General features: G+C 38.9%; 2 protein-coding genes across 2 annotated transcripts; one reads left to right on the top strand and one right to left on the bottom strand.

Moving 5' to 3' along the window:
• The first annotated feature begins 53,500 nt into the window (after positions 1-53,500).
• On the top strand, positions 53,501-58,924 carry LOC133795379 (caffeoylshikimate esterase-like). The gene is made up of 8 exons (XM_062232831.1): positions 53,501-54,085; positions 54,231-54,321; positions 54,408-54,440; positions 56,888-57,034; positions 57,542-57,672; positions 57,858-57,995; positions 58,091-58,189; positions 58,301-58,924. Exons 1-8 carry the CDS (start codon positions 54,059-54,061, stop codon positions 58,691-58,693), a joined length of 1,059 nt encoding a protein of 352 aa, XP_062088815.1. The 5' UTR covers positions 53,501-54,058; the 3' UTR covers positions 58,694-58,924.
• A 202-nt stretch (positions 58,925-59,126) lies between these two features.
• Positions 59,127-63,317, bottom strand: LOC133795375 (UDP-glucuronic acid decarboxylase 2-like). Its single transcript, XM_062232827.1, has 7 exons — positions 62,551-63,317; positions 62,273-62,415; positions 61,740-61,819; positions 61,342-61,425; positions 61,157-61,231; positions 60,288-60,380; positions 59,127-59,815 (listed from the first exon to the last, which is right to left on the bottom strand). The coding sequence occupies exons 1-7, from the start codon at positions 63,165-63,167 to the stop codon at positions 59,597-59,599; spliced, it is 1,311 nt and encodes a 436-aa protein (XP_062088811.1). The 5' UTR covers positions 63,168-63,317; the 3' UTR covers positions 59,127-59,596.
• Positions 63,318-72,089: the final 8,772 nt, after the last annotated feature.

Raw genomic sequence — 72,089 nt, 5'->3', positions numbered from 1 at the left:
GAATGGATATCAGGCTTTTGAGAAGCTTTCTTTCGCCTCACCATGGGGAAGAAGAAAGCAAGTCGCACGCCTCTTTTTCTTTTATATTTTATGGTTTTTTAACATTGATGTTTCATTGTTTCTACTTTTTTTTTTTGAAGAAATTTTTCGCATTCAATTTGTTATTTTTTTTAGGATGTTATTGATGGGGAGAGTAATGGTGAAAAATATTTTTTGGTTGAATAAGAGGATAATTTTTTTGTTTAGCTTTTGAGTCATTGCTCTTCAATTTCTTTTTCTTTATTTTGTTTAATGTTGCAGTAGGGTTGCGATGATATTGATGTTTTTGTGTTAGATGTTGTCCAATCAGTACCCAAGATTGAAGTTACTTTGAATATTGAAAAGAGTAGTGTCAAGCTTGGAGAAGCTTTGAAGTCTCCTTTTAGAAATGTCTGTAAATCTTCAAGTCGTGGAGTTGTTTTTATAGTATAGTTGCTATTATGATATTTATTGAGTTTTGTTTTGTTTAGTTTTTTTTTTTAATTTTGCTTACCTCTAAACTTATATGTTGGATTGGTTGTTAATGAAAAAATTATTGCGAAAGATGGTCAAATGCCAACTTGTCTCAGATAGTTTTTGTTGTTGTTATGTTATTTTTAGTATTTGTTTTGTTGCTTTTAAATTTATGCCTAGTTGTTATATATATATTTACATATAAATGTATACTAGCTTTGAGAAGATGGTTATGATGATGGGTTACATTTAGAGTAAAGTGAGACATGGTGGTTCAAATATAACTAGTTTCAATCCTTTGGGAAGGGTTGTTGCTTAATTTTATTTATTACTTGATTTTGCATATCCCAACTGATTGAGAGAATATCTCATTGATAGAGATTTTGATGGAAAGTCTCACTCTATAAATATAGAGTACCGGTCCCCAAGCTGGCTGCTCATTCTGACTTTCAGTATCTCCATCTAAAGAGTTAGTGAGAGCTTGGAAGCCCGTATACTCGTTCTAATTTCTATTCCTTTTCTTTTGTAGATTTAAAGCTAGATCGAAATTATCAATAGCAAAGACTGGAGGTATATATATTAGATCATCTAAATTATATGTAACAATCTGCTTATTCCGCATTTTGATTGTTACACATCTAGATTAATTTTTAATCTAACATTTGGTATCAAGAGCCTTATTTTACCTTTGCCTTGATATATATTTTGCCATGAATTTTATACACATGTATTATTCATGTATGCTTATACATATATATATATATTATATTCAATTCATTAAAACCGAATATATGAAGTTTTGCTTTTACTTCAAAAATTAATTTTTTTTTTTATCTTAATAACATTAGGACATCTCAAGTCCATATTTTCTAAATGATTAAGTTGGTGATAATCGAGTTTTTTTAAAACACATAAAAACAAAATAATGAAAATATGCACACGTTCATGGAATATGTTGAAAATTTCTTTTTTTATTTAAATATGTTTTTTGATTCGTTTGAGTACTAGGAATACTTTGGTTTGTATTTTCTAGTTATATTGTGCATAAAAAATGAGTTGTCACACTCATAATTGTCGCTGAAATCTTAAGAAACCGATAATGGCACAAGTTTTATTTTTAATATTTAAGCATCGATTTGAGTTGTTGTTTATGCATAATAACTACATGAATCACTTGAGAAACGATTTTATAATTGATTTGGGCTTTAAAATCTAAAATATCGATGCCAAAATGGGGTTTTCCAGACGAGTTTTGGAACTGGGTCCGAGGGATCCATATGCAGCAGAATCGGGTCATTTGACCCGGCTGAAGGTAGAAGATGGCAACGGACAAAACGACCCGTCGTTTGACGGGTCATGCGACAATATATAGGGGGAAACGACATGGTTGATTTTAAAAAAAAAATTGAAAAAAAAATTCATAAAAAATTCTGAAAATTACATTTTTAATTTATTTTTAGAATTTTATTATTTTCTTGATTTTAATGCTTATTTAGACAATAAATTTCATTTTTTAATTTTTTGCCCATTTAATTTAAACATATAATTTTGGTAATTTATATGTTATTTGGAAATTAATTAAAATATGTAAATATTTGATTTTGGTGTATTTATTGTATATATTTCCTTTATTAATGCAATATTAAATTATTGTGATATTTTAAGAATGCAATTACATTTTATTTTACAATTAAGTTTGTACAATTATTTTATTAATTCATCAAATCAATAAATAATTTTATTGTCTTATTTAGCATGGATTTTTCTTCCATTGAGTGTATATATGGAATTATTGTATTTATTTTCCTACATATAAATAATTATGCTAATTTGTATGATTATTTTGTTATTATTCATACAAAATTTATTTTTAGTATAATTATATTTAATGTTATATGATTGACTTTGTAATTTTAAATACGTTTTATATTCCATAATTGTGCTAGATATATTTAGATTATATACAAATATTAAGATAGGTTGAGTAATATTTAGCACATTTATATTCATAAAATATTTAGTGTGAATAAAATTAGTGGTTGACATAAGAACACAATAAAACTGAGACAAACGCTCAATCTAGAACGGTTTTTAATGATCTTCGGACGACCACACTAGGAGCACTACTCTCTGTGATTGCCTATTATGTTATAACGAACTTGTTCTTAGGCTTCATAGAGCCTAAAACATAATGTCCAATGAACCATATAATTTTAAATAATTAGGGAGTAGCCACAACATCTTTAATTATATATTAATTTGAAGGGATCACATAATAGACATAAATTGTGATTGATTACATAAATATAATAATTTTACCCCACAATGATTTTATTATATTTATATAATAATTAGGATAATATATTAAATTAATTTTCTTAATTTACCCACAGGAGTTATGATAATTAATTTAATAGTTTTATCATAAAGTTAATTTAGATAGAAATATCAAACCTTAATCTATCCCAAATAATTTGTTTGAATAATCTATCATAATGTACATCCAATTTTATTAAATTAAAATTTTTAGCCCACAAGCAATTTTTGTTTAATAAAATTTCATCTTTCAGCATGTTATACATTGGTAAAATATGAGTTATTAAGCATCAATCTTTAGAAATCTAAGTTTGTAATCCTATTCATGTAGCTTCTTCATCCTCCTCTAGTTTCGCTGAAATCCTTACCGAAATTCCAGGGTGATAATTTCAAAATCTAGAAGGAACGAGCTCTTCACTTAAGTTGTGCCGACATGGACTACGCAATAAGGAAGGAAGAACCTGCTGCAATCACTACAACTAGTACTACTGCTGAGATCGCACTATATGAAAAAAATGGAGCGACCCAATCGCCTCACCATCATGTTCATAATGTCCAAGATCCCTATGGGAATGCGTTTATCCGTGGAGCAACCTGGGAAAGGCAAATACTTTATAAAAATTATTGATGAGCAGTTCGACACTTCGAACAAAACACTTTACAACAACCTCATCCACCAGTTCTCATCAACAAAGCTCACTGGTTTCAAAGGAGTTAGAGAACATATCTCAAATATGAGGGACATTTATGCTCAACTGAAGAAGCTCGATGTAGTCATTCTTGAAACCTTCCTGGCTCACTACATCCTTAACAATCTTCCACCTCAATACGGGTCTTTAAAAATTTCGTACAAGACACATAAGGACAAATGGAGTATCAATGAACTAATAGCCATGTGTGCTCAAGAAGAAGCAAGGCTCCTATAGGAACAAGGTGAAAGTGCTCACATGGCCACCCAATGAAAGAAACACAAACCATCCAAAAAGGACAAGGGGAAAAATAACGTGCCTCTCCAAGGCGAAATAAAGAATGATTCCATCAAGTGTTTTTTCTGCAAAAATAAGGGACATGTGAAAAAAGAATGCGCCAAGTTTAAGAAATGGATGGAAGACAAAGGTATTCCAATTTCATTCGGAATGTTATGAATCTAATATGGCTAATGTTAATATTAACACATAGTGGATTAATTCTGGATCAACAATTCACATTTCAAATTCCTTGCAGGGTTTACAAAACCTAAGGAAGCCAGTGGGAAGTGAGCAAAACATCTTATCCGGAAACAAGATGGGCTCACATGTGGAGGCTATTGGAACGTACCATTTAGTTTTAAGTAGCGGTTTTATTTTAAAGTTAGAAAAAACTTTTTATGTACCAAGCTTGTCTAGAAACTTGATTTCAGTTTCAAGACTTGTACCTTTTGGATTTTCCCTTACATTTTCAGACAAATATTTTAATTTATATAATAAATTTGAATGTGTTGGAAATAGTATTTTGTCTGATGGTATTTACTACCTTAATTTACAAAACAATACCGCTTATAATACTATGCATGTTCACGCTGACAATAAAAGATGTGTTATGAATGAGAATTCCTCTACATTATGGCACCGGAGATCGAGTCATATCTTCATTGATAGAATTAAAAGATTAGTGAAAGATTGGGTACTAAATACCTTAGATTTTACTGATTTTGATATTTGTGTGGATTGCATTAAGGGAAAGCATACCTCCAAGTCTAAGAAAAGTGGTGTCCATAGGTGTTTCGAACTATTAGAAATCATACATACTGATATATGTAGTTCAGACATGGACTCATATGGTCACAAATACTTCATCTCTTTCATAGATGATTACTCACGCTACATGTATATCTACTTACTTCATAACAAAAGCGAAGCGTTAGATGTCTTTAAGATATTTAAAGCTGGAGTAGAGAAACAATGCAACAAGCAAATTAAGATATTGAGATCACATAGATGTGGAGAATATTGTGGTAGATACACTGAAGATGGACAAGCACATGGCCCTTTTGTAAACTTTCTTCAAGAAAATGGGATTGTTGCCCAATATACCATGCTCGGTACACCTGAGAAAAATGGTGTTGCAGAAAGGTTGGAAACTGAGTTTGGAACATGTACGTATTTGGGGATGCCCATCTGAAGTTAGGATATACAATCCACAAGAAAAGAAACTGAACCCAAGGACCATAAGTGGATACTTTATTGGATATGTTGAAAGGTCTAAATGTTACAAGTTTTATTGTCCATCTCATAGCACTAGGATTGTGGAATCAAGGAATGCAAAATTTCTTGAAAATGCCTTGATTAGTGGGGGTGATCACTCCAAGGACTTAGGTTCTGAGAAAGATCCTTCAGAACCCTCCACCTCAAGAGCAAGATTGATTGTGGTTGATAACACCCCTGAAGTCCAAATAGATCTTGAACCACCACAACCAATTGTTGAAGATCCAAAAGTCAATGATGAAGTTCAAATGGATCAAGTTGTTCAGGAGTTGCCTATAATTATTGAACAACAACCTGAACCACCCGCTCCCCAAGAACCTACTGGTGTAGCCTTAAGAAGATCCACCAAGACAATAAAATCAGCGATACCTAGTGACTACGTTGTGTATTTGCAAGAATCTGACTACAATATTGGAGCCGAAAATTATCCAAAAACATTTTCATAAGCTATGAATAGCAAAGAATTGGAACTGTGGTACAATTCCATGAATGAAGAAATGAATTTTATGAAGAGCAACGGAGTCTGGGATCTTGTTGAGTTTCCTAATGGGGCGAGGGCTATTGGGTGTAAATGGGTCTTCAAAACAAAGAAAGACTCATTAGGCAACATTGAGAAACACAAAGCGAGACTCATTGCTAAGGGATTCACTCAAAAAGAAGGAAATGACTACACAGAGACCTTTTCTCCAATATCTATGAAATATTCCCTTAGAGTTATCCTTTCATTAGTTACTCATTTCGATTTAGAGCTGCAAAAAATGTATGTGAAAACTGCTTTCCTGAATGGTGACCTAGAGGAGGAGGTATACATGAAACAACAAGAAGGATTCTCCTCTAGTGATGGTGAGCATTTGGTGTGCAAGCTTAAGAAGTCCATTTATGGTTTAAAACAAGCGTTCTGCCAATGGTATTTAAAATTCCATGATGTCATCTCTTATTTTGGATTTGAAGAGAATGTCATGGATCAATGTATATACTAGAAGGTCAGTGAGAGTAAGATTTGTTTTCTTGTTTTATATGTGGATGATATTCTTCTTGCAACCAATGATAAGGGCATGCTATATGAGGTGAAGCAATTTCTCTCAAAGAACTTTGAGATGAAGGATATGGGTGATGCGTCTTATGTTAAGATCCATCGAGATAGATTCAAAGGTATCTTAGGTCTATCTCTAGAAACCTACATTAACAAAATTTTAGAGAGATTTCAGATGAAAGATTGTTCACCAAGTGTTGCTCCTATTGTTAAAGGCGAGAAATTAAATTTGAGCCAGTGTCCAATGAATGATTTTGAAAAGGAAGAAATGAATAACATCCCATATGTTTCTGCTCTTGGAAGCTTGATTATGCTCAGGTGTGCACAAGACCCAAAATTACCTTTGTTGTCGAAATGTTAGGAAGATTTCAGAGTAACCCAGGGTTAGACCACTGGAAAGCTGCAAAGAAAGTTATGAGTTGCCTTCAGGATACTAAGGATTACAAACTCATGCTCAAACGTACTTACAACCTGGAATTAGTTGGCTACTCAGATTCAGACTTTGCTGGTTGTACTGATTCACGTAAATCAACCTCTGGTTACGTGTTTATGTTTGTCGGTGGAGCTATATCATGGAGGAGTAACAAACAAACCTTGAATGCTACTTCTACTATGGAAACCGAGGTCGTTTCATGTTTTGAGGCTACATCGCATGGTGTATGACTAAAGAGTTTCATTTTAGGCCTTAGAGTTGTAGACTCCACATCTAGGTCATTGAAAATGTTTTGTGAAAATTCAGTTGTTGTATTCATGGCTAAGAATAACAAAAGTGGTAGTCAAAGCAAGCACATCTACATAAATTACTTACCCGTGAGAGAACGTGTTAAAGAAAATAAAGTGGTCATTCAACACATTAGCACTGAATTGATGATTGCTGATCCTATGATAAAAGACTTGCCACCTCATAAATTCTAGGATCATGTAGTGAACATGGGACTTGGTTCCCTTATGTAAATTATTTGTAAAAACTGAAGTTATTATCAATGAAACTCTTATTTTGATGTTTCTTATATTTATTCTCATCTTAATTTTATTTGAGAAAATTTTATCTTCATAGGACCCGAATAAACATAGGGTTTATTCATTTAAGTACATGACCACATAAAGTATATTGTTATGTAATAAATATATTGTAATATATGGAAGATAATACTCGCCATAAAAAGAGGACATATCGCCATGATTCATGTGTTTATTATCTAACAGGAATAATCGTTGAGTTTAAGTAATACATTAAGTTAAATGCTGACCAAGTGGGAAAATATTAGAATATTTATTTATATGGTATATAAAATAAATTATGTTACAACTAATTGATTTAAATTCATTTAATATATCAAAGTCAGTATTTTATTTATTGACAAATATTATAATTAATGATCAATATTATTTGTTACTTAATTTTGTTTATTACCCGATTTTGCATATCCCAACTCATTGAGAAAATATTTCAATCTGTGGTAGAGACTCTGATGAAAGGTCTCACTCTAAATATAGAGTACCGGTCCCCAAGATGGCTGCTCATTCTGACTTTCAGTAACTCTATCTAAACAGTTAGTGAGAGCTTGAAAGTCTGAGTACTCATTCTAGTTTCTCTTCTTTTTCTTTTGTAGATTTAAAACTAGATCGAGATTATCAATAGCAATGACTAGAGGTATATATATTCGATCCTCTAAATTTTATATAACAATCTGGTTATTCCGCATTATGATTGTTATGCATCTAGATTAATTTTTAATCTAGCATCCTATAGCTAGGTTTTTCTATTTATATTAAATGTTTTGGTCAAATTAAATAAAAAGTAAAATATCTTTGAGAATGGAGCCATATAGCTAGCTTTCTTTTATCTTTATGAAATGTGCTGGTCAAATCAAGTAGAAAGTCAAATAATTTTTTCTTATGTTCACAACTATTCTCTCTCATTTTTCTTATTTAATTCTAAGTCAGATAGCTACTAAAATGTTAGTCTACAAAACATTTTTGTTGAAATGTTTGGTCGACAATTGCATCAAATTAGTAACTAGAGTCAATTACTTGTTCGTCATTAGAACAATGGTTAAGTTAATAAAGTTTAATCTATTTAGACACTTCACATTTTACATTAATATCTAACACATGTTATCAATATTAAATCGTGGGTTTTGTAGCCAACATTCACTACAACAATATAAGAGTTTTATGACTTTATTTGAGAGATTTTAAAAGTCTACAATGTCTCCCGTTCGGAGAGATATTGAGAGATATTATAAGTGGAGTCATTATAAGTGCACATCCAAAATCTCCCACTGAAAAATGTGAGAGACATCTCACGTGGACTTTCAATGTCTCCCTCTAGGAGACGTGGGATGTCTCTCACCTCTCCCGTGAGAGACATTAAAAATCCCTCAGAGACTTTTCAATGTCTCCCACTGGGAGACGTGAGACATCCCACGTCTCCCAGTGAGAAACATTGAAAAGTCTCCTATTTATTTTTAAAAATAAATAAATTAAATTCAATTATAATTAATATTAATATTAATTTAATTTGATTTAATAAATAATTAAAATGAATTTGATTTAATAATTAATTAAATTAAAATTGATATAATTAATAAATTTAAATTGATATAAATAATAAAATGAAATTGCAAATCTTCATTAATGAAAATTTAGATTGTTTTACAAGATAAGAAATATTTGTTAGACATATAAAAAATTAACAAATATTGCACTATATGTGAAGAAAGCGGTAAAATGTAAGAAAACCTAACAACAAGGCTGGTAACTTTGGATTATCAGTAACACATCTGTCGCCCATTCTTATCGCAATTCATCAATTTGTGCCTCTGTATATGACGTACTTGTCAGCTGCAAAAAATATAAAGTAAAATATATTAATCAATTATATGATTACATTTATATATATGGTTTCAAATTTGTAAATTTTAATTAATAACACCGTTCTCAAGTAATGTTCTGGACTTGCATGTTTAATAAAATCCTTCAACATCCTCATTATGTAGTATCCACATGCCACATTGTCTGGTTGGTATGGACACTAATTATTTAAAAATATGAGTAATTCATTATTAAATTGACACTCAGTAAAAAAATGCATACATATTATTTTACTTAATAATTATAAAAGTTTAAAAATTTAAGTGTTCTTTAATCTTTTTAATATTTCCACACTTAAGACATGGACAAGAAGTAAAATTTGGGTCTTTCACATTTTCTGAACAAAACCTTAAGAACAAATCGACCATGTTCCTATATTCCATAGATAACCTATTCGCTGACATCCACTTTCTATCCATATCTTCTCCTATGTCTATGAAAAAAAAAAAGAAACGACACTTAATAAGCACATAATAGAGTTGGATGTCTATATTAAGTTAATTGTTTGTAATCCTAGATAAAATAGGGCAGCATTTCCCCTATAATAGTGACATAACCATTTGCATGTGAATAACAAAACAAACAATTCAAACAACATACAATAAATTTCTTCCTTATAGCTCCACATCACACAATCGAATTTCTCAAAACCTACTTCACTAAAACACACAAAGTTCTCAACCTTCCGTTATCACTGCAACACAGAATTTTAATCTCAGAACCTAGTTCACTAAGAATGAATATTTAAGATATTCAAACTCATCTAACATTTATTTAATAATATTAAAAGTAGAAGTAAGAGAATATATATGTACCTTTTGCAATTAATAATCTAAACTAACAAAATTACTTCACTTAGTAATCCACTTTGCTATTAAATCAACAACCAACAAAATTAAATTAATAATTAATAAATAAAATATCACTAAATATCTAACAATATATAACTTATTTTTGTAAATAATATATAAAATATTACTAAATAAATATCACTAAACAATTTTCAATGAGCCACTAATTAACCTAAACAAAAAATGTGGTATACATAGGGCTTATACTTATAAACTCTAACAACTAAGTCACTAAAAACTCAATAATCAACAAAAACATATAACTTTTCATATATCTCTAATTTTTTAAATTATTTAAAAAAATTATTTTAACATAACTATATATAATTAACCTAGCCACAATGTTAATAAAAAAATTGAAATATATATAAAATATACATAATTTTCAAATTAAATAATAATAAAAATTAAAAAAAATCATAAACATATACTTGAATCAAATCTATACACAATGTGATATGTAAAATAAAAATAAAAATTATTTTCTACATTGTCAACAAACTTATTTTCTTAGAAACCCACTCAAAATCTCCAAATAATCACAACAAATAAAGAAAAATATCACTAAATGTCATTTTAACCTATGATTTATACTTATAATTTTGAAAACTTACCTCATGTGTGCTTGAAATAGAAATTTTGAGTCAAAATCTCAAATTCCCACCACCTCCTATATTCTCCAAGAAAAGCCTAAACAATCTAATGGAAAAACTCATAATCATAAAAAAACCAATACAAAATCGCATATAAATAACATCTTAATACAAAACCTATAGTTTTTTTTTTTCAAGAAAATTTACCTCAAAACTTGAAAATAGAGAGATTTTCGTAGGTTTTGAACCCTAAAAATCGCCAGAAAAAGCCCAAATTCGCCTCCCACTGGGGTCTAAGCCAATTGGGCGTAAGTGTGTATTTAGGAGCAAACACCACACTGACGACACTATCCAAACATTTAAAGCTAGATTAGTAGCTAAAGGGTTTAGGCAAAAAGAGGGTATCGCACTTCCTCTATTCAAGTTCTTATTGAGGCGGTTACTGAGTTTGGTTGTTCTTCGGGTCTAAAGATTTAATTATTCCAAATCTCATATATACTTTGGACGTGTTTCAGCTGAGGTTAAAACGAGAATATTGGTCTATTTGCAGCTTGTTGAGGGTACTTTCCCGCTAAAATATCTTAGGGTTCCCCTTCGACCCACCAAATGGAAATCAGCAGACTGTGATATTATTTTTAAGAAGACTCAGATGCGACTCAATGTATGGTCCAATCGCCATCTCTCTTATGCTGGTAGAGTCCAACTCATTCATTCGGTTCTACTGGGTATTTAGAATTATTGGATGAGTATATTCATGCTTCCTCAGAGTGTTGTGAAGGATATTGATAAAGTTTGCCGTCAGTTTCTTTAGGGTGAGAGTGGTTCCCGTAGTAAATTTCATTTCACCTCTTGGGAGCAAGTATGTTGCCCTAAGCCTTTTGGTGGTTTGGGATTTCATGAGGGGGCTATATGGAATAAACTGAAGCTTGCCAAATATATTTGGGCGATTGAATCTAAACAAGATCAACTTTGGGTTAAGTGGGTGAACTGTGTTTATCTGAAAGGAGTCAGTCTCTGGGATTATATACCAAAGGTTGATTCCAGCTGGTATTGGAGGAAGCTGATGTCCTTCTGTAAATCAACTCTGAGGTCTGAATTGTAGGCTGCAGTGAACAAAGGAAAGCTACATCTGGGTACTTTATATACTCAGCTTCTGATGAGTGAGCGAATTGCATATGCAAGACCAGTATGGTGTAAGCTCTTGGTGCCTAAACATAGATTCATACTGTGGCAGGCTGTAAACCAGCACCTTCTCACTAGGGACTTACTTGCTTCTCATCACATTCTTGTAGCATCTATGAGCTATCCCATTTGTGATCATGTTGAGGAAAGCCATGACCATCTATTCTTTGATTGCATTTTCTCTAGGAAGGTCTTGCAGCTGGTTTCTTGTTGGCTTGGAGGGGTTACCTGGCTTGGTAAATTTGCGGACTGGATCGCTTGGCTGTCCAGCTGGTAGTCGGACTCGATTCATTTTACAGTGGCTGCTTCTCTTGCTGCTTGTACTTATTTCATCTGGTTAAATAGAAATGCCTGCTGTTTTAGTGATAGCTGTTTAACTGTTTTTAAAGTAGATCAATTGATTAGGCAAGCAGTCAAAGCTAGAGTTCTTAATGTAACTTCTAGGAACCTATCTACCAAATGAATGAGTTTGTAAAATCTTTGTAAGTTCTGAAGGTTGGCTGTTTCTCCTTTTGTATTATCCAGTTTGTTTGATCAATGAATTTCCTTTCTTTTGATCAAAAAAAAAAAAAAGAGGGTATCTATTATTTCGATACCTATGCGCCTGTTGCAAGAACAACTTCTATAAGAATTTTGTTCACTTTGGCTTCTATACACAGCTTGTATATTCATCAAATGGATGTCAAAACGACATTCCTTAATGGTGACCTCAATGAGGAAGTCTATATGGAACAACCCGAAGGGTTTCTCCTACCAAGATATGAACATAAAGTATGTAGACTTGTAAAATCCTTATATGGATTGAAACAAGCTCTTAAGCAATGACATGAGAAACTTGATCAAGCCATCATGTCTAATGGGTTTAGCCATAATAATGGAGACAAGAGTTTGTATTCCAAAACTTGTAAGGGATATTGTAACGCCCTGGATAGCCAAGACCGTTACACTGTGTGTTTATAAAAGTGCTAGGCTTGCTAATCAAGTCATTTAATTAAGAACGTGTTTTAGAAACTATAATGGAACTAGGGTTAAAAGATTTTGGTCTTAAAAGTCACTTTTCTTATAAAGAAACATTTCCTGTTTACACGGGATCCCAAAAAATATTAAGATTAAACCATTTCTAAAAGATTCAGGAATTAAATACAGAAGTAGCCATATTAAGGCAAAACAGCAATTAGGCAATCTCTGTCTTGATCCACTCCTCGGCCATGGTGACCGAACAGCTCGCTATGTACATTCAACCCCGTAGCTCTCCATCTCAGGATTGGCCCAACTTGCCTTTGCCTTTACCTGCACCACGTAGCACCCGTGAGCCAAGGCCTAGCAAGAAAACACAACAATAGAGCATAAACAGTCGACAGCCAATTCAATATCTCATATTACATCAACATGTTCACAACCACATAAACATTCAGAATAACCAAGTATTCAGCATACTAAACATATAAAATCATATCATATATCAATTTACAAATGATAACTAAGGTTAGCGCCCTCAGGCCACACCCTCCGTTATCCCACTGACTCCGGCCCGCTTAAACCGAGCTCAGTGAATATTAAGCTGTCCTCGGCTACCAGTGGCCAAGCCGCGCCCTGTGCACAAATATTGTGCACGGCACCCTTAGGCTGCTATCACATGTCCCATGGCATAATACCATCATTGAAATTATACAGATATCGGGAGCACTTAGTCCCATCACAAACACATAACCGGGTGCAGTTTTCTTACCTTTAAATTCGCTAGCTTTGTTCACTTGATTCCTTGAGCACGATCCCTCTCGAGCCTTAGCGCTAACCTAATCACAACCATAGATCAAAGTCATCACCAAACCTCAAATCCAAAACCTAGCATCGGGACCAATCCCGGGCCCCTGGGAGGTCCTAGTTCCACCAAACAAGGTGGTGGAATCGAACCCCGAACCCTTGGTCAAAAACCCTTGAAAAAAACCCTAAAACCCCTTTCTGGAAACAGGGCAGTGCTACAACGCTCTAAGGAGGGCGTTACAGCGCTACAAGCAGAACCAAAATCCCCCAGAAAGCATGGCCTAGCGCTACAGCGCCCAAAGGCTAGCGCTGTAGCGCTAGTCACAGACATGCAACAACTCATTTTCCCTTCCTGCGATTTCCTTGAGCCAAACTTAACCAAAACTTCTCCAAATCTTCACCAAACTAAAAAACAAGCTTATTAACACACTCCACTCATCCCAAGCATCCCAAATACTCAAAACCCAAGCACATGCATCCCCAATCTCAAAATTCACCATAGTTGACCCTAAACTTAGAAACTCAGCAAAAACCAGTCAAAACATCAAAGTTTAAGGTTCAGAATTTATACCTTTGATGGAAATTCGATTTCAAGTTAACTTCTTGACCTCCTTAGCTTGTTCTTCCCCAGTTCCTTGGCTTGAATTCCCCTAAAGCTCCCATCAACTCAGCTTAGACACCATAGCTTAAACCAGCCAAACCAGAAACTGAAAACTCTAAAGGCTTACCTCAAATATTGATGTGTTCTTGCTAATCCTTTGCCAGCCCTTCAAGCTTAGCTTAATACTCTTGTTGCCCAGCCTAATATAGCTCCCTTCTGAGTCTTGCTCCAAGAAAATTGAAGAGAAATGGTGAGAGAACCACAAACCGACCCTTTGGAAAAACTACTCTGTTTTCTCCCTTTTCTTTTTCTTTCTTTTCCTTCTTTTCTTTCTTTCCTCAGCCTTCTACATTACTCTACAATTTCCACTAAGTATAAAGCCTCAGCATACTTATCTCTTGTAAGCCAATTGACCATAATGCCCTCCCTCTTAATTTTAAACCTTTAAGTGCATCTAAGGCATTTTAGTCATTTTACCCAATCCCCGCTAATTCCTCGAGTGTCTCTAACATTTTCCACTTACTTCCCGATACCTAATTAATCACCAATTATATTCCTCATTATCAAAATTAACCTCAACATATATTCTCTAAATTCCCATTTATACCCCCAGGCTCTCCCCGAGCCGGGTATAAATCCCCGCTGTGACTTTTTCGCTAATCTGCTCACTAGGATCGTCTCGAATCACAGATCACAGATATATCCACACAATAATGTGGTCTCAACAATTATCACACACACATATATATATATATACAGTTATGCCCTCAATGGGCCAAAATTACAATTTTACCCTTTCTACCCTAATCAGGGCCTACATGCATGCTAATACACATAGTCATGCATCTCAAGTATTCAAATAGTCATATAACATGCTTTAAATCATTTAATCACATATATTCCAATTATGCCCTTCCGACACACTAATCAAGGCCCTTAAGCCTTATTAGTAAATTTGGGTCGTTACAGATATGTGATCATTTTTTGCTTATATGTGGATGACATGCTTATTCTAAGTGATAGCATGGAAGGGATAGAAGAAACGAAGATGTTTCTTTCATCATCCTTCAAGATGAAATATCTTGGAGAAGTTGACAGCATACCTGGTATCAAAGTGAAGAAACATAGTGGAGGGTTTTGCGTTAGGGCAAGCCCACTATGTTGAGAAAGTATTGAAAAAATTTAACCATCTCAAGGTTAAAGATGCCAATACTCCATTCGACCATAGTGTAAAACTAGAGAAGAATGAAAAAAGAGCGGTTACTCAATTGGAGTATGCTAGTGCTATAGGGAGTCTTATGTACGCTGCCCAATGTACTAGACATGATATAACATTTGTGGTACGTAAACTTAGTAGGTTTACAAGTAATCAAAGTGTGGATCACTAGGAGGCTATTGCGAGAGTCCTAGGTTGTCTCAAGAAAACCAAAGAACTAAGCCTTCACTACTCCAAATTTCCTTCAATCTTAGAAGGATATACATATGCAAGCTGGATATCCAATCTTGGGGACAACTTGTCCACCACTGGTTGGGTATTTACACTTGGTGGGGATGCAATTTCTTGGGGTTCCAAGAAACAAACCTGTATATCTCATTCCACTATGGAAGCACAGTTTATAACTCTAGCTGCTACCAGCAAAGAGGCCGAATGGTTAAGGGATCTTTTAAAGGAGAAACCCCTAATCAAAGAGAATGTATCTACTATATCGATACATTGTGATAGCCAAGCAACATTGGCTAGAGCATACACTGGAGTGTATAATGGGAAGTCTAAACACATTAGTCTAAGACATGGATATGCAAGAGAATTGATTCAAAGAGGAGTCATCTAAATATCTATGTGAGAACAAGTGAAAACTTGGCGGAACCTTTCACTAATCCACTAACGAGAGATTTAGTGGCTACATCATCTCGAGGGATGGGACTTAAACTCCCTAAAGAGATTCACGATTGATGGTAACCTATCTTAACACTAGTTATTGAACTAGTGTTAGGTTCAATAGGTAATGACAAGTCAATCAAGTGAACATTAGTTGTACTCAAAACAAGTCCCATCTAAAAGTTGAGTACTTGTGAGTTACCAAATTGAGGGTTAAAATCGAGAGGTTTTTTAATAGAATTCAGTCTTGTGAAGACAAGTATTTTTGGTAACAAAATACTGTAAGAGTTTTACCTATATGGACCTAGGGGTGGTGCAGCCTCTCATGAGAATTGGGAGTATTATCAAGAACATCCATGAATGGAAAGCGAACATGGCCATTGACGGTGCAAAGCGAGACATAGAAGTCTCAAGTGAACATGGCAAAGGTGTGTGTGTTATCACCGATTTGTTATCATGGAAAGATGGTTCAATTCCTAGTGCAACCATATTTTCAACAAATTTTGTGATAATTACACTATAGTAAAGTTCAAGTTGAAAAACACTTCACTTTATGCACCAATGCAATGACTTCTATAAGAGAGATTTATTATTCAATCAAGCGGGAGACATGTTATATTTTAAAATATAATGTTGATTGATTAAATAAGTGTTGCAATAGATAACTATTTAATCTAGTGATGGAATGTTATATTATTTTATAATATAATGTTTTAGATTAAATAAATGTGACAAAGAGTGTCACATATTGTTGACCCAAGATTTGGCCAACTGACACGGAGTCAGAATATGCTTGATATGAATGAATATGATGAGAAGAACGCAATGACCAAAATGAATAACAACACGATATTTTTATAGTGGTTCGGCCCCAGGATCTGGTAATAACCTACGTCCACTTAGACTGTTATTGATTTAGAATCAGAGTGATCAAAGAACAAGGGTCCAATGAGTTTCACTAACCTCTGATGAACAATACAATATCACTAGGAGAATTACTATAGTCTCAAAATAATTCCAAAGCCAAAAGTCCCTTCCTTGAGCTACCTTTTGCTATTTATAGGCTCAAGGGGGATTACAAAAGATTGTTATAGATATTCTTTCCTGAATCATCAGATACTCAGGAGATTGTGTGAGATAAATTCGGGATTTACAAAGATCTTCCCATAAATGTTGCTTTGTATGCGGAACTATCGACCAGACTGGTCACAGGTAAGACTGGGCCGCTTACTGCTTCTAATGTGTCTTTTGGTCGATACTCTAGCAGAACTTTTCCAGGTGTCAGCCACGTGTCCAGGGATCACTTGCCACGTCATCAATGCTAATTTTTTGGATAACATTTGCCCCCCAAGTTTATTTATCACGAGCAATAAATAAACTTTTGAACGAACGACTCTTCGGTAACCCCGTCTTACGTGTCAGAACCCTTCGTGTGTTCTTGGGAAAAGTAACCTACTTCTGTCTAATCACGTCTTTTTGGTTCCCCAGAAATATTTCGACGGCCATTCCTCTTCCCCATACTTCGAAAAAGGGAAACTGATGATTACACCTTTTTAATGCCACAGACAAACTTATATAATACCTTCGAAATTTTCCTTTTCTTTTTACGCACGCCATTATCTTCACAAGAAACCCTAAAAACCAGAGCTTTACTCGTCCCAGGAGACTGTTTCTTCTGTATTTCCAAGGCTCAGCCCAAGAGTTCCTTGATCTCCGAAGGCCCCTTTTCCATCTCCACGATCATTTTCTTGGTAAGTTTTCAAATTCTTACGCTTTAAGTTTTCGTGGTGCATGCTTCTGTATGTTGGCTGTTTAAGTCCATTTGCTTCTGGTTTGAGATGCTTGTGAGTAGAATGTTTGGTAGGCAAAAAAGGTTACGAGTTAGTTTGATTAGTCGGGATCATGCTTTTAGGACGTAAGATCGAAGTAAAAATTCGATCTTTAGGCTAGTTGGAAAATAGATTTTTCCCGCCCTAAGGGGAGTTGAAAAAAATTTCTTGAAAAACTTTTTGCTTTCACCCTTTAATCCGTCTTTCAAACAATTCGTATGGAACATTTTAGCTTTTTGTTAGAATGCTGTTGTATAAAAGCTTGGCTTTTTATACTCGTCCAGCGTTATTCTAAAAATCTTTTATAAATTCTCTGTCCTCACCTCCCCATTCTTCTGTTTGCAGACATTGATGCCAGATTTGTGGGCAGGTGAGCGGCCCATTGACGACGACCTTCTCGCCCAGCTGCTCAAGGGTGAAGAACAACCGGCCGACCGAGTTCCCGAGATTCCCTTCTCACGATCCTCTACTAGACCCCGTCCTTTTCCTCAAATGGCCCGTTCAAAATCAGTAGGCAAGAAAAGACCTGAGTCTGAAAACAGTCCAAACCTTCCTGCCCAGCCTGATCCGCAGGCTAGGGCTCCCTCGACCAGTGGTCGAGAAAATCCTATCCCTGACCCTAATATCCAAACTAGGGCCCGCCCTCGGCATCAGAATCTGCCTGATGTCGAGTGGTATACTGCTCCGACCAGTTCAGTGACCATGCAGATGGTTGCTAACTACTTTAGGAAATACCCTCTTATAGGGGTTTCCATTACAATTCCTGCCGCAGACCAAAGGGCTAACCTCCCTGGGGGCATATTCAGTGCCTGGTCTCGGTATCACTTAGAGGCGGGAGCTTACCTCCCTCTTCATCCTTTTTATGAGGGGGTGGCAAATTATTTCGGTGTCGCCCCCTTCCAAATTACTCCAAACGGATATAGAATGCTGGCTGCACTCTACATCCTGTACAAACTCAAGAAATGGCCAGAACCCACCCCTCATGAGGTCAACTATCTTTTTGACCTTAAATCCAACCCGCAACAATACGGAACGGGTTTCTTTCACTTCTACCACCAGGAGACCAACCGGACGTTCCTGAGTGACACCACGCATATATTGAACGTGGGGCAATATAGTAAGGAGTACTTCCTTACAAAGGACATAACCAGCAACAACCTGGCCTTTGCTCGAGGAGGTAAGTGCTTGTCTTCGACTGGTCGATACTTTTAATCAAGTTGTTCTCTTTCATTTTTCTCAAACTGAAATCTGTCTTTCAGGTCCATGGTTACGTCCGACCCCAACACCAGACATGGTGTTGAGGTCCAATACTTTGGCCAGGATGACCGACGCAGCAAAAAGCGTCAAGACCCTGGTCACTGATGAAAACATGAGGCGGTCTGGCCTCCTGGCTCCTCGCCATGAAACAAGAGGGTATGTGGTAGACGATGCCACTGCCGAGGGGGTTCCCGAACAGCAACCTCCTGCGTCCCCTCCTCGGAGGAGGCCAACGGGGGTTACTATCAGGGAGCCCACGGGCAATCCTTCCGCAGAAAGGCCTTCTGCTCCCCAAGGCAAGGGGAAACAAAAGGCCAAAGAGCCAGTTGTGGACTTAGGAGAGTCTTCTGATGATAACGGTAACATTATTTTGCTTTTGAATAGTTTGCCAATTCCTTGTCACTTGTTTGACGGGGAGGGCAACTTTACATATACTCCAAAATTAGGGCCAGACTTCTTCATGCCAGATAGTGAATGTATGACTAATAGAGTCAATAGTATAGCGACCAGTAGTTGTAGCTCGGGTATTCACTTTGTGACCTCTTTTCTGTTGCATAATGAATTTTCATCTGCCTTTATCTTTATTCTTATGCATGCTTTTTCTTGTGTGCAGATATGGCTACTCCCAACGTCTTTGATCTATACAATGCTGAGGAGGAAGAAGAAGTCCCTCAGCTCCGAAGGAGGTCGTCGAGGAGACAGGCCGGCGAAACAAGCCAAAGATTGGCCAAGAAGAACCGAACCGAGGACCCTCCCAGGGACGTGCCAGCTGGGCAAACTTCTATTCATCCTCTGGCCTCAGTCGAGAAAGAGACTCCTCCCGCCCCAAAGATCCCTCCTCCGGCACCAAAGAACCCTCCCCCGGCTGCGCCCAGCAGGGAGCAAGATAGGCGGGAAGAGACCCTTGGGGCTAAACTCTCGGGTCGTGTCGTACGAGCAGCAAAGGACCGTATTGCGCACATCGGAAAAATGACCGTGTCAAGGATGCAATGGTCGAGGCAGAAAGTATGACGGTCGACCCGATCCTAAATAGGACCCTGAATGAGATTTCTAGCGTAAGTACTTCCTTGTTTCTCAAGCCTTAGTCCTCCATTCTTCGCAATAAGCTTTAACTTTTTTCCTTATTCACAGGCCTTGCTGTCTGCTACTACTGCTCGTACCCGTGCCCAGGCTTCCATCGAGCAGGCTAAGGCAAAGGCCATTGAGGGGTATCAGGTGAAGGCAGTCGAGGAGCTTTCGGCTGCAGAGGCCAGGCACGCCAAGGAGTTGGAGGCGATGGCTCGAGAGAGGGACGCTGCAGTGACAAGGTTGTCAGGGGTTGAGGCTGCAAAGGAAGCTGCTATAAAGTCGAGGCAGGACTATCAAGATGCCAGCCGTACCCACCTTCGCGAAATCAGAAGGTTGGAAGAGGTGCTCAAACCCAAGGACGAGGCCATTGCCACTCTTGATGGAAAAGTGAAGCAGCTGGAGGTTGACAACTCCAAAAATCTGGAAAGGTACAAGAAGACAACGCTCCGATGTTTCTACAACTTCTAGAAACACAATCAGGGAGCCGACTTCAGTTATCTTTCAGAGGAGATCAGGGTTGCTGAGCTGGCTCGCTGCGCTGCCCAACTGGCTGAAGAGGAGGCTAGAGTGAGGATTCCTGCCTCCCCAAGCCTGGCTGGTGCTGAAGAAGAAAGCGCTGCTGAGGATGCTGTCACCCAGAATGCTGCCAAGGACCCTCCGGCCCCAAATGCCTCTTGAACTTTTTCATTTATTTTTTCTTTCCTTTTGATTACACAACCCACGGGTCGTGATGTAAAGACAATATGTTCGTTTTAAACTTTGCTGCACGGGCAGTAAATCTTTTTTCTTTTACTTGAACAATTACATCCAAGCAGTGATGCTTGCGGTGTAAAAGATTGCTCGATGCTATAATATTTTCATTTATTATAGCATTTGTCCGTATGACCGAACTTAGCATAGTACTTTGACATGATTTAACAAAATATAAATTTTGAAAAATATTCTAAGTACCTTAGCATGCTTTCACTCATTTTGTTCATGTGTTTACATACCTCATGGTACGCTTTGCTATCGATGTGCCTTATATGCCCCCTAAGTGATCAAGGAGCTTTAGGTCCTTGGTCACTTGCCTTGACCATGACCTGTTCGAACATTTCTGCTCGTGTGCAAAAATAATACTTGTAATACAACAAAACAACACATGTAATGAAAAAATACTTGTAAATGTAAATTCACAAAGGTTGGCAAGAATGACTGGCTGCACACAGTCCCTTATAATCTCGTATTAAAAATGGACTAAACATGTCTTTATGAGTGATTCTGAAATAGAATCTTACATATACGAGCGATTAGCCATACTGCGTGGCTAACCCTCTTTGCTAAACTTGTAAAAAAGAAAAGATTAATACAAGCCAGTCCTTTATAAATGACTGTTTATTGATAATACTTGCGCAGGTGTTCTCCATTCCAATAACGTGGAATGAGATCTCCATTTAAGCGTGCAAGTTTGTAGGTGCCTGGATGAAGGACTTCTTCAATCTGGTAAGGTCCTTCCCAATTAGGTCTGAGCACTCCAGCAGTAGGGTCGCGGGTATTTAAGAAAACTCGTCGTAGCACCAAGTCTCCGACGTTGAATTTTCTTTCTTTAACTTTGGAGTTAAAGTAGCGGGCGACTTTTTGTTGGTATGCAGCAACTCGGAGTTGGGCCTTCTCCCGTACTTCGTCAATCGAATCTAGAGATTCCATCATTAGTTGGCTATTCTGGTCCTGGTCGTATGTTAGACGTCGATGTGAGGGGGGATCTAACTCGACATGCAACATTGCCTCATATCCATAGGCTAAGGAAAATGGGGTATGTCCTGTCGCAGTTTGGTGAGACATTCTATACGACCAGAGGACTTCAAGCAATTGCTCTGGTCACGCTCCCTTAGCTTCTTCAAGGTGTCTTTAAGAGTTTTATTCACGGCTTCGACCTGCCCATTCGCCTGGGGGTGTGCAACTGAAGAAAAACTTTTAATGACTCCATGCCTTTCGCAGAAATTGGTGAATAAGTCGCTGTCAAATTGGGTCCCATTGTCTGAAACTATCTTTCTAGGCAAACCATATCGACAGACAATGTTCTTAATGACGAAGTCAAGGACTTTCTTGGTCGTGATGGTAGCGAGCGGTTCAGCTTCGGCCCATTTGGTGAAGTAATCGTCCGCCACGACTGCATACTTTACTCCGCCTTTCCCTGTAGGTAGGGATCCAATCAAATCTATCCCCCATACTGCAAAAGGCCACGGACTTTGCATCTGTTTCAATTCGTTTGGAGCAGCACGTAGAATCTTGGAGAACCTTTGACATTTATCGCACCTTCGTACAAACTCCATCGAATCCTCGTTCATAGTTGGCCAGAAATAGCCTTGCCTTAGAATCTTTTTTGCCAAACTCTGTCCTCCAGTGTGATCCCCACAGAAACCTTCATGCACCTCTTTCATGAGTTCTTTAGCCTTTTCTGGTGTAACGCATCTGAGTAGTGGCAAGGAATATCCTCTTTGGTACATAACATCGTTGACCAGTATGTACCTAGCAGCTCGCCTTTGTAGAGTTCTGGCTTTGTTCCTGTCTGTTGGCAACGTACCTTTTGTCAGATACTCCAAGAAAGGCACCATCCAAGTATTCTCCATTCGAATCTCCATACTGGATTTTGTTGCTTGTATGCTCGGCTTACTCAGTCTTTCTACTGGCACGATGTTCAAGGTGTCAGCATCCTTTTTCTACTGGCACGATGTTCAAGGTGTCAGCATCCTTTGCGCTCGCGAGTTTGGCTAAGGCATCTGCGTTTGAATTCTGATCTCGCGAGATTTGCTGGAGGGTGTACTTCGTGAACTGGGCTAGCAGGTCTTTTGTTTTATTTAAGTAGGCCACCATCTTCAAGCCTCGCGCTTGGTATTCTCCTAGGACCTGATTCACCACCAGTTGTGAATCACTGTAGATATCAAGCGTCTTTATGCCCATATCCTTTGCCATTCTCAATCCAGCGAGGAGTGCTTCGTATTCCGCTTCATTATTTGATGCAGTGAAGTCAAACCTGATGGTGCAGTGAAATCGATGCCCTTCCGGCATTATCAATATCACTCCCGCTCCAGCATGGGATTCGTTGGATGAACCATCCGTGAATAGCTTCCATGAAGGAGCTTTGTCTTGAGGCTCGGGCGCTTCAGGCTGTTCGCACTGCTCGCTGTCTGGGAGTTCGGTGAACTCTACAATAAGGTCGGCCAAGACTTGTCCCTTGACTGCTACTCACGGTGAATAAGTTATATCGAATTGTCCTTGTTCGACTGTCCATTTTAACAATCGCCCAGCCACTTCCAGTTTTTGTAGGACTTGCCGAAGGGGCTGGTCAGTTAGAACTGTAATAGGATGGGCATGAAAGTAGGGGCGTAACTTCCTAGAGGCCAGGATCAAGCAATATGCTAACCTCTCAATTGGTGGATATCTTAATTCTGCCCCAATCAGTCTCTTGCTGACATAGTAGACTGCTTTTTGTACGCCTTCCTCCTCTCGCACTAATACCGCGCTGGTAGCAACTTCAGTAATCGCCAGATAAATAAACAAAGTTTCTCCTTCAATTGGCTTTGATAAGATGGGAGGCTGTGCCATATGGGCTTTCAAGGCCTGGAATGCCTGCTCGCAGTCTCCTGTCCATTCAAACTTCTTATTTTCCCTAAGTAGATTGAAAAAAGGGACACACTTGTCCGTGGATTTTGAAATGAATCTACTTAGGGCTGCAATTCTTCTGGTTAAACTTTGTACATCTTTGATCCTTTCTGGCGACTTCATGTCGATCAGGGCTTTTATCTTGTCGGGGTTGGCCTCGATTCCTCTTGAATTTACAATAAACCCCAAAAACTTCCCTGATCCAACTCCAAAGGAACATTTGAGGGGATTTAACTTCATTTGGTACTTGTTTAACACACTAAAGCACTCTTGTAAATCGCTCACATGCCCTTCTGCCTTCTTGGACTTTACCAGCATGTCATCTACATATACCTCCATTTTTACACCGATTTGCTCCTTAAACATGTGGTTGACTAGCCGTTGGTAAGTCGCACCTGCGTTTTTCAGTCCGAAGGGCATTACTTTGTAACAATATAAGCCCGTATCGGTCCGAAAGCTGGTGTGATCCTCGTGAGGGGGATGCATGCTAATCTAGTTGTAGCCTGAATATGCATCCATGAATGAGAGGATATCGTGTCCTGCAGTTGCATCGACCAGCTGGTCGATCCTCGGGAGTGGGAAGCAGTCTTTTGGGCAGGCTTTATTGAGGTCTGTAAAATCCACGCAGGTTCACCATTTGCCGTTAGGCTTGGGAACCAGCACTGAATTGGAGACCCACGATGGATAAAATGCCACCCTGATGAACCCATTCTCCTTTAGTCTTTCGACTTCTTCTTTTAAGGCTCTCGATCTATCTTTATCGAGCAGACTTCTCTTTTGTTGCACGGGTGGAAAGGTCTTGTCTATATTCAGGACATGGCTGATTACTGCAGGATCTATCCCAGCCATGTCTTTATGGGACCAGGCGAAAACTTCCTGGTTCTTTCGCAAAAATTCCACCAGTGCGTTCTTCGTGGTAAGCTCTAAGTTTCTCCCAACCTTTACGACTCTGGTTGGATCTTTTTCGTCGAGTTGGACCTCCTCCAGGTCCTCGACGGGTCCAACATTTTCTTCAAAATCCCCAAAGCAAGGATCTAAATCTCCATCCTCACTTTGGGCAACACCCTATTTGGTGACTTCATCACCGGATTGGACTTGTGTATCAACTGCCATCTGCAACCTATCTGAGGCAGCGCTCTTCGACGTTCCACTCTTCGCCTTTGTGATCAAGGCGTTGTAGCACTCCCTGGCTTCCCTCTGGTTTCCCAACACGCGTCCTACCCCCGCGTCTGTTGGGAACTTCATGGCCAAGTGCCACATAGAGATGACGGCCCGCAGATCAACCATTATGGGCCTTCCAATAACGGCATTGTACGCCGAGGGACAATTGACCACTACAAAAGTGGCGAGTAATGTCCTTGTCGCAGGCGCTGTACCCGTCGTTACTGGGAGTTTGATCAATCCGGCGGGAGCGAGTCCTTCTCCAGAGAAGCCGTATATCGTTTGGTTGCAGGGCTCCAAGTCCTTAACGGAAAATTTCATGCGTTCCAGTGTAGATTTATACAGGATATTCACTGAACTTCCTGTATAGACCAGTACCCTCTTCACCATCATATTGGCCATCTGGAAGTCCACGACCAGCGGATCGGAATGTGGGAACCTGACGTGTTGGGCATCGACATCAGAGAAGGTTATTTCACCCTCTTCTGACCGAGCCTTCTTTGGTGCACGGTCCTCCACAGTCATCATCTCGATGTCCTGGTCATGGCGCAGAGTCCGAGCATATCGTTCTCTGGCCTTTCTGCTATTTCCCGCGAGGTGCGGGCCTCCATAGATGGTTAAGAGTGTTCCAGCCACGGGGGCAGGCTGTAAGGGTGGCGAGCGTTGGCGCGTGGATGCTTGCTCGTTGCCACCCGGAGCTTCTCGATGGGAATTTCCCGAGGCCCGTACGTATCTTCTCAAGTGTCCTTGTCTAATAAGGAACTCAGTTTCATCTTTCAACTGGTTGCATTCATTGGTGTCATGTCCGTAGTCGTTATGATAACGACAGAACTTGGTAGTGTCTCTCTTCGAAATATCCTTCCGAATGGGGCCAAGTTTTTTGTAAGGCACACTAGAACTTGTGGCCTGATAAACCTCCCCCCGAGACTCATCGAGGGTAGTGTAGTTAGTGAACCGGGGTTCATAACGATTACCCTTGGCTCGTTTGTTGTCGGAGGTGGAAGGCTCGTTATATGGCCGTTTTCCACCATTCTTGCCATTGCTGTTGCCGTTCCCGTTGCCTTTGCCGATGCCATTAGGTTTAGAACCATTGGCGGCTTTGGCGGGTTCGGCAGCCTTTTTACCCTTGTTTGAGGGCTTTCCATCATCAGCAATGGCTTCTTCGAGCTTGATGTAGCGATCAGCTCGGTCTAAAAATTCTTGGGTAGTTCTCACTCCTTCTTTTCGGAGACTTTTCCAGAGGGGAGAACAACGTTTAACCCCTACGGTAATGGCCATCATCTTGCCTTCGTCCCCCACCGTTTTTGCCCCAGCCGCTGCTCGCATAAAGCGCTGGATGTAATCCTTTACCGACTCCCCATCCTGCTGGCGAATTTCAACCAGCTGGTTTGCTTTGGTTGGATGCACACGACCTGCATAGAATTGTCCGTAAAACTCCCTTACGAACATTTCCCAGGAAACTATGCTCGCGGGAGGGAACTTAAAAAACCATTCCTGCGCAGCTTCAGAAAGTGTTGCAGGGAAGATCCTGCACCGAGCATCTTCGGACACTTTCTGAATGTCCATTTGAATTTCAAACTTGTTGACATGAGACACCGGGTCTCCATATCCGTCAAAGTTTGGGAGTGTAGGCATCTTGAGCTTGCTTGGGATTTCGGCATTAGCTATCCTCTGTACGAAAGGAGTGCCTTTCCTCCTATCGTGGTCAACGTAAGATGTCCTTCCCCCGACCAGCTGTTGCACTGCCTGGTTGAGAGCATCTATCTGGGCCTGTACAGCGGCTGGAATCGCTGTGGCCTCTGTTTCCGGGGGGACGTTTTCTCTATGCCGCTCGCGGCGATCGTTAAGTACGTCACGCAAATCTTCGTCTCTTCTCCGCTACTCGCTACCCCCGAGCCGATTGAAGACATTATTTTGTCTGGGCTGCCCCCCGGCATCCCATCTATTGGGTTGGTCATCTTGAGGTACCTGGCTCTTACCTTTACCTCTTTCTTCATTCCTACGGACAGCGCCCCCTTTACCTGAGTCAGCTTCATTATATCCATGTCCATCTCTGAACCTTGACTGACTATGGTGGGATCGACTGTTCCCTCGATTTCCATTCCTGGCTGAAACATTCCGAGCGTTAGAGGGTGGCCTGCGCTGGTCGTGGTGTCCCCGTGCATCATCGTGCCGTGGGGGACCCCGGACCGCAGAGCCTAACTCTGAGTCCCTCCTATTACCAGGGGGATACTGACCTCTGTTCGGCAGGTTTGGCTCATCACCCCTACGGTGTCTAGGACTACGAGGCTAATGCTCGGCCCTATTCTGCCTTTGTTGCGGGGGATCGCCGCGACCAGCCTGGGATGGTGGCTGCGCCTCAGGGTCCAGCGGGGCGTCGTCATGGGGCGCTTGAGGCTGCTCGGGCCTTTGCGGACTTGAAGGCTGGATCGGTGGGCTTGGATTAGGACCCCTCTGGGGTGGTCTATTACCTGGTTGGTCAGGTTGCGAAGCAGGTGCGGGCCGATTCCTTGCCAGCTGCAAGGCCGCCTCGAGAGCTGCCATGGCTTCATTCTGGCGGCGGTCCATCTCTGCCTGCCTCTCGCTTAGCTCCGCTCGTTGCCGTTCAATTTCCTGCTGCTGCCGTGCCACAACTCCGGCAGCAGTCTCCTGACTGGCTCTCAGATTAGCCAGCTCTTCTTGCAACGCGCCCAGGGTACTCTTCAGCGTTGCATCATCCATCTCTTTCTCCTCAAAGTCCAGATGTGGCTCATCCTCCGCCACGCTTGCAGGAGGAGGAGGAGGTGGCGGGTTTGACGGTGCAGCGGCGGGTGCCTGTCCAGTTTTCTTTGTAGCTTTCGCCATCGGTTTTCTCAGCAATGATATGTCAAGCTCTCAATGAAAGCACCAGAATGTTGACCCAAGATTTGGCCAACTGACACGGAGTCAAAATATGCTTGATATGAATGAATATGATGAGAAGAACGCAATGACCAAAATGAATAACAACACGATATTTTTATAGTGGTTCGGCCCCAGGATCTGGTAATAACCTACGTCCACTTAGACTGTTATTGATTTAGAATCAAAGGAGTGATCAAAGAACAAGGGTCCAATGAGTTTCACTAACCTCTGATGAACAATACAATATCACTAGGAGAATTACTATAGTCTGAAAATAATTCCAAAGCCAAAAGTCCCTTCCTTGAGCTACCTTTTGCTATTTATAGGCTCAAGGGGGATTACAAAAGATTGTTACAGATATTCTTTCCTGAATCATTGGATACTCAGGAGATTGTGTGAGATAAATTCGGGATTTACAAAGATCTTCCCATAAATGTTGCTTTGTATGCGGAACTATCGACCAGACTGGTCGCAGGTAAGACTGGGCCGCTTACTGCTTCTAATGTGTCTTTTGGTCGATACTCTAGCAGAACTTTTCCAGGTGTCAGCCACGTGTCCAGGGATCACTTGCCACGTCATCAATGCTAATTTTTTGGATAACACATATTATAACATATAAAAGAGAGTTACAATATTTAGATATATGTGAATATCCAAATATGTTACAAATTCAGTCACAAATTTGTAACTTCCAAATATTGCCCATTATTGTGTAGATTTGTTGTTACACAATTTTGAGTTGAATTTCTTAAAGTCATAAGTTAAATGACAGTTAGAGATATGATTTTAACCCCAATAATGTGTTTGGGGTTTACAAAATCAATTGGGTGTGAATTGGAACCGTTTGGAAAAACAACACAAAAAGTGTGCTGAAATTGGCTAGTGGCCGCGACCTGGGGGACAGAGACCAATAGTCGTGGCCACTGATACTCCTGGCCGTGGCCAGTGTGAATGACTACCAAAAATTTCAGTTTTTCCAACCTTTTTTTAACGGCTCAAAAAATACAAATAACTCTCAAATCTTCTTTTTAATTCCATAAATATCTAATTAATCATTGGTAACAACCATGGGGGTTGGTGGAATTTGAAATTCAAAGGGTGTCTCTAAACTTTATAAATAGGAGCCTATTGCTCACTTGTAAGACACAATTTTTCTATCCATTAGAGCATTTGGCTAGAAAACACCTACAGGCTTGATAATTCCATAACACTATTTCCAAAATAGAGAGAAATCCCTTAGTGCTTGAGTTAGGGGGAAATAAGCTTCTGGACAAAGGTTTCAAACATTGTTCAAGTTGGTGATCCCTAATACTCTTCACTTTGGTTGTGTGAGTGAGAGTTCTTTGTTTATTGTTAATGTTGTTTTCCTTTTACTCTATTGCTTTTCATTTTCTTATTCTTCTTCTATATTTACCTATATTTCTTATTTAGAGTTGTAATTCTTTAATTTCTTTTGTTACAAACACTATTTCTTTATTTGTATATTTTGTTTAGAGTTGTAATTTTTTATTCACTTCTTCTACTTCTTCTTATTCTATTTGTATTTTTCAGTCATAGAGTGTAACATTATTTTATCAATCTTGTTTATTTGTATATTTTGCTTAGAGTTCTAAGGTCTTTTTACTATTTCCATTGAGGCAATATATATTTTCCTAACACCAACATCTCCCACTGGGAGACGTGTCACATGTCCCATGTCTCCCAGTGAGAGACGTTGGAAGTAGACGTAGGACACATGGCATGTCTCCTAGTGGGAGACGTTGGATGTCCTTCGTTGACACATGTTTAGACCCCAAATTTTTAAGGTCTTCATACACTTTTAATGTCTTACAATTTTAGCAATTAATAAAAAATTTCAATGTCTCTCAACATAAGACATTTAAAACCCCTCCTAATTTTTAATGTCGTAACCCAATGGTGTAAGCATTGTAGGGAGTCATTCAATGTCAAAATTGTTGTAGTAATTGGATGATACTTTTGATTCTGGCACATTCACAACCTGTACAACTTGCTGTAGTATCACACACATTGTCACGTACACGATACCTCATTGTATAACTTTAGACACAAAAATATTATTTTAAATACCTAGAACAACAAATCAAATTTTACATCACCATTATGTGAAATCGTTAAGCGTTTGCACTTTAACCAATCATAATAGTATCTTCTTGTTAATGCCCACCTCTATGAAGAAATTAAGGACATAGATTAAATGTAAGTTATGTTTCTCCTTTACTTGATTGATTTTATGTATATAATAATTTATATTAGCTAATTAAGCTATTTAACCTACTTTCACAGTATATAGTACTGAGATTGGAAAGAAACTAAAAGCTAAAAAATACTTGTGTCCAACATTAAATTCAGTTTTACCATATCGTATTTCAAGTAAAATTTTAATTGCAAAAGTTATTACAATTATTTATTTGTATGTGACGTCGAGTGCGACCATTATTGTATGAAGTATGTGCAAGAGACATCATTTCACAATTGCAACCAAATTCCTTCTAAGTAGAATGAGGTATTATATAAATTATTAGTTACGTTATTTATACTTTAAAATTAAAATAAAGTTTTAATTCATTTCTAATCTTCAAATTTTTCCAATTCACTAACAGAGCACATTGTACGCCGATGCAAAAATTAACCAAGTACAAGAATAATAGGCAGTGTATACTTCTATATATCATCTAACTCAATCCACCGATTTTGATTTTTCTTTCGTTGAGATTAGGTACTTTGTTAACTACATATAATTAATTACATAGAACTTAATACATGTAACTTTTGAAAACATTACTAATTTTAATATATATTGATTTTATAAAAAAATTATGTTTTTCTTATAATGCTTTTGATGCTGCTTCAAATTTTGTTTAATTTTCTACATTTTTTTAAAACTAGGGGAATTAACAAAGAATTTTTTAATCCCCTTGGCTAGGGCATATTATGTTTGTGTTGTACCCTAAAAATTAACACAAGTTAATTACTCAGCTAGGGGTACAATTGACAGATGAATATATAGAAAAAGCAGACAAATAAAACATCTAGCTAATGATGATGCGAGCAGCTCTAGTTAGGACTTGACAACACGACATTCAGATAGTTGGCAGGTCGCCTCATAGGATGACGATCCAGTTTGAGACATGTAGCGGCCGGATCCCCTTTAGGGCGCTTTGAATATGTTCAACTTGTGGAAACTTGGTCATAATGCATACTGAAGGATCCCGAGAGACTCGGAGGCACTCTATATGCTCATTAATGTCCAGGCTGTATTGCACATTTATTGTCTGAGATAACAAGAGTATATTCTGTTAGGCAATCATATCCCTATGTAAATGAGAATTATCTGTATTAAATGTATACCATATTTATGCACACGGTTACCCAAACCTGTCGAGAAAATTTCACTATAAATATCATGGATAATGGACAGGAAAAGAGACTGCCTTTTTGTATTATTGAAACTCTGCAAAAATTGTGAGAGAAAAGCAATAACATTGTCTCGTGGACTAGGTGGATCTTAAACACTGAACCACGTAAAATTGTGTGTCTGAGAAATAGTTCATATAAGTTCATTACGATTTGCAAAAAAGCACTAATACTCTTATTAGATTTCTAAGTCTACTATTGGCGAAAAATCACGTCAACAGTTTGGTGCTTTCATTGTGAGAAAATTAGTGCTTAATCCCTTAAAAGTTTCATTCGACGTTCATCATGGTGGTTACTCGATTGATGCATGACAACTAAATGGAACAGTCGGTGGGCAAGAGGTGCATCATACAGCCGTTCCCACTAAAAATGGCCCAGATGTTCAGTATTGTGCTGGGAAACAACCAGTGGGCCAAGACGACACTGGGAGTTCAGCGTCATGCCCACTAAATCCTAATCCAGTATATCTAACAACCGTCGAGATGGAAAATGCCCAATTTAGGAGCCATCTCGCTAGGGAAAATGGACAGATCGAGAAGGTCCTGACTCGGTTACCCCCTCTTGCAACCGATGCTAATGTCGGAAAGAGGCAAAGTGGGTCCCACAAGTCCCACAGGAATGTAAGTTTCGCAAATAAAGGTTACTGGACGGGGAACCAGCGTGGAGGTAGGTCTGAGAGGGATCTGAGGAATCATCTTAGCTCAGCACAAAGTCCTCATTTCGATCCACATCCTGACCTATGTGATCATTTGAATTCAAAAAGGAGGTATCCAGCTCGCAATGATGACATGAGTTATACTCGACATGAGGGAGGTTCGTTTATCGTACGCGACAATGGGAATGTCCCACCAAGCAAAGCTCGAATTTGGAGGGATAACAACCCATCAAACACATACAATAGGATGGGAGATGGTGAACAGCTCCCAGCTAACCTAGAGACCAAAGACCCAATCCTCGAGCGACTGGCCTTGATGGAGGAGCAAATGAAGAAGCTCTTGTCTGGAAAAGAGATTGATGATTGTGACTCCAAAGAGGAGCTCGAACCTTTCGTCCCAAACATTGCAGCAGTTGCGTATCCTATTGGCTTTAGGATGTTGAACATGCCAACATTTGATGGAAACGTAGATCCATCCGACTACCTCGGGATGTTCAACACGTTGATGATTGCCCATAATGTTGGGTTCGACCTAAGATGTATTCTGTTCCCCACGACTCTAATTGGATTAGCCAGAAAATGGTTCAAAAAGTACAAAAAACATTCGATAAGCTCTTGGAAGAAGTTGTCTTCCGAGTTCAAGAGAGCGTTCTGAGCTTTAAAGGAAACTCGCGTAGAGGCCGACTCATTGGCCAACATAAAACAACAACCTGGTGAGCCCTTGAAAGCATATCTGATCAGATTCACCAACGTTGCAGCACGAGCTAGAGACGTTGATGATAGCTCCAAGATCATGGCAATGAGAACAGGAATCCTGGTGGGAGGCGATCTATGGTAGGAGCTCCAATGAAAAAGGGTTAAAAGTGTAGATGAGTTCTTGGCCCAAGCTCAGGAGTGGATAGACTTGGATGAGGCGTGATCTGCTCTCCTAAGAACCAGCCAGGTCCCTATCCAACCTGCTAGAGTGGTGACAGGTGTTGCAGCTACGACTCAACCTGTTACCCAGAATAACCAAGTGGGAAACAATAAGAGGAGAGGGAATGGTGAGGGAGACCAAAAGGACACAAAGAAAAAAAAAGTCAGAGAAAAAATTCAAGCCCATTTAGGCCACTTACACTGACCTAACGGATACACGGGAACATATTTTGCTAGCAAACTCTAATCGCCTTACGTGGAAGAAACCAGAGCCATTAAGGCATCAGAGGGCGAAGAGAGATCCCTCAAAGTTTTGTCGATACCACAATGACATCGATCTTAATGCCGATGATTGTTGACAACTAAAGATGAGATTGAGACCCTCATTTGAGCTGGACCATTAACCCAGTATGCACGAAACCGAGTTGCTCCCAATCAATCTACTGAGCAGAATTCTCGTCCAGCTCCGAAAATTCTGACAGGTCAGCCGAGGACTCAGATGGATCAGATGAATCAGAACCAAGTCGACCCTCCCCCAATAGTAGGAGGAGATATAACTACTATTTCTGGAGGACCTCATTTGGCGGGCACGAGATATGGAGCCCAAAAAGAGGTATATACATGAGCTGAAAACTCATAACGACATGGAATTTATCCCAGAGCAACGGTTATAAAAAAACAACGGTTGGATAAACAATGAATCATTTTCACGAAGGAGGATGCTAGCCACATTCAATTCCCACATAATGACCTGCTGGTGGTAACCGTGGAGCTCGCTAATCAAAGGGTACAGAGAATATTGGTATATATGAGATTATTCATGACCGATCTAAAGGCGACCTCAATGACGTTGTACGAATTTTCAGGTGAAGGGACGTTTCCATAAGGACAATCAGGCTGGTGGTTTTGCTAGAGGATGATGCACGAACTATTACTAAAATACTTGAGTTCGTTGTAATCAATTGTCCGCCTGTGTATAACTCGATTTTGGGACGACCCGCACTGATGGCTTTTTAAGCCATCACCTTGATCCGACACTTGGCAATGAAGTTCCCCTCAGCCTCAGGGATATGCATAGTACGTGGAGACCAGCTCGCCGTTTTAGAATGCTACAACGTAGACATGAAGGGAAAATCACAACCCAGGCACCAGGAAATGGTCATAGACGAAGAAGGTAGGGAGTCTCGAGAAATGGAAGTTACCCATGGGATAGAAGAACCTCGTGAGGGGGATAACGAGGTCGCCCAACAGGACGACATTGACCCACGAATAGGCGAAGATAGATATGAGGTCAAAGCTATACAAGATCTCGAGGAAATCAATATTGACCTAGAAACACCTTCAAGAGTTGTAAAAGTTAGGAAAAATCTTGGAGCTGAAAGAAAGAAGGAGTTGGTCGAATTCTTGAGGAAGAACCTGGACGTCTTCGCCTGGTCGCATGAAGATATGGTGGGAATCAGTCCGAGTATAATAATGCATACTTTGATTTTGGACAAGAAGTCTCTTGGGGAAAGTATGGTCGGAAGCATTGGAAGAAGAATTAGCTTGCCTACTTAAATGCAGATTTATCAGGGAAGCAAAGTACCCGATATGGGTTGCTAACCCCGTTCTGGTCCCGAAGCCAAACGGGAAGTGGAGAACTTGCATTGATTTCTTCAATCTCAACAAGGCCTGTTCTAAGGACTATTTCTCATTACCTAAAATTGATTAGTTGATAGATGTTATCGCCGGTCATGAGCTTATGTCTTTCATGGACGCGTATTCTGATTATAACCATATCGCGATGAACCCTGCAGATCAAGAGCATACCAGCTTCATGACTGAGCATAACGTATACTGCTACAAAGTTATGCCATTCGGGCTGAAGAATGCCAGTGCTACGTACCAACAATTGGTAAACAAAATGTTCGCTAACTAGATCGGGAGAAACATGAAAGTGTATGTCGATGATATGCTCATTAAATCAAAGACTTCTAATAACCATGTATCCGACCTGGAATAATGTTTTGGCGTGCTAAGGAGGTATGAAATGAAGTTAAATCCCCATAAGTGCACTTTCAGAGTTTTGTCAGGAAAGTTTCTGGGGTTTATAGTCAACACAAGGGGGATAGAGGCAAAGCCAGAAAAAATCAGATTGTTGTTGGAAATGCCTTCACCTAGGTCACGCAAGGAAGTACAAAGTTTAACTGGAAAGGTGGCGGCCCTAAATCGCTTCGTTTCAAAATCCACTGATAAGTGTCTCCAGTTCTACAACTTGCTCAGAGGAAACAAGAAGTTTGAGTGGACGAAAGAATGTAAACAAGCATTTCATGACCTGAAAGCTCACCTGGTTGAACCCCCCGTACTATCAAAACTGGCATCTGGGGAATGTTTTTTTTTTCTGTATCTGGCCTTGACAAAAAATGCAGTCAGGGTTGTGTTAGTTCGAGAGGAAAATCGGGCGGAGAAACCAGTGTATTATGTAAGAAAAAGACTTCTCGGAGCTGAGTCCCGGTATCCATTAATAGAAAAGCTCGCATTCTGTCTTATTTCGGCTTCAAGGAAGCTCAGGCCGTATTTTCAGTCCCACACTATCCACGTCTTAACCGACCAACCTTTAAGACAGGTTTTGCAAAAACCTAAAACGTCAGGATGTCTGCTAAAATGGGCCATCGAACTCAGCCAGTTCAAAATATTATCTATGCCACACACATCAATCAAGAGTCAAGCCCTCGCTGACTTTGTGGCTGAGTGCATAGGTTTTCAGGACGAGCCGATAAGAGAACCGGTGCAGGAATTGTGGAAAATCTTCATTGATGGACCCTCTAATGAAAACGGCTTGGGAACTGGGATAATTTTATTCTCACTTGAAGGACATTGATTCCATACAGCTCTCAGGTTCAGATTCAAAGCATCCAACATCGAAGCCGAATATGAGGCCTTATTGGCATGGCTAAGGGTGGCGAAAGATCTAAAACCAAAGGAGATCCAATGTTATAGTGATTCCTAACTCGTAGTTAATTAGATATTGGGAGAATACCAAGCTCGCGGTATCAAGATGGCGGCCTACTTAGCCAATGTTAAAGGCGAGTTGTCTGAATTTGAGTTTAGTTCCATTGAACAAGTACCCCATGAGTAGAATTCCAATGTTGATGCTTAGGCTCGACTTGCTACCACCAAAGAGGCGGATACAATGAATGTACTTTTGGTGGAATTCTTGGAAAACTCGAGCATAATAGCAAAAACAGTTGAGGTCAGAATGATTGACATAAAACTGACTTGGATGACCCTTATAGTGGAGTATCTCACAATCAGAAAGTTACCTGTCGATCGGAAAGGTGTAAGAAAGATGTTGTTTCAAGCTTTGCAATATGTTATGGTTGAAGGGATTCTATATCGACGAGGGCATTCGCTACCTCTCCTACAGTGTGTTATGGCCGAGGAAGCACAAACTATCTTGCAAGAAATACATGAAAGCTTTTGTGAAGATAATGCTGAGGGGTAAAACCTGGCTCTGAAAGTACTGAGGTAGGGCTATTTTTGGCCCACAATGACAAAGGACTCGATCTCGTATATGAAGAAATGTGAAAAATTCCAACGCTTTGCCATAGTTGCTTGAGCAGCTCCTATCGAGCAAACCATGATCTCATCCCCTTGGCCGTTTGCAGTATGGGTTTTGACTTGATTGGTTCTTTGTCGCCATCGATTACTTCACGAAGTGGGTGGAGGCCGAACCTCTAGCAACCATCATCTCAAAGAGAGTCCTAGATTTTTTCATAAAAAATATCATATGTTGATTTAGGCTCCCAGAAAAGATCGTGTTTGACAACGGAACTCAGTTTGATAGTGATCTCTTCACAAAATTTTGTGAAAAATACGACATAACCAAGAGTTTTTCGTCGGTATCATACCCACATGCTAATGGGCAAGTTGAGGCCGTAAACAAGACCCTAAAGGCGAGCTTAAAGAAATGATTATATGAAGCCAAGGGACTATAGCTCGAGCAGCTCCTGCAAGTACTCTGGGCCTATAGAACCTCACTTCGAACCTCCATGAGCCATACCCCTTTTTCTCTGACCTCTGGAAGCGAAGTTATGCTCCCAATTAAGGTATTAGTGATGACCCACAGACAGAAGACCTTTGATCAATATCAAAACCATGAGCTACTCAGTGCATCCCTTGATCTAACCGAGGAAAAACGAGAAGCATCACAATTACAGCTCGCCCATTATCAGCAGAAAATCACTTGTTATTTCAATTCGAAGGTAAAAGGACACAGACTTGGAATGAGAGATTTGGTTCTCCTGAGGGTTTTTTGGCAAGTAAAGATCCCAAGGGCAGTATGTTAGGGCCAAACTAGGAAGGACCATACTAGATCGTGGAGATCCTGCTTGAAGGGACTTTCAAGCTAGCCCGGTTAAGTGGATAAATAGTTCCACGGACCTGGAATGCCCTACACCTCAAAAAGTATTATCAATAACTTTGTTATCTTTAATGTTTTTGGAATTACTGTTTATGTAAGGCTTATCTATAAAAGCCATTTCATTTTAATAACAATTGGATTATTACGTAATTAAATTTATTGTTTTGTTATCGCGGGCTCACTTTGTAAAAGCAACCTAGAACATTTATAAGCTTTGGTTGCTTGGGGGGGGGGGGGGGGGGGGCACATAACCGAAGAGAGCTTCTAAAAGAGTTCAGCGCATTCAGATGAAATTTGAAACTTAGAGTTTGGAAAAATTGATTATTCAACGGCTTTTTAAAGCTCGGATTTTCAAATTCCGAACACGAACTAAGATTGAGAAATTTCTAAAACAAAACCCCTGAATATAACCAGGTTCGAGGCCTGATTCCTAACAGGTACAATGCTATTAAGCAAACCAAAACCCCTAGAAATAACCAGGTATGAGGCCTGATTCCTAACAGATACAATGCTATTAGGCAAACTAAAACCTTCGAATACGACCAGGTCCAAGGCCTGATTCCAAACAGGTATAATGCAATTAGGTGGGCAAAATCTTGGATACAACTAAGATATCGACTAAACTTAGTTATTCGAGCCATCAAAAATCTATCCCGATCTAAAGGCAACCCCTAAGATTTCCAGTGTACAAGAATCCAAGAATTCACAACACATGAGAAAATAATAGACTAAGGGAAACACAGATAGATCACAAATTAAATATGTATTAAAAAATATATAGTGATCTCGAGAAGGAAAAAACCTTGATTTGAGCCCGAAGGCGATTATTTTAGTCTAGAGGGACTCTATTACAAAATATAAATAACGAAAAATAAATTATTGAGTTCCGTCGACTCGCTCGGAGGATGTCACTTCCTCGCCACCCCCTTCAGCAGCATTAGAAGCCTCGATGGTCTCAGAGGGTTCTTGTGAGAATCGAATAATGAATTTGGCAAGATAAAGTTCCCGAAACCCTGGCTGCGTGAAAGTGAAGTTCTCGTTATGGTTGAAAGCCCAACACCGGTAAAGCATCTCCTCCATATGATTCGACGACTCTGCAATCTCTGACCTCGCCCTCTTGGCCTCCTCCTTGGCTTTGGCCTTGACCCCACCAAACTTCTTTTTGAGGCCATCATTCTCATTTTTGAGGCTATCATTCTCAGCCTGCAGTTGGTCCAGTCGACAACTCATTTCCACAACCTGATTCTTGGAAATCCGCTCGCCTTCCTGGGAAGCAGTCAGGGAAGCCTTTGCAGACCGCTCGCTTTCTTGGGAGGCGACCAGGGTGGCTTGGAGCTCATCACTCCTTGCTCGAACCCGAGCAATTCCACAGAGTTTAGCCAGGACAGACTGCAAAAGGAAAAGGCAAGTCAAGGTTAGTAAAAAAAAAAGAGAATGAAAGAAAAAGAAATGCTAGAAGAATGAGAGGGGCTCACGGTGAGTTTCATGCCCATGGCGGACTCAAGGACATCTTTGGGAGTACGCTCCACCATGGCCCTCAGATCCTTGACATTGGCTCTATATGCATGGCCCCACCATATGGCTTGCCATCTTGTATACAGTCCCCTGAAACGCTTCGGGGAACCTTGCTAGCCCGAGTGGCTTTACTAGGATCTGAACGGAGGGAGCTTCACCTTGGATCACTTGAGGAACCGAAGGAGGTACATGTTGAGGGAGAGGAGGAGGAGCCTTGAGAACTATGCCTATTGTCACCAGAGCTGGGGGTTGAGACTGTTGTTGTTGTTCCCGGGTGGAGCTGGAACCTTTTTCTTTGACTGGAGACTCGGTGAAAGTTCCAGTCTTGGAGGTGTGTTTCTTTGGCAATCTAGGCCTCTTCACCATAGGCCTAGCTCCAGTCCTGCCAGCCTTAAAGGCACCCCTTAAGCCCGAAGCATCTGGGAAGTCCATCTCTTAACCTAAAAAAGAACGAGCAGAAGATTCAGATACAAATGATAATTAGTCAAAGAATTGCCAAGAAAAGAACAAGAGCAAGAATCCTTCCCTCCGAGCTAGCGGAGGAATCTACTACGCTCAGCTCGGGGTTATGGATTGGACTAGGTACAATGTAACACCCTACTACCCAGGGACCGTTATGGTGTGCATTTTAAACAGTGCTGAACTCACTAATTGAGTCATTTGGCCATAATCGTGTAATTAAGTATGATTAGCGGTTTAGGGTTAAAATTTTTGGTTAAGATACAACGTTTCACTAAAACGTTTACTGTATACATTGGGATCCCAAAAATATAATTTAAAGGTTAAGTACAACAAAAGACTTACAACCAGCCGACCTAAGCGGCAAAATAGGGTTTAACCCTAGTTCCTCTTTAAACCCTCGGCTGTGGCGGTCGAGCAGCCGCATATGTACACATCGTCACCTAAGCTCTCCAACTCAAGGATGGTCCAGCTTTCTTTTGCCTTTACCTGCACGACATAGCACACGTGAGCTGAAGCTCAGCAAGAAAACTCAATATGCTCATGAACAAGTAATAACATGTTACTAAGTCTTAATAGGCATGCCTAGCAGTAATAACCCTACTCATGCATGCAAGCAGGTACAAATAAATATTTGTGAAGTCCTGGGCTCTAAGTAGATGACTAATAAGTCTCTCTAAGGCAGACGACTAATAAGTCTCTCTCTGAATAGTTGACTAATAATTCAATTTCTAAATAGATGACTGATAAGTCTATCTCGATATAGATGACTTATAAGTCTATCTCGATATAGATGACTTATAAGTCTATCTCGGTCAGATGACTGATAAGTCTATCTCGGTCAGATGACTGATTAGTCTATCTCGGTCAGATGACTGATAAGTCAATCTCTGTGTAGATAACAAATAAGTCTATCTTTGAGGGCCCATACCCTCCTAGCCATGTGATGTGTAGGTCACCTTAGCCTTTTGGCTCTGGCTCTAAATAACTATCCTTTAGACGAGACAAGCGCTTTTAGTTTTCATCGAACTTAAGGTTGGTCAAGCATTTCATGCTTCTGATGATAATGCATATGCCAATTAGATCTAATCATTTTAGCTTGCGTTAAACTCGCTAATACCGTTCTTGACTCATAAATCAATACCATACTACCAGCGCTCAGTACTACTGACGAACTTGACTAGTAAGTCAAAACTTCACAGTCAGTATTGACACTATTTTTGATTCCTAACTCATAAGTCTGTGCCATTCACAGATAAGCAAGATTGCTAAGCATTTAATATGCAATCAATGTCAACATATATATCACTCAACATGCCTCATGAATAACCATGCATGTCACATATGGGGTGCAGTTTTCTTACCTTTGGTTCGAGCGAGAAATATGATACGAACGACCCTTGAGAACGATCAATCCTTTAATACCTTAGCGGTCACCTAGTTATAACCAAATATGGAATCCAATGAATGAAATCAACAATAAAAGTCTCTTGACCTAAACCTCACTCCCGGGACCTCGAATCATACCCAAACGGTTAGTAGATTCGATCCCGAGCCTTAAGAATTGAAACCCCGAGCCAAAAACCCTCAAAAGTGCCCAAAACATGAATCAAGAAAAGCAGGGTAGAGCTACCGCGCTGCCCCCCTAGCGCCTCGGCCCTACAACTAGAGTAGCCTGGCCCTGGACAACGCTGTAGCACCCTCCCTTGAGCGCTACAGCATTAGGACCAAGCTGAAACAACCCTGGTTCTTCCTCCTTTGACTTCTTCATTTCCAACCTTAAAAACTTGATCCCAAAATCCATCTTAACTTCCAAATGAACCCAAATATCCCCTCTACAAGTGCTAGGCATCATAACCTAAGCAACCTTTGCCAAAAACTCCCACCAATTCTCCATTTGCAACTTCAAAATTCCAACTGAATATCAAAAGGAAAAATAGAGCAAGAGCTAGAGTTTTAATGGCTAGAAACTTACCTCGAGCTCAGAATCACATCCTCTTCAATGGTAGAACATAACCCTAGACTATCAAGGTTCAACTCCCTAGCTTGGTTCCTCAAATAGAGCTCAAAAATTCAAAGAGAAAAGGAAGAGAAATGATGAACGGGAGAAGAAAGGAAGACACTCTATTTTCTTAAGCTTCCACAAATTTCTTATGGATGATATCTATCCTTAGGTGAAAAGACTAAAATTCCCCCAAACATAAATAAAACCCTTAACAGCCACCAAGGGCAAAATCGTCTTTTCTCGTCTATCTCGTTAATCATAATTAACACCCTCCAATTCCCGTTATTCCCAATATTCTCAAATGATAATAAATCATATCCCATTACCCTTTAATTCCCAGTAATGTACTAATCCTCGAATTACCCTGAGACTCACCTTGAGCCCCAAAATTAGCCCCGTTATGACCAAACCGATAACTTGCATTCAAAGATCGTCTCATGCCAAATGGTTTGAACAAATCCACATTATGATGTGGTCTTATTCAAAATTCACCAACATGCATGAAATTATATAAATTTGCCCTCAATGGGACAAATTACCAAAATTCCCTTATAATGAAAAATTGACCCGTATGCATGCATTTATCATCATATAATAATTTAATTCACATAAACATGCATATAATCATTTGATGGCATAATAAATCAATTATGGCCCTTCTGGCCTCCTCATCAAGGTCCTAAACCTTATTAGGAAATTTGGGTCATTACATATAACCTCTAACTCTTGGACTACCGGAGGTGGTGGAGAGTCTAGAATTATTACACCCTGGGTCCTAAGGGGTCCAGGCTCTTCTTTCGAGCTGGACTCATCTGCATACTGCCTAAAGCTGGGGGAGAATACACCCTGATGTAAGAAAGGCCATGTCCTACGATTTGTCCCATATTCCTAAAAAATGAGGACCTAAAGTGGAGGGTATTGTCAACCACAATGGTGCATCTGGGGTAGCTATGGTCATAGTGTATCACCAGATGATCCACACACTAGAAGAGTGTTGTGTTCAGGTTCGGGTTAGTAGGGTGTCGACTAAATAGCTGATGGGGATTGAAACGAATTACCCTAAAATTGGCAGCAACCCGATCTAGTTCAGGTTCGGCACGAGGCGATCCTAGGGAGCAAGTAGCGGGAAAGTCACAACGGGACCCGGTACTTGATTTGGGGCAAGTCAAGGGGTATTTCGGGTATTAGGTGATTATTTGGGCTATTGGGTTAAGGAAATAAATAATTGGAGATATATTTGAGGTTAGGAAGTCTAGGCGGGAATATTGGGAAATTTTACCATTTTGCCATCGGGGACGTTTTCGGTACCCCGAGCCTTGGGATTGACTTAAGTACCTAAGGATAGAATAAGTAAACTTTAGAAAGCAGTGGAACAAAAGGCTAAACCGACTCTTCTCTCCCTCTCTTCTTCTCTTTCAAGGAACTCAGTGAAATCAAAGGATTTGTGGCTGGGAATTCAGTGGATTGGGGCTGGAGTCTTGAAGGATTAGTTCTGTGTTTAGCTAAGGAATTCAATCAAGAACTAAGGTAAGATATAAGCTTTGTGCAAAGTGATAAATTCTGTGTTTTGGCTGGGTTTTGAGGTGTTTATGGATTTTGATATTGAAGGGTTGGATTGAAGCTGAAACTTGGAAGTTAGCTCAGGAATCCTTTAGAGAATTGATTCAACAGAGAAGGTAAACTCTAATTCTCATTTTAGTGTTTGGATTTTGAGCATTTATGACTGGTTTTCTTGTGTTCTTGGGCTGTTGAGTTTCAGAAATTAAAATGGGATTTTAGACTAGATTTCTGCTGGGTTTTGTTGCTGGAAACATGTTAGAATGTTGGGATAGTTGAGTTATGTTATTGGGATGGTCTAGGGTGGATTTGGGTGGGGTTTGAATATTAAAAATGGTAGTTTTCTGGGTTTGCGGGGCTGGGCCGCGACTCTGCTCTAGAGTGTCGCGGCCCTTCGGAGCAAGGAAGAGCCAGGAGGGCTCTGAGATGAGGGAGCGCCACGGTGCCACAGGGGTAGGACCGCAGCGCGTGTCTGTGGTCAGAGAGGCCTAGCCTCTGTTTTAGGGGGCGGGCCGCGACGCAGGTCTCAGGGGTCGCGGCCCTTAAGGACATTTATGGCCATTTGGAGTTTTAAGCGTGGGAACCTAACCTTTGGTGCTCGGGATCGATCCCACTACCGTGTTTGGTGGAATTCGATGTCTCGGAGGCTAGAATTCTATCCGGAATCCCTTACGAAATTATTGATGGAATCCTTTATCATGGTTGTGACTAGGTGTACACTTGGGCTCGGAGCAGGATCGTGCTCGGGGGTCGTCTTTCCTAATTAAAGTACTTAGAACTAAAGGTAAGAAAACTGCACCCGGTTGTGGATATATAATGGGACTAAGGGTTCCCTACCTTGTATGCTTTGAAAGAATGGTATTATGCCATGTATAATGTAAATGGATGGTATCAGGCCATGTAAATAGTAAACGAGCGGCCTAAGAGTGCCGGAGTTTACACATGCGCACAGGGTGCGACTCGGCCACTGGTAGCTGAGGACAGCTTATTATGCAATGAGCTCAGTTTAAGCGAGCCAGAGTCAGTGGGATAAACAGAGGGTGCGGCCTAAGTTGTCGGCCCTAATTATCATGTGATTTGATTGTAATTATTATGATATGCTGGTTAGTTGAATGGCAAATTGTTAGCTTGTTGATTATTATCGTTGAATGGATGAATGTTGTGTTCTGTTGAGTACCTAGTTATGTCTTGTGAGATAATTGAGTATTATTAGTGATTGTGTCTTAAATGTTATGTTTTCTTGCTGGGCCTTGGCTCACGGGTGTTATGTGGTGCAGGTAAGGGCAAGGGTAAGGCAAGTGACCATGGGTTGGAGAAATTTGGGGGCAGGGTGTACATTGTCAACTGCTCGGCCGCCACGGTCGAGGATTTGTATAGGAACGAGAACCTAAAAATTGTATTTTTCCATTAGAGCGGCTTGGTTATTTATAAGCTTTTGAAGTTCTGTAATTATGTTATTTAAACCTTAATTTGGGATCCCATGTACCAAACATGTATTTTAAATGAAAATTATTCATTTATAACCAAAATCTTTTAAACCTAACCTGTTTGTGACATTAGATTCACATTTTTAATCAAATGACTTGATTAGCAAGTCCCGCACTATTCCAAACACACAGTGTAACGGTCTTGGTCATCCAGGGCGTTACAATCAGACTGGTGGTTATGCTAGGGGTTGATACGCGAACTATTACTAAAATACTTGAATTTGTTGTAATCGATTGTTTGGCTGCGTATAACGCGATTTTGGGACAACCCGCGCTGATGGTTTTTGAGGTCATTACCTCGATCTGACACTTGGCAATGAAATTCCCCTTAACTTCAGGTATATGCACCGTAAGAGGAGACCAACTCACTGCCAGAGAATGCTACAATATTGCCATGAAGGGAAAATGACAACCCATGCAACAGGCAATGGTCATATTCGAGGGAGAAGAGGAGTCCCGAGTAATGGAAGTTACCCATGGGACGGAAGAACCTCAAGAAGAAGATAACGAGGTTGCCAACAAGACAACATTGATCCATGATTAAGCAAGGATAGATCTAAGCTCAAAGTTGTGGAGGAGCTCGAGGAAATCAGTATCGACCCAGAAACACCTTCAAGAGTTGTAAAAGTTTGGAAAAATCTTGGAGCTAAAAGGAAGAAGGAGCTGGTCGAATTCTTGAGAAAGAACATGGACGTCTTTGCCTGGTCGCACGAAGTTATGGTGGGAAGCAGTCCGAGTGTAATAATTAATACTTTAAACTTGGACAAGAATGTGCTTGCAAATACCAAAAATGAAGGAATTTTGGGAAAGAACGGTCGAAAGCTTTATGAGAAGAAGTAACTCGCCTACTTAAATGCGGATTTATCACGGAAGCAAAATATTCGACCTGGGTTGCTAACCCCGTTCTATTCCCGAAGCCAATTGGGAAGTGGAGAACTTGCATTGACTTCTCCGATCTCAACAAAGCCTATCCTAAGGATTGCTTCCCATTACCTAGAATTGATCATTTGGTAGACGCCACAGCTGGTCACGAGCTCATGTATTTCATGGACGCATATTCTGGATATAACCAGACCGCGATGAACCCTACAGACTAAGAGCATACCAGCTTTATGACTGAGCATAACGTATATTGCTACAAAGTTATGCCATTCGGGCACTATAAAACTATAGTGGTTCGGCTATGGAAAAAATATGAGAGCCTTTGGGAGCTATGAATTTCGAAATTGAGAGGCTTAAAAGCTTTGTTTTGAGTGTGAAAAATGAAGTGGTGAAAGACTCTATTTATAGGCTCTAAGCCTAACTCATTTCCTTGATTCTCTCCAACTCCATTCAACACATTTTCAAAATTCAAAATCTCCTTCCTTAAAAGTAGTTTCGGCCAGCCCATCTTCCTACCTATTTAAAGTGATAAAAATACTCACTTGATGCCACATATTCTCACTTGTAACCATAAGTAGTCAAAGTCCTAACTAGCTTACCCAACGAGTCTCCCACGCCTACACCTAGCATATTCAAATTCAAAAGCTTTCAAATGGTTTCAACCATCACCAACTTAGCCACTTAGTTCAAGCTTAGTGTGACACCTATCATGTAAATTCAAAATGAGTAAAAAAATCTAGCCTCTTTCTATGCTACACGCCCAAAACTAAGTAAGACTTCATTTGGTTCTTCAATTTAGCTCTAATACTTAATTAAATTAATTTACAAAAATTCCACCTAATAAAACTATAGAGAATTTCGGCTATGGCTATTAAAATTTAAATTTTGTGACTTATTTTTATGCCACATGTATACTTCTTAGACTACCAAATAACATGTGTGCATAATTTAATTAAAAACTTAAAACTATACACTAATTTAATCATATGCTAAAAAAATCTCATAAATTACTAGCTATAATAATTATAATTTATCTTAATTATAATTATTTCTAAGTCATAAGATCATACCATAAAATATATAATTTAATCCTAAAGCAATCTTGTTAATTTCCACCGCTAAAATTAAACTATAAACTATAATAAAAACTAATCTATGGTTATATTTAAGGAGCTTATAAGAAAATAATAACCTTGGTTATTACATAGACACAAACTATAAACCAAATAGATTGGGGTAAATTGATCTAAGGCCTCATTTGGTTGAGGAAAATTAATCCACTTCAATTCGGTTAGAAATTAAAGCATTGGATGATATTCCAATGGAATGGCTTTTCCACCATTTTGGTGGAGTGATTCTTCTGCCCAAAACAAATTGAAAGGTCATTTCATTGCACAATAACAAAAATTATATATTGTTTTACTCATGTTAAATTTTATTCCATTCCATTGTTATTCCTATTCTTATTTATATTCTCATATTCTCATTTCTACATTTTCATTACTTCCAACCACATGTATCCTATGGTTTGATTCCATTCCACACAAGGAGACTTCTAAAAATAGAAGTGTATTCCTCTTGGACTAAAGATAATGCTTTCCATACACCAACCTTGAGATAAAGTGAGTTCATTTTCTCTCCAGAAATAAGCCAGAAGCAATCTCGACCTTCCGCGTTATAGGGAGACACAATGACAAGAACAATTAGTAAGAAGGGCACAAGTCACAAACTCCCCTCCATACCCTTCTCGCATGAACCACACGTCGTGTAAGTTTGCACCCACCATCAAAATGAGAAGAACATCACTACGAAAGTTTGGGGCAAGAATCCATCACAAAATGGAGTTCCATGAGAAGAACACTAGCAAAAACCTACAACTAGTGAAAGGGTCCATCTCGCGTCACTAGATAACATTGCAGGGAAGCACAAGAACTCTCGCGAGAAGAGGTGAACAATATATAGTATCTTGAAGCACGCTTCAACTAACATGCCTCTTCCTCAGGAGCGTGCCTATTATCCAGAAACATGCCTCTGACACATAATGCTGCCCTATAAACGTCTATCATATAGTAAAAGTAGTTGACCAAACTGTACTTATTTTTGTCTTATTAAATGCAAAGCCTAGATGACTTTTTTGTAAGTAGTAAGACACCCCCTCTATAAATAGGAGTGGAAAACCTCCACAGGGAGAGGAGGAGGCTGAAAGCTTGTTAAAGAAGAACATTCTTCAATGATAATAGTTTGACTCTAAAATTCTCCTTGAGTTTTTCCCTAAGTTGTAATCTCATCTTCTACCTCATCTCTAAAGAAATCTTCCTAAACCATTTTTCTCAAATGATTCACTTCACAAAAACATAGGTAACGAAAATCAAGCATTAACAATTATAACTAAAATAAAACATTTTTTTAAGCAAAGGAGCAAATTAAAAGGAAAAAGAAATTAAAGACTTGAATTCTCATATATTTAATCATATGAGTTATCCTTGATCTCATGCTACTTACTATATGATAATGTATAATATTTAGTTGCTCCCCCCCCCCCCCCCAACAACTTTAAAAAAAAGAACTTAATGATTTTTTTTTTACATTTTAGTCCTTTTGATATAATGTTCTATATTTATACCTCTGCTAAATTCTAGATTCGTCATTGGGTTATTTCCTTACTAGATATTATACAAACATATTGCTTCACAGTTATATGTAATAGCTTCACTAACAAATCAATTATATGCGAACAACATATCACGCAATAAGGTTGCCAAAAAATAGTTACAACAATAACTGACCACTTCTACAAAAAGAGACCCTAAAAGGGCCCTCCAGGGGTGATATGAAATGTTTTTCACGTTACCATTGTGCGGGTCATAATAGCTAATGTTGTTAAAAATATCCATTTTTCAAGTCCCCCAAAGAGGGACTTAAAAACATATTCACGTCCCCCAGGGGTCGAAGTGAAATGGGGGACATGAAAACTCTCTTTTTAACGTTTTTTTTTCATAATTTAATTAATTTAATTTTTTTATTAAATTATTTAGTTAATAAAATTTAAAATTAAATGTTCTTTTATTATAAAAAAAAATGATTCATGTCTCCCTCTAGGAGACGTGAAAAATGGTCAGAGTTAGAAAAAAATACATATAACGTCCCATAAGACAGTTCATGTCACCCCAAACAAGACATGAATAAAATATTTTTCATGTCACTCCAAGCAAGACATGAAAATGTGCCCTGGAATGTCCTTTTTGTAGTAGTAGATGTAAGTGTGTAGCTATTTCTCTTAATCTTCATTTATCATGGACCAACTATTAAAACAACCCTATCATAAGCCACAAACAACAAAGCAGTACCAAAAAGCGCGAGCAAACAACAACACATGTCAATAGATCTAGCATAACACGATATACAAGTCAAAGCCATTGTTGTTATAGAAGACCCAACTATCCAAGATAGTGGGTATAATGGAAAATACCAAGGCTAATTACAACCAAATCCCACAAAGAACAAAAAAATTTAAGACAAAAATGAAAAATCCAAACCAAACATAAAACATCATAACTAAAAATCAAATAAGCCAAAGAGCACACCCAAAATAAGTGGTGGACTCTGTGATAACTAGGGGTGTGCAAAAATTATCCAATTCAATTAGAACCGACCGCCAAAAATTGGATATCCAATTATGATTGGATCAGATCGGATCAGATTTTGAATATCCAAATTGGATCAGATCGGTTGTTGGATGATATATGCAAAAATCCAATAAAACCAAACCGATCCAATTATATATATTTTTAAAATATATTTATTTATTTAGGATTATGCTTATAATTTATGTTGTATTTTTATGGTGTTGTATCATTTTGAACAAATTAGTCTTTCTGTTTATAATATTATGAATTATTTGAACAAATTAAGCTAAATGATTTTAAAAAAAATATTGGATGGATCCAATCCCATCCAATACATAACCAATGGAACATCCAATGGATAAACCTTATCCAATCCAATGGATAATTGGATCAAATCGAATTGATTGAGACAAGTTAATTGGATTTGATCGGTTATAAAAATTCAACATCCAATGGACAATTAGATCAGATCGAATAGGCCTAAAAATATTGGATATGATCCAATGAACACCCCTCGTGATAACAATCAAGCCTCCCATTTGTTAGCTAATAAGCACCCCCAACAAATCTTAGAGGAAAGAAGACCCCATTATAGCGAGTCGTTGAAGCTTGGACTCTAGAAGACCCCTATGTCACCTAATCATAAACCAGATATGGAAAATTGTTGCCATCCACTAGACTATGAAATAAAAAGGAAGAATTAAACCCCACGAGACGAAGAGGACCACAAGAGGAGGAGAAAGACTCAACACCATGTGAGAGCACACATGCAGTGGAGGCAATCCCCTTTTGGCCAAAGCCCACAGTAACATATGAAGGTGTCAATGGTGTCGTTGGTCGAGAGGAAAAGAATGAAAAATAAAAAAACCTTAGTTTTCTATGAGGGAGGAAAAGAGGCTCATGCCTAAATTTATTAATAACAATAAATGACATGAAAATATATTATAAATTGTTATAATAACTCAGAATAAATATAGAAATTAGCTGCGCAATAAGAAACTAGAAAATTAATCTTGGGTAGAGTAAATGGATGTTTTATTTTAGTTAAACTACTATTATAATATATATCATCTTTTTATGTATTTGTTGATGCCATCTTTCGTCAACTTAGATATGAAGAGCACTAAACACAGATATAGAAAAATAAAATGATTCAAATGATTTTTATGTGGTTCAGTAGTTAAAATTTGTCTAGTCCACGAGTCACTATTATTACTCTCACTACTCTCTCAAAGCTTTTTCAAAAAGCAATTTGGCAGAGTATTCTCGAATCAGACCAGGCTATTTATAGACCTGGTCATGAGAATATCTTCCTCTGATTCCGGAAAGTTACAATCAATCATATTAATTTGAAATAAATATAATAAATTCCTTGATTACATAATATCACATGACAATAGGGATTTAATATATGATAATAACGAATCCTTACGGAATACGTATTTTGTAACAACATTCCTACGTGCAAAACGCGTCGCTGAGCTCAATCACATTGCTGACGTGCTTTCAAGACCTTCTAGCTCACCGTTCCAGGTATAACCTCCTCCTTAACTAGTATTTTGTCGAGTACGTTCCTCGGAGAAGGTCGATGCCTTGAACGATGCGACTCATGCTCGAGTGCTAGTAATAGATCTGTAGGCAGACTAGAGTGCCGATAGTGGATTTGGAACCAGTTAATAATTCACACAAGTGTTTTGCTAGTATTCGTATACACGAGCTTAACTATTTCGAGCCGACATTTCGAGGCTATTTCTTTCATTCTCGAAATTTGGGTGTAAAAGTATTTTTTTAGTTTTACTTGCACACTTTTTTGAGTGATTTACACAACATAATGAGGTTGCAAATAATTTTATTATATAATAAACCTCATCTTATATAAACATGATTGAATAAAAAAATGAATTATAATGTAATGTTTTAGTGTATATTTATCATTATTCTATTATATATGAATTGACGAAAACCATAAAACCTCCATCAACAATACTAATTTAAAAATTTATGAGATTCAGTCCTACAACAAAATGACGAAAATTTTGCAAAGATAACTAGATGTTGGGGAAGGCTTATATCATTCCCTTCATATAATGGACTCAAATGGTGGATGGAATTGAATTAACTTGCTCAACATAAACTCTAATAATCCAACAAATTTAATTAAGTGGTGTTGGTTTTTGGTGGGTGATGATTAATAACTTGCTATAATTATACTAGAGAGATAGACGCAAGCTTTTCAATCATTAAATATATGTTGAGTTTCTCCTCAACTTTATTTCAATGTACAAACCTACCCCAATTTGTATTTTCACTTATTTGAAGAAAAACAAAAGTAATTAACATGAATAATAGATTAAGGTTTAAAGCAGCTACGCACTTTTTGCTGCCAACCAACATTTATTTTAAGTGAAGCCAATATAGCTATAGTTTGATAGTCAATATAATTGCATTATTGACGATTAATTATTGCATGCATGTCTATTGATTCGGGAACGACTATTAAATTTTTAATAAATTTAAAATTATTTGAGTATAATGTGTTATATTTTTCGGCATATATGATAAATATTTATTGGACTCCAAAAATACGAGCTGAATTACTTAGCACGGGGTACAACTAACAGACAATCGTATGAAGAAAGTGTACAAAGTATCGCTCGTTAACTGTGGAGTGAGCAACTCGAGTCAACTTGACAGCTTACGACAACTCGATAGTTTCCAGATCGCTTCTCGCGTCAGCAACTTAGTTCGAGAAAACCATTGCCCGGATCGCCTTCATGAAACTCTGAACATGACCTGTGTCAGTTCAGGTTAGTCCTACAGCACCCAGCTCGAAGAATGTGTTCAGCTCGCGGAAGCTTGGTTATGAAGCACAGTGAATGATCCCAAAAGACTCGGATATTCTTAACACGCCTCATAAATGCTCATATTTTATTATGCATTTATTACCCGATATAACAAATATAAATTTAATAGACAATCATGAATTTATGTAATTGGGAAGTTATCTGAATTTATAAATCACCATATTAATATACGGTTACCCAAAACTGTCAATGAGAACCTCCTATAAATACAAGAGGAATGGACATAAAAAAAGATGATCGACTTCTGTATGCAAAACTCTGCTGAAATTATCATAAACAATTTCCTCAAAAGTTCTAAATAGATAAATATGAGTGATTTGTGGACTACGTACGAGTGCTTCGTCAAATAATTTTCAGAATAACAATCATAGATTATATGTATACAGTATGTCATTCATTGTTTGAAAAACATTTGTTATGAGGTACTTTACCTCAAGTAGCCAGAATTACCTTACATAGAAGCAAAAAAAGCAAACTCGCATGAGATTTAAGTACTAAAAGATATTCAGCTAATCTTAAAGAGGCGTGCTCGCAGGATCAAGCACACTGTCTTCTTGGAAGTTGCAATCTGCTTAGTTCAACGAGCAGGAAATACACAAATTTTTTGACTAGTCAAACAAACTCTTCAATTGTGACCAACGACTCAAAACGTCTATGACTTTAATCAGATTTTTATACAAGTGTTATCATCAATGTTGTAATTGTTCATTTATTAGAATTATATCTTGTAACATACATCTTAATTATTGAATTTATTGTAATGTTCACCTATGAACTTATGAATAGGCTAATCAAACTCTTTTCAAAGGTTATTCACAAGTTATACTCTAAGTGGACGTAAGCTCAATAAGCTAGACCACTGGTACTCTAGTGTTCTTTACATCCTCGCATATTTTACTCTAGTAATCATTATTTTATTTAAGTGCTCCTAGTGGTGTTGTTAACACAAATTCTCCAACAACAATCTATGTAAAGATATATTAGGATAATCAGTAACAAACAACAATAACTATTTTATTGTGCAACAAGTATAGAGAAATCCCTTACAAGTAATATTATCACGATATTGCTTCATAAATCAAATTTAACAATGTTAAGTAATACACTTTAGTTAATTATTAGTTGGTTAATCAGCTGTGTCTGTTATGTATTTTCTCGTTCTTTTCTTGTTCTTGGCATGATGTGATGTTAGTATGAGAAAATGCGAAGATTTTGTTGTGTGGTAGCAGTTTTGTATTTTTTTATTTTCTGAAAAGTGATATCTGTGATATTTAGTTTGTTCTTTATGAAGTTAAAATGTACCAATAAAAAAGTTATTGTTATAGACCTTATAACGTCCTAAACAATCATCGCTCACGGTCTCACTTAATATATATAAATCTAATCTTTAATTAATTAACTAACAAGCAATTGTGTTTATTATAGTCTTAGCAGGGTTTTGTTAATTTTTTAATAAATTTTGAATAATTTATGATGCTAAAATTAGAGTTTAAACATTTTATTATCTGTGTGACTAATATTTTATACACATAGAAAAAAAAACATTTTGAATCATAATTTGGGTACCATAAATTATTTATAATTTCTTAAAAATTCATAAAAAAATTACTATGATTACAAAGAACACAATCATTAAAAAATAAAATTGAGACGTTCCAGACTACCAATAAATATAACCATCGGCACAACCATAAGGTAAAAATAGACTTAGTCTGATACAAAAATCAATAGTATTTGTTGAAACTAAAGTAATAATAAATATAATTTTTCATATAAATTCTTTATGTATACATATCCATATAAAACAAAGCTTACTTTGAAGTGGCAAGTGTGAATCAATTACGTCCCTTACTTTGTGTCAAAGGTTAAAATAAGGCGTGGTACATCCGTACTGTACATACATCCTTATTATTAAAAATAATAATGATATATAAATATTGTATTTACTAGCCGAGGAGAGCTGGTATATGTGATGCGAAGAAAGTATATAATATAATGGCACACGAGTCAAGTACATATAATGTATTTTTCTTTATATTTGAATTGTATGTGACTTGAGAAGAAAAAAGGAAAAAAAAAAAAAAAGAAGGTAGGGAAACCATATATATCGGGAATTGTGAGGTGGAGCTAGAGGAATGGAGCGGTGAGGACACAACTCAGAAGAAGATTAGAAATCAGAATATAACAACAATAACAACTCTGCCCTCCTCTGTTTTTCTGCTATATCATATCATATTGGTATGGGCACCTTTCCATTTGAGCATCTTCATCATCTCCTTACTTTTGTTTTCTGGCTTTTCAATCCCAACTTCCCAAATCCCAACCCATTAAACATATAATTCCTCTCTCTCTCTCTCTCTCTCTGAATCCTTTCTTTCTTTCTTTTCTGAACAGTGATCTCTGTGTCTGCTCTCATATTTGCCCCAACAAAACGGTCCATGTTAAAGTAACTCAGTATCGCCTGTGAGAGATCATTCTCTTTCCTTAGCTAGTTAGATATCTTCCCACCCACTACTCCTTTCCTTGTCCGGTTTCTCTGTTTTCTTCTTCTTATTTTCTTACTCTTTTCCCATTATATTAGAAAGATGAACATAGAGGTTGAATACCAAGAAGTAAGTTATTCTATTAATTTAATGTTTTTTTTTTTGGTATTTTTATTGTTCTGCTACACAATATATATATATATATATGTATATATATGATCATCCATGTTGTTATTTTTGTGGTTTCCTAATGGGGTTTTTTCATGGGGAGAAGGATTACATTAGGAACTCAAGAGGAGTACAGCTCTTCACTTGCAGATGGTTACCTTTTTCATCTCCAAAAGCTCTTGTTTTTCTCTGTCACGGTATCTGTCTTTCTCTCTCTCTCTCTCTCTCTCTGTCTTAGGTAAGGTTGTTGAGCAAGCATTCAGGGTGGGTTTGCACTTTGCAGGTTACGGCATGGAGTGCAGTGGATTCATGAGAGGTAATAAATACACCTTATTTAATGACTTAGTTTCTTCTTTCACTTCACTTTTTTCCATGTGTTCTCTTTCTTTTTTTGAAGACAATACTATATTTCTTCTCCTCCCTCTTCTTACTTATTCCATCTAAATTTTACTAGATGGTCTTAAATCTTTTTTAAAGTTGCATTTTCTTCTTTTGGATACACTACTAGTGCCAGAGGGATTAATTAACATGATATATACACAATGAATACATTATTATCAATTGTATGCTACAACAAATACATACATAGGTGGACCTTAGATCCAAGTTTTGCTCATCTTATTTCCTATCTTCATATATGTGATTGTGCATAATGGTATCAAAACAAAGATGGGTCAGTCGTACTCTTGCATTATCATATATTTCTTTTTCAACAACTTTTTCTGTCTTGGTTTTCCATTTTTATATATCAACTTCAACCCACATACACCATACCTATAAAACAAAAAATCTATAAATTAATTACAAAATAACACTAGAGACTTCATTACTGTATATACGTTCGTACAGTCGCTCACAAGCTCCTTGTGATTCTAAATAACCAAAGCTAATACCTTGGTTCCCTTTTTTATTACACTTGACCATTTGTTATATGGGTTCGCCAAATGTGTTTAGTTAGGTGAACTCTCCATTATTTTCGTTTACTTTTCTACGGCCACAATGTACCTATGATTTGACAAGGGTTCATTTATTGATGTAGCCTTGAAGAATTCGATCCAGCCCCAGCTCCTCTTTCTTTTAAATTTTTAATGCAAGCCTCTTCTTTATTATTCCACATTTCTTTCAAGTTTCAACCACAGCTTCCATCCTTCTAAATATCATGGAATAATACATATTTATATAAATTTAGCTTTAATAATAGAATTCAAGGTTTGTATCTTTGCTAATCAGACAAGATTACAAGAGAAGATTTTTGGCTTATAGCAAATTTTACAAAAACAATGAATAAGGCTGGGTATTCACATTTGAACATATTAGAGAAGATAAAGTTGACTTCTTTTCTGGGATATTGTTCCTCCTCTTCATTATATATGAATATAATTGTAGGGGAATTCTCTAATAGGACTTCATTTTAAGCCCTATCGGTAGGGCTTTCAGTGTTCTCAACTCGTGAATAGTTTCTTGTGCGATTTTTTTTATGACCATATATATTGTAGCTATTTAAAGTATCTTACAAATTTTCATAAAATTTCGAATAGTTTATAGTACCGAAAACTAAATTTGAACATGTTGTTGCACGCGTAACTATTTTATTTTTTATGCACGTGGAAAACAACATATTTGAACCTAGTTTTCAGTACTCTAAACTATTCAGAATATTCTAAAATTTGCAGGATACTCTAAATAGCTACAATATACACATTCATAAAAAAATCGCATTGAAAACTGTTCACAGGTCAAGAACACTGAGAGCCCTACCGATAAAGCTTAAAGTAAAACCCAATAGAAAAATTATAATATATTTGTATATATATTATGCTTTATCTACTTCTGAAAAGTGACCTCACAGAGAATTATCATATACACTCTAGTCGTCTCATACTTTATCTTTTTCAAATTAATTTTATGATATGGTGCAATCACTTAGCAATCGGATAGCCTTAGTGATTGTAACAACTGCTCTATCTGCCTTTATTAATTTTAATAAGCACATCTACAACAAGTCAATATTGTTACTTCAATAAATGCTACAATTTTATTTACCGTATTGTCATTTATTATTATAATTTAGTAATTGGCAAAGTATATATCATTTTTTATTTTATTTTTTAATGATAAATTTCCTTAAGTACATAATTTAGATAATAAAAAAAATTAAATTTTGTATGTTGTCAATAAATACTAAATGAATTATTAATTTACATATTGGAACACAATTACAAATATTAAAATAAATATAGTATTAATTCATTTTTTTTACTAAATTTGAATAGGTGATAGTCTAAAGTCTTTCAATACAAGTTGATAATGACATATACACACACAAGATACGTAATTAAAATACATATCCTCAAAATATCCAAACATTAAAAATATGTGAGATACAATCTTGATTTCGATTAGTTGATCTAATATTTTTGCCTGGTTCGATCTGTCCTCATAGGCCAACTGCCCACTGGTTTCGTTTTCAAATGTATTTGTCACAGGGGCCTATACTTCTTAGTGAACAATAATAGAACTGTCATTATATGTGGACCATTTTCTGAGATAGGAAAAAATGTGTTTGCTGGGTTTGGTTTGGGTTGACCAAAAGCATCAACTAATAAAAGTAACAAAACCAAAATACTCTCTACTTAAGCAACCGGAAAGCCTTAGTTGTTGAGCTGTTAGTTGATCGAGTTAGTTTTAGTTGGTACAATGATAAATTAAGGCAATGATTTTTATTTTAAAATTAGGTAATGAAATTATTTAATTATATTACAGGTTGTGGGATCAAACTCGCTTGTGCGGGATTTGCAGTGTTTGGTATCGATTATGAGGGTCACGGACGGTCGAGAGGGGCCAGGTGTTACATCAAGAAGTTTGACAACATCATTGACGATTGCAATGATTTTTTCAAATCAATTTGTGGTATGTGCCTGTATGAGTATGGTATAATTTTACGGTTGGTACTTCAAAAGGAGCCCTACCGGTAGGGTATTTTTGTGTTCTCAACTTGTGAATAGTACATAATTTTTTTGTGACTATATATATTGTAGTTATTTAGAGCATCCTGCAAATTTTCAGAAAATTCCGAATAATTTACAGTGCCGAAAAATAGTATAAAAACAGGTTGTTGCACGTATGACTAATTTTTGTATGCGCGTGGAAAATATCATGTATGAACTTAGTTTTCGGCACTGTAAATTATTTAGAATTTTTTAAAATTTGCAAAATACTCTAAATAACTATAATATATATGGTCATAAAAAAATCGTGCCGAAAACTGTTTACACATTAAGAACACAACCGGTAAGACTCTTTTGAAAACCCTACCAAACAAATTTCCACTATTATTTTATTTGATTTTTTGGGTTAAGTCAACATTATAAAAGATCTTTAAGAAAAAAAAATATTGAATGATGACGTGGCTTGCAGCAACGGAAGAATACAGGGACAAGGGTAGGTTCTTGTACGGTGAGTCCATGGGAGGAGCTGTGGCCCTTTTACTTCACAAGAAGGATACTTCTTTTTGGAATGGTGCTGTGCTTGTTGCTCCCATGTGTAAGGTAACAGCACATTCTAGTTAGTCTTCACGAGTTTGGGCTAGTTTACTTTATTATACTCTATTGAATAAATATCAAGAAAATACACCTTTAGTAGCCAATGCTTTTTGTAGAAAAATATTTCGGTTTAATGCGAATGTCGTTGTGGGTTTAACTTTAAAATTTGGATTGTGTTCGTTTGTTGTTAGATATCGGAGAAAGTGAAGCCACATCCTTTGGTGGTGAATGTACTGACTAAGGTGGAAGAGATTATACCAAAATGGAAGATAGTTCCCACTAAGGACGTAATTGATTCAGCTTTCAAGGACCCTATCAAGCGTGAAGAGGTTAAATTCGCTGAAACATATTAACAACATCATTACTACGTACCTTTAGTCAACACTTCTTCCTTACTCAAACTATTATTGGTTAATTAGTGCAGATAAGGAGCAACAAACTCATCTACCAAGACAAGCCTAGGCTGAAAACAGCCCTAGAAATGCTCAGAACGAGTATGAGCCTTGAAGATAGTTTACACGAGGTATAATCCACATTTTAATCCATGTTACGGGAAGTTGTTAAACAACATCGTTTAAGCGCTATTATTAGATTGGAATATGTAGTATTAACTCTCTTTTTTTCCCCATTGCAGGTAATGATGCCATTCTTCGTTTTACATGGGGAGGCAGACACGGTAACAGACCCGGAAGTGAGCAGAGCATTGTATGAGAAGGCTAGCAGCTTAGACAAGACCATGAAGTTGTACCCTGGAATGTGGCACGGTTTGACGTCCGGCGAGCCCGATGAGAACGTCGAGATTGTGTTCGCTGACATCATTACCTGGCTCGGTAAGCACACCAACGAACGAGATCATATCACTAGCATTCACCATCCTATTCCCGCGCTCAACCATGGCGTCGTGAGGTTCGCAACCACAGCCGCTGCGTTGCCAGAGAAAGTGAGCAGAAAGCCGCGGACGCATTCACCCGGAAGCTATTTGTGTGGATTGAAAGGCCGCCGCTTGCAGCATCACTCCTCTATGTAGCTCTTGTTGTATTGAGTATAGTAAACCCTGCTCTATAATCAGTATACGTGCGTTAGATATACTGGACTTAAATTGTCTTCCCAATGGAAAATGGGAGAGAAAGTAAAATAAGAAATTGGGTCTTTTAGATTGGATATATGTAGAAGTTTCGTTCGGTTCGAGCTAGTTTATGTGTAATATATTCGAGCTTCATCCAATCTTTGAGAAAATAACAGAGTAAATTGAACTAAACCTAAAGTTGAACAAACACTTAGCCAGGTTAGCATATATGTTTCACTCAAATGGAGTGGCAGATTGCGTAGGTGGGTGGGAACTTTAAAACAAAAAAGTTCAATACTTCCAAAGGCTACAGATTTATTTGGATTTGGGCACTACAGTCAAATTAAGATAAGCCCTTTCTAGAAAAAAAGAAAATAATAGGAAAACGAGTCAATTGAGAACCATGTAATAACTTTGTTTTTGTATTTTCGTTTTCGATTCAATCCCTCACAGACTTATTAACTACTACTGAAGTAAACAATGTTCTTTCATTCTGTTAGTTGGGCTTGAAGCTCAACTTTTATCCCCCATCTTTGTTCAAAAGCCAGAGTCGCTATACAGTAGGAAGAATGTGCAAGCTAAATACCATAACAAGGAATTTTAAAAATCAGAAAGCTCATCGTCTATTGAAGCTTAAAGAGGATAACTGAGACAAGGTTACAAAGATAGACATAAAACAAATGCCAAGTGGACCACCTAAGAGGATCTATTCCGAAAGAGAACGAATATAGCTGTGCTACCTCTTCTGCTGTTACTGTATCGTTTGGAAGTAGGGAAAAGCTAGGAGTACTCTTTTTCTAGTAAGTGAACAAATTTCTTTCCCGGGTACCACTTCCAAGTATAAATTTCCCTCAAACTTGGGGATTAAGCTGTTGTGGATGAACCACCTTCCTTGTGGTCACCAAAAATGCGTTGACGGAAGTCTTTGACCATAAGAGGAAGGCCCTTGCGAAGGGACACCTTTGGTTCCCAGCCCAATTGTTCTTTAGCCTTGGTAATGTCCGGTTTCCTTTTGTGGGGGTCATCCTCTGTGTTGGGCCTGTGCTCGATCTTTGCATCTGGGTCAATGGTTTCCTGGACAACCTGAGACGATGAACATAGAACGTGCTATTCAGATTTCAGGATATATAAGTTGTCGGAAAGTCCATGACAGGTATGTCTAAGTAGATGAAAAAAAAAACTAATAGTTTTATTGATAATTAAAACTACGAAAGTCAATGTTATTCTTCGTCTTAAACAGATCTTGCACCAATGCTTCTCATTAGATGCCAAAAAAAGAGGCTTATCTAGTAGTCGAGATAGTGTAGCACTACGTGCCTTGTATACAAGCTGTCGTATTGAATAAAAAATTAAGAACACAATACTCTTTGCCATTTGACTATATCTATCGTTGTTGGATCTGACACCGTCAACCAATATTATTATAATGAGAGATTAACTTGCTTGATGAATTTATATAATAAATATGCATCACTGATGAAAATGGAAGATTTATCACCAACTAAAGAAAGTGCAAAAAGCCAAATGACGAGACCTGGTCAAGTAATGCACTTACCTTGGCAAGTTCAAGCATGGTAAATTCACCCGGGTTTCCCAGATTGAAAGGTCCTACATGTTCTCCTTCCATGAGGCGCATAAGACCTTCCACCTATAATGACACATTTTAAAATTATGAGCTTGCAATATAACTAAGACAGAAAAATAAACATTGCTGGGTAAATTTCTTCCATAGGCAATTACAGAAAGAAGACAAGTGGAATCACTTTCTCAATTGTCTCTGCTTGGCCAGTCCTATTCTCTACAACATCCCAGTAATCAGAAGCCATCTGGTGCTCATCATCAATCGCATTAAAGGACCAATTACTTTCAGCACTAAATTAGAAATTAACCCAGGTTTATTTTCTAGAGGGAGAAAAAAAGAAGTCAGTTATTGAAAAAGACATCTATTTACTACCATTGGATAATAACTTTTAATGCAAACCAAAACGTGGCATCTATCAACCTAAGGGACATTAAATATACCAGGGCCACCTGTGCCTAATTGGTTTTGGCTCTATACTCACGTGGAATATACATCTCTGTAATAACTCTAGAGGAATAGATTTACGACAATGCAGGTTTAAAAACTGGCGCAGGTTGTAATGTGCCATGCACATGGAAGAAATATTATGAAATATGGTGTCAGAACCTCAAGAGAGTATCAAACTTGCGGTTCAATTCACCACTAGTAGCCAATAGCAATCTTATTCTTCAAACTAGAGGCGTTTTTTACAATTCATTAATCTTATCAAAAACCAAACATGATATAAAAAAATCAAACTGGGTTGGGAAAAAATATATATTAAAAGCAATTGAGGACCTGGCCGGGCACCAAACAGCAGAAATAGAAAAAGAAAGAAAGACACGTAAAGTTGTGTAACTTGCCAGATCAGAAACATATTGGAAACTCCTTGTTTGCTTTCCATCACCATAAACAGTCATAGGCTCCTTCCTCAAAGCCTGCAAAGGCACCAATAATTAACGGTTGATAAAGCATTAAAATATGTTAAGCACTCCTTTTGTTCCTCATTTAAATAGAAAACACGCATATAAGATTAATAATAATATACCTGGGCAACAAAATTACTAACAACACGACCATCATCAATGCACATTCTAGGTCCATACGTGTTAAAGATCCTGGCAATCCTAACCTGCACCAAAAGGAAAAGTAAATATTTATTTCTTCTTACCAAAAGAAAAACTTTTTTACATTCACGTGAAAGTGTGGAGTGCACATAGCACAATTTGTAGTATTGAATTTGCATTTCCCAGTTACATGGTCAGTAAAATAACTCACTTTTTGTTTAATTAATTAAATAATTAATTTTTTTTTTTGGAAATGTTAAAATAATTATTTCTCAAAAGTGAGTTTTTATTACTACACATAAAAGTTAAAAGCACTACTACACAAACTGAGCCCATGTATAAATTCATATCATAAAACAAAATATTAACTAAAACTAACTTCAACTTCAGCGCCTCTGTGATAGTCCATGGTCAACGTTTCGGCCGTACGTTTGCCCTCATCGTAACAACTTCGGACACCTGTCAAACATACACAAACTCTGTCAGTTAACCGACGAGCACCTGTCTGTCTGTTAGTTCTACCAACTAAAATTACATAAATACCCACCCCTTTTCCGTACTTTTAAGCCCAGATATTTTCCTTTTCCTTTTTTACCCTGCCTAAGTGCGTTTAAACCGTCCGATAAGTGGACCCCGTCAATCACGGTTCTACACGTTGAGTGTTAAAAATCCGACCGGATCTAAAAGAGTTTGGCCGTGTGGGTCCCCGAGGACCGACCCGCCGGAGAAAGACGAAGCTCCCCCCGTAAACCCCGTTTGAACCACTAAAACATCACGGGGGCTTCCCAGACGCAGGTAAACAGGAAAAGGTACTCAAATACTAACGTGCGCCGTGGCCGCCCTTAGAGTAACTAATTCTATCCCCCGTAGTTTAAAATTAAAAAAAAATGGAGAGAAAGAGACGAAACTGACCAATGGGATTGACGTTTCCCCAGTAAGTTTCAACCTGAGGGTGTTGTAGAGGATCACCGTATACCTCACTGGTGCTCGTTAGCAGAAACCTGGCACCCACCCGCTTCGCTAACCCGAGCATATTCAGAGTACCCACCACATTAGTCTTGTGAAAACAAGAATTAAGGATTTTCCAAATAAAAAAGAAAGGAAAAAAAAAGCCATTTCCGAATCTCAGAGAAACAGATTTGAATTTAAACAGAAATATGAAAATATTGATATGATTAAATGTGCAAAAGGATATAATAGTCTTGACGGGGTTGAACTTGTAATGGACAGGGGAGGCCGGGCAAGCCAGGTGATAGATCTGGTCAACCTCGAGGAGAAGTGGCTCAACGACGTCGTGTCGGATCAGCTCGAATCTGGGGTTCCCGAAATGGTGCATCACGTTCTCTTTCCTTCCTGTGAAAAAATTATCAACGACAATCACGCTGTCACCACGCTCCATCAGACGGTCCACCAGGTGCGACCCGACGAAACCTGCTCCACCGGTGACCACGATCCGTTTCCCCTTTCTCTTCAGGCCCAACGGAATCTTCCCGCCGGAATTCCAGCTCTGAATCCCGAAACGGCGCTCGTTGTACACCGGGCGATGACTCAAGTGGCTCGATTCGAGCTCGGCCGGGAACGAATCAAAGATCGCGGAGCTATACCTTTGGGGAGCTTGGTTGGACGGGAGTAATGTGAACCCCAGAGTCGCGATAGCAATGCCGATGAGGACGAATATCAACCTTTGTTCGCGGAGGATGTAGCGAATCGGACGGGTCACGGCTAACCATGGCTTGGGGGGCTTGGGCGAGTAGGTATCGGCCACCGGTTGGGTCTCATGACCCCTGAAAGTAAGCGCCGAACTCATTGAAACCCTTGTCTTCTTCGGTGAAACGTTTCGATTCGGAAGATTTTGGGGTTTCGAGACTCGGTTTATTTCTTTTTATTTTCCTCCCTCAAATTACTGAGTGACTCGGGGTTCAACTCGAGAGAGGATCATATACAAATGAAAGAGCTCAAAGATATTTGTGTATATATAGGAGTAGGGGAAGAGGAGAAAGGTGCAGTGGGTAAATAATAATGTAAAATAAACCTGGAACTCACTCTCGGCGCGTGGTTTTAAATTTGGATTTTATTACCAAATTTGCCCTGGGCTGTATTCATTTAAAGAAAAAGAAATGTCAAATAATTCAAACGAGAGAAATTTGTCCATTTAGGCTAATTAAAATAATTAATATTTTTGTTGCCACAGAAAAAAAATATATATATATATATATTTTTGTAAGTTGGGAAGGGAAGGGGGGCGGCGTTTGACACACTCATTAAACTAAAACCCTTTCAATATCTTCCCCAGTTGGCTATTTTGACTTGGCAATATGCCATTCTTGTATGCTTCCGTTGGGGTCTAAATCAAATCCTTCTGGTGCATTAGTCTCGATGTGACCTTACCCTATTGTATAATAAGCTCACGAAGCCCCATCAATGATGTTACATTTTATTCGTGTTCTTATGAAGCAAAAAAATGTTTATGAACCAAACACAACCACCATTTCTTTTAATGGATTTCATCAACGATTTCACCGTATCACAGTTTTATTGCTCATTATAATTTGTTACTTTGCTTTACATAATTCAAATTAAGGGTACATAATACATTAACGATGTAGTTGAGGTCATATATTCAATGATCATTATTGAATTGGGTACTGGCATTTGGATTTTGCTTGGCTGTTTCTACATTTGATGCTCTTACCAACCAGCTGAGTTTTTATTTTGTAATTTATTAACACAAACCAATAATATAACATGTACTATATTGTTTTCTTTTTTGGGGTCTTATGTGTAATACAATAATCCATATTTATCGAAACTCTTTTTAAGGAAACGCTCTGATGTTATAAGAATGATTAAGCAGAATCAATATTTAATAATATATGGGGGCATGTGTCTTTTGTGAACCTCTTCTACTTTTTTTAATTTTCCAAATATGAGGGATAGTTCACCTTAAATTTAAACATAAATTCAGTGAACAAGAAATATAGCAGTACCTCCCCTAACTCACTTGTGAGAGTACTCTTATAGAACCTTTACAAATAAATTTCTTGTAAGTAAAATAATTGACGGTTAAGGATGAATAATTCAGCTTGTAATAATTTGTATATAAATTAGAAATTTTAGCATAAATACTCCTATGTGTTTACTTTGTTTAGTAATTCAGTCTTTAAGAAAAAAAAACTAATAGTATAGTCTTAAAGTTTTATAAGTAGTATTAATTAATTCCTTATTATTTCCTTTTTTCACAAAATTTTTAGTTTTTGAAATTTTATGTAAAAATATATGAATGTGTATAATACTTTTTTTTTTTAAAAAGACAAAATTATTCATAACTGTTATCCCTCAAAATTCAAGAGATGGTGTGACAAATGAGAAAGCGGCATGTGGGCATCATAAGTCATGGAAAAACGATAAAGTATTGAAAAAAGACTGATGAACAAAAATGGATAGGTCCAGGACCTATAAGGAAGTCGACCAAACCTAAACCTCCTAAGGGTGGTCGGCCTGGCCCTAGCCCCTAGGGGTGGTCGACATGGCATGCTCAAGGACTGGATGAGATGGTCGGCCCACCCTATTCTTCATAGGGTGGTCGGCCTAAACTCTCAAATACACTTCGCTGGATAAAGTTCACGCTTGTTCAAGCTAAAATCAGCAAGCCTAGCACCCAGAAGATCAACAGGCCTAACACCAAGAAGATCAATAGGCCTAGCACCCAGAGGGTCATTAGGCCTAGCACCCAAGCTCTAAAGGGTCATCGGGCCTAGCTCCTAAGTCTCATAGACCAATCGAGACTTAGCATTTTCCCCAAGGTTTCAATCGTGCATCATCAACCACGATCCAGAGAAACGACTAGAAGGCTGACGATCTCATAATCATGGGAAGGTGGACACGTATCTCCACTACCCAATGATTGTGTACCAAACCACATCCCCCAGTCTTGCTGAACATGTAACAACTCTTGGGTACTATAAATAAAGGACCCATGGCTTCATAAAAGGGGACGATTCTGGGAAAATTATTTTTGAGGGAGGAGAAAGTCTAGGCAAATTTGTGACGAGTGAACTCTTCAGTTCATCTTTGTAATTGTCAATCGAGTGATTCAATACTAAAAACTAAGTGGATTAGGTTATTACTGTTGATCAGAACAAGGTTGAACTACTATAAATTTATGTGTGTTTGCTTAGATATTCGTACTCTGTAGTATATTTATATTTATCTGGTTCAAAAGGTGTCGTATACGTACATACGACTGTTGGCTAACTTCACAGGTCAACATTTTGGTGCTTTCGTTGAGAGTACGAAACCAAGAAACACACTTTCATCAGTTTTACGATGCCTCCAAAACCAAGCCAGACGAAGAAGACGGCTCCCAGGGATTCCACCACTCAGGATCCCATCAATCCCATTAACGAACCTTAGGTGGAGGTTGGAGATCAGCTTGATGCGGAAGATCCACAGGATGCTCACCAGGAGGATATGGGGAAATTTCTGGTGAAGCAGGAGGCATTTGCTACATAAATTGCCCTCCAGAGGGCGACTATGGAACGACAATGGCGGGAGATAGATGAACAGGTCTAGAGGATGATCCAGAGGGAGCAGGAAGCTGACCGGAGGCACCAGGAGGCTGTTGTGGCCCTGGAGGTGGCTACCCAGTTAGCCCGAGCTAACGCTGAAGCTGCTGCTCAGGCGATGAGGGAGGCTCAAACCAAAGTAGCAGGGATGCAAGACAGCAGTAATAGGGAGTCCAAGGGAAGGAGTCGAACCCCAAGGAAACTCTCAGAGGAACTTTCCTAGAGACAGGATGAAGAGGCACAGTCCAAGACTGCCTCCTCCATGACTAAGAAGAATAACACTTCCTCTCGGAGTAAGAGTGTTACCAACTCGAAGGCCCCATCCCAGGGGGATAGATGAAATGACATAGGAGAGGAAGGTCAGACATCTGAAAGGCATGACAGGAATGGAAGTGGTTGCTCGAAGTCTCAAAGTCATGTAGGAGGAGAGGCTCAGGGATAGGATCGCACCAGCAAGAGCAAGGCAGACCTACCACCCCTACACCCTCAGTCTCGCAAGGGAAAGGAATCGATGAACAACACCAATACCATGTTCGATAGGCTCGGGAAAGATACACAACCTCAGGATCTGAGGGAAGTAATCAACAGAAGGACCAGCGCTCAAGAGGGGATGTCGAGGACGCTTATCCCATCTGGAGCAATGATCCCACTAGTAGTGCAAGCTCAGATAGATGCACTCACCACGGCTGTTCAGGGCCTGACAAAGAAACCTTCCGATATCGAGCTGGCTCATAGAAGTGGGAGTCTCTTCAGTGCCAAGATCCAAGTTGCTCAACCACCACCGAAGTATAAGACCTCGAAACTTCCAACATACACTGGGAAGGAGGACCCAGTGTGATACATTGGAAAGTTCGAGGATCAGATAGATTTACTCGGTGTGGAGCATGATTATAGGTGCAGGGTATTCCTTACCACTCTCTCTAACTCAGCTCGGGAATGGTATTGGAAATTCAAACCTGGATCCATCACTTCCTGGGAGAAATTCAGGAAGGAATTTTGCAAGGTCTTCAATGCTGGACGGATTCAACCAGTTTATGCCAATCAGCTAGCTTCCATCAAGCAAGGGAAGGATGAATCCATGAAGGACTACATCCAAAGATTCATGAGAGAAGAAAATCGAGCATCCACAGTAGGAGATGAAGGGAAGTCTGTTGCCATCTCGGCCGAAATAATTTATCGTAGTCCCTTGTGGGATAGCATCCACAGGAACCCCATCAACACCTTGCAGGAGTTCCTAGACCAAGCAGACAAATACATGAAGCTAGATGACGCTATCACGAAGGAAGACAAATCCAGAGTTCCGAAGGCAAAGGAGTCCACCACTGGAACCAGCGGCCATGGATGTAATGTCCCAAATTTCCTAATAAGGTTTAGGACCTTGATTAGGAGGCCGGGAGGGCCATAATTGATTTATTATGATATTTAATGATTATATGCATGTTTGTGTGAATTATATTATTATATGATGGTAAATGCATGCATATGGGTTCAATTTTAATTATAAGGGCATTTCGGTAATTTGGCCTGTTGAGGGCGTGATTGTGTATTTTCATGCATGTGGGTGAATTATAAATAATACCACATTATATGTGGATTGGTTCGAGCCATTCAGCATGAGACGATCATGGAAATGCAAGTTTTCGGTCTAGTCATAACGGGATCAAGTTCAGGGCTCGGGGTGAGTCTCGGGATGTTTAAATGATTAGAACGTTGCCAGGAATTAAAGGGTAACGGGATAAGAATTATTGGTATTTGAGAATATTGAGAATAACGAGAATTGGAGGGTGTTAATTATAATTAACGAAATAGGCGGGAAAGGACAATTTTACCCTTGTGAGTCTTTAGAAGCCTTTATTTAACCTAGGGGCAAAATGGTCTTTTCACCCCTAAGATTTATATCAACTCAAGGCTGTAGAAACCTTTAGACCAAAACAGAGCATCATCATCCTCATCTTTCTCCCTCACCCGTACACCATTTCTCCTATTTCTTCCTTTTGATTTTTGAAAGCCAATTTGAAGAAACAAGCTAGGAGATCAAAGGTGGGAGCTTAGAAACTTAGTTCAACCATTGAAGGAGGACCCAAAACCATCTTGAGGTAAGATTTCATCCTTGAATATAAGCAATACTATGTTTTTCTTGGTAGTTTTCAACTTATAGTTTTGATGTGGATAATTGGGAATTGAGGGATGTTTTTGTGTAAAATTGATTGGGTTTTGATGAGGGTGTGATATAGATGAAGTTTAGGGGTTGAATTGGATGTTTGGATGATGTTTGGGATTGATTTGGAGGGTTGGTTTCAAGAGAAATCGCAAGGAGGGAAAACCAGAAAGTTTCTGGTATGTGGTTGGCGCAGCAACACCATTTCAGGGCGCAGCAGCGCTAGGCAGGGCAGAGAGCTGGGCCTCTCTGACTTGGAAATAGCGCCTCAGTGCCATTTAATAGGGCTGCAGTGCTGGTCCATTTTCCAGCAAGCCTATTTTAGGGCTCGGAATGACCTTTAAGGCTCAGGGTTTGGTTCCTTTGCCCTATTTGAGTATATTAAGATTCCCGAGAGTGCGGGATTGATCCCGGGAGTGAGATTTTAGATTATAAGCCTTTTTATGATTTATTTTATTGATGGGATTCCATATTGGTTATGACTAGGTGACCGCTAAAGGACCAAAGGATTGATCGTTCTCAAGGGTCGTTCTTTTACTAATTCTTGCTCGAACCCGAGGTAAGAAAACTGCACCCCATGTGTGACATGCATGGTTATTCTTGATGCATGTTGGATGTTTAAATATGATGCATGTGGTGCACGAGAAACATGTGATTAGGGCATGCCGTGAATATTGAATATGAGATTGTTCAGAGCTTGAGCCTCTGTGTGTATGCATGATCTTAATTGTGCTAGTAATTGTTAAGTAAGCATGCTGAATGCCCTGTATTTGGATATTAGACATATGATATATGTTTGGTAGCATTGCTTACTTGTGCATGGCCCTGATCACTCAGATTTGGCATTGGTCGTGTGTTACCAACCTGGGAGCCAGTAACGGCATAAGCGTCATGAATGCAGGGCCGATAAAAGATTAGATCTAATCGACATTCTGCATTAGATGACTCAACAAGAGCATTAATGCCGGACCGACCTTAAGTTCGATGAAAATTAGATGTGCTTGTGTGACTTACCCATCAGTCACTCATCTGTTAAGCTAGTGACTACCCATCAGTCACTCATCTGATAGAGCCATTGCAGGAAAGCCCAGGTAACGGTTTCGTTACACGGCTATGGGCACCGAGCCCCATAGTGACTTGCTTGTCAGTCACTCAGTATGGTTTTCTAGAACCTCAAAGTGACAATCACTCATCTGTTCAGAGCTATAAGCTCTGTATGATCATTTTGGTCACCATATGCATGGCTTTGGGTGTTGAGCCCTATAGTGACTTGCTTGTTGGTCACTCAGTATGGTTTTCCAGAACCTCAAGTGTTGAAACACTCATCTGATTAGGATTGACTTGATATGTTGACGCGACTCTTCGCCAACAGGTAATTAAGAGAATAAGAGAAAGAGATTAGTGCTTAACAATGAACCGAAACAGATGAATGATCTTTTTATGGACTGATGACACAATTACGTTTTTAGGTGGTTCAAAGGTTAAAATCCTTCTACTCCACCAGCCAATATTATTGGTATATTTCTGGTATTCTTTACAGGGTATTTCATTACACAATAGAATCCAACCCTTTCCAACTCCCAGGGTCTCCATATTTATAGGAGAGGGCACCTGAGAGTTGGTAAAAGGGGGTCATCCCGTGACCCTCTTACCCATCATGTCACTTCTGTGACATTCATGATTAATTCCTAAAACCTGACAAATGAAGTGTGGTCTAATCAATAGAAAAGGGGGATAATGGGCCGCACGGCCCAACCCAGTCGTGGGTGCCTGAATACGCACGTTCATGCTGCGTGTCCGAGAAGTCAGGGATATGTCAGACACGTGATGTCTAATATATGCACGTTTACCTTGCGTGGTTGACTTTATAAAAGGTCATAGCTTCCAACTCTAACTCGTGCCACGAGCTGGATGCCTCCTCGACCTGTGGCCTTCACAGTCTTGACTTGGTCCTTAAGTAATCTTGGTGAACCTTTGGATACCCCGAGCTAATGAGGTAGGACCTGACGGCAGCAGCTCCGGTCATGGGGGATCCACGTGGCTGATACAATTAGGCCATATCTCAAATCGCTAATAGCCCGTTGGAAAATTAGGGCGTACATTTGCCCCCCAAGCCCTTGCTCGTGGTATACGACACCATGTAGGGCCACAGTAGGGGCTTTTAGGCTTCTCCATGGACTCTCCATATTCCACCTTTTACGCAGGCGCCAAATACGTGGAACACCGTGGTTGGTGATGGTACGTCTTCCGAGAACCGCATTAAATGGCCTAGCCTATATTCAGCCGTCGTTTCGCCTTTCGAGTGGAGAGCCTTGGATCCCACATCAGGGCAATCCAACGGCCCTCCTCACGTGGCCTTTCACGTATATAAAAGGGGTGGCCACCTTACGCACGGGCCACCCATTTATTTGAAAATTTTCTGAACTTTCCATTTTCTTCTCTCTTCTCATCCTCAAAAGAAAAACCCTTTTCCTCCCGGCCACCGTTCCCAGCACTCCAGAAGGTCAGGTGTAAGGGTTCCTTTGAGGTTTTGGAACCATTCATTCCGTCGAGGCCCCAACCCAGACGACCCCTTCATCCCTCCCATAGAAAACTACTTTGTAAGTTCTCTGACTGTGCATGTTCTAAATTTTCCTTTAACTGTAGCCTAGGTAAATAGTTCCTGTAGCTGCATGCAATATTCTGTTGGTTTTTGTGGGTATGAAGGGTGTAGGTTTTTACTTTAGGGCATCGATTGTAGAAGAAAACCATTAAGGAGCATGGCTTATAGGGTGCATTTTTTGGGGAATTCTTCTGGGTAGGATTTTTGGTATGCTTGTTTAAAATATCCAGTACTTTGGGTGCAAAACCGGGTAGCTTAGGGGACACGCTTCACAGGCGGTTTTGCACCTCTTTCCTACTGAAACTTTCCTTCCAAGGAAAATTTTTATCCTGACCCTCCAAGCATACGAATTCCGAGTAATCGGGGATCTGTTGGGAGCACAGGCGTGTGTTCATAGAACCGCGTGGTCTCACTCTCCACGGGCTGAGATTACCTCAGCTCGTGCAAAGGAAACACCTCTTTTGATTCTCCCTTATGCTTAGGTCGCCTTTTCTGAAATTTCTTCTTTTGTTCACTAGGCGACTAGATGGGACCCAAGAAGAACGCTCCTAAGAGGATCGCAGGCATCTCGTCCTCCCAACAATCCAAAGGAAAAAAGGTGATGACAAACTCCCCAATCCCTGTCTTCGGGCCGGCCGTGGAGCAGGAGCTCGAGGTGGCGCCCGATGCTTTCTTCGAGGCCGAGAGGATCGTCTCGAAGATCACTGACCAAGGGAAAGTGAATAAAATTTTCCTTTCCCACAACATCGAACTGGGGAGGGGAGCTTTGATCGCCCGACCTCCCGCAGAGGGTGAGTGAAGCTGCGCGCCGCTCGACGAGGAGTTCGCGGCCTGGAGTGACGAGCACTTCAAGGCTGGGGCTTTCCTCCCACTGGACCAATACTTCGCCGACTTCCTCAACTACGTGAGGTTGGCTCCTTTCCAGCTCCCCCCCAACTCCTATCGTTTGTTGGCGGGGTTGAGATATCTGTTCTTGAAATAGGAGTGGGAGGTCCCCACTCCGGCAGATATCCTATATTTTTTCTGCCTCAAGGCCAGCCCAGAGCAGTGGGGGCGAGGCGATGGGTTCTATTACTTGACCCGATTTCCAAATACGGCTGTGGTCATCAAACTGCCCAGCCACCCCAACAACTTCAAAGACCAATTCTTTATGTCCAAGGGGTTTCGCAACTGCGAACTGCACTACTTCAACTGTCCTCGTAAGTATCCTTCACTCTTAGCTCGTGAGTTAAGTATTGGTCAGCTCCCCCTTTATCCGTTTCTGACTTAGAATAATTCTACAGCCATTTTCGCAAGGATAGACAAGTCTGTGATCCTCGGGAGTCAATACGAGACATTGGTGGGTTTGCCCCCAGTGAAAAGGACTATCGTCAACTCGTGACAGACGAGAAAATGTTGGCATGC

Source organism: Humulus lupulus, chromosome 1, assembly GCF_963169125.1.
Source record: "Humulus lupulus chromosome 1, drHumLupu1.1, whole genome shotgun sequence".
Classification (NCBI taxonomy): Eukaryota; Viridiplantae; Streptophyta; class Magnoliopsida; order Rosales; family Cannabaceae; genus Humulus; species Humulus lupulus.
This window is presented reverse-complemented; position numbering and strand designations above follow the sequence as displayed.

Coding starts and splice junctions, on each gene's coding strand:
- LOC133795379 (XM_062232831.1), top strand. CDS start 54,059: ATGAACATAGAGGTTGAATACCAAGAA. Junction 54,086..54,230: donor TAGAGGTTGAATACCAAGAA/GTAAGTTATTCT, acceptor CATGGGGAGAAG/GATTACATTAGGAACTCAAG. Junction 57,996..58,090: donor ACCCTATCAAGCGTGAAGAG/GTTAAATTCGCT, acceptor TAATTAGTGCAG/ATAAGGAGCAACAAACTCAT.
- LOC133795375 (XM_062232827.1), bottom strand. CDS start 63,167: ATGAGTTCGGCGCTTACTTTCAGGGGTCATGAGACCCAACCGGTGGCC. Junction 62,416..62,550: donor CCCGTCAAGACTATTATATC/CTTTTGCACATT, acceptor TTTTCACAAGAC/TAATGTGGTGGGTACTCTGA. Junction 60,381..61,156: donor TCCAATATGTTTCTGATCTG/GCAAGTTACACA, acceptor GTGTCATTATAG/GTGGAAGGTCTTATGCGCCT.